General features: G+C 36.2%; 4 protein-coding genes and 3 pseudogenes across 4 annotated transcripts; 1 reads left to right on the top strand and 6 right to left on the bottom strand.

Moving 5' to 3' along the window:
• Positions 1 to 2,854: 2,854 nt before the first annotated feature.
• On the bottom strand, positions 2,855 to 3,794 carry LOC100152938 (annotated as a pseudogene).
• A 6,919-nt stretch (positions 3,795 to 10,713) lies between these two features.
• LOC100152197 (olfactory receptor 8K3-like) lies at positions 10,714 to 11,655 on the bottom strand. The gene has a single exon (XM_001927689.1). The coding sequence runs from the start codon at positions 11,653 to 11,655 to the stop codon at positions 10,714 to 10,716; it is 942 nt and encodes a 313-aa protein (XP_001927724.1).
• Positions 11,656 to 26,636: 14,981 nt separating this feature from the next.
• LOC100739370 lies at positions 26,637 to 27,574 on the bottom strand (annotated as a pseudogene).
• Positions 27,575 to 34,856: 7,282 nt separating this feature from the next.
• LOC100520881 lies at positions 34,857 to 35,824 on the bottom strand (annotated as a pseudogene).
• A 4,025-nt stretch (positions 35,825 to 39,849) lies between these two features.
• LOC100155372 (olfactory receptor 8K3-like) lies at positions 39,850 to 40,821 on the bottom strand. Its single transcript, XM_001926130.1, has one exon. It carries the CDS (start codon positions 40,819 to 40,821, stop codon positions 39,850 to 39,852), a length of 972 nt encoding a protein of 323 aa, XP_001926165.1.
• Positions 40,822 to 51,400: 10,579 nt separating this feature from the next.
• LOC100522603 (olfactory receptor 8K3-like) lies at positions 51,401 to 52,348 on the bottom strand. The gene has a single exon (XM_013987632.2). The coding sequence runs from the start codon at positions 52,346 to 52,348 to the stop codon at positions 51,401 to 51,403; it is 948 nt and encodes a 315-aa protein (XP_013843086.2).
• A 6,557-nt stretch (positions 52,349 to 58,905) lies between these two features.
• Positions 58,906 to 70,799, top strand: LOC110258888 (olfactory receptor 1094-like). Its single transcript, XM_021082129.1, has 3 exons — positions 58,906 to 58,954; positions 67,444 to 68,173; positions 70,715 to 70,799. Exons 1-3 carry the CDS (start codon positions 58,906 to 58,908, stop codon positions 70,797 to 70,799), a joined length of 864 nt encoding a protein of 287 aa, XP_020937788.1.
• Positions 70,800 to 72,089: the final 1,290 nt, after the last annotated feature.

Genomic DNA, 72,089 nt, shown 5'->3' with positions numbered 1-72,089 from the left:
GCTTGTGCGGGTAGCAGGGCCACTGGAAACCCAAGAGGCTCCTCCCCAGGGCAGCCCGATTCAGAAAGACCGTCTGAGATCTTTTCCCGGCTTGGCCAAGCTTGTTGCAGCTTTTCTGGGCTGCAGGGGTTCATGCTTGGAGCTGGCAGTCCTATGCAGCTGCTCCACTAGGTCTCGGCACCCCCCTGGGGGCTTGGGCGGGTAGCAGGGTCGTTGCAGACCCAAGCGGCTCATCCCCAGGGCAGCCCAACTCAGAAATACTGTCTGAGATCTTTTCCTGACTCAGCCAGGCTTGTTGCAGCTTTTCTGGGCTGCAGGGGGTCCTGCCGGGAGCTGGCAGTCCTATGCAGCTGATCGAATAGGGCACCCCTGGGGGCTTGGACGGGTAGCAGGGCCACTGGAAACCCAAGAGGCTCCTCCCCAGGGCAGCCTTACTCAGAAAAACCGTCTGAGATCTTTTCCCGACTCGGCCAGGCTTGTTGCAGCTTTTCTGGGCTGCAGGGGTTCCTGCCTGGAGCTGGCAGTCCTATGCAGCTGATCCTCTAGAGCTTGGCACCCCCTGGGGGCTTGGGCTGGTAGCAGGGCTGCTGGAAATCCAAGAGGCTCCTCCCCAGGGCAGCCCAACTCAGAAAAACTGTCCGAGAATTAGTCAGATCTATTCACGGCCTGGCTAGGCTTGTTCTAGCTTTTCTGGGCTGCAAGCATTTTCTTGGGGGCTGGTGGTGTTTGGTGCTGCTCTGTGGAAGTGTAGCCCCTCCAAAGGGCAAGCAGGCCTGTGCAGGGACAGCCCCTGCGGTGGTAGGCTTCAGGCAATTGTTGAGGCCAGCCCTCCTGGATGGCAGGCAGCCCCAGGTTCGGCGAGAGCATAGGGGGTGGGGGGGTGGGGGGAGGGGATGCACTGGGAAGCACAGCTTTCAGCTAGCTAGCGGGCCTGTAAGCTTGCTGTGGCGTGGGGGGTATTCTATGGGGACCCACCCCTTCTTCTCTCCCCTCCCCAGCATGGGCGCAGACCAGGCTCTTCTCCCAGGTTCCCTCTGATGCAGCTTTCCACTTCCCCGCCCCTAGCGTATTGCTCCCTTCCTCTGCAACAGCTTTGTTTTCTAGTCTCCCAGGCAGTCTCTGCCCCATCAAATGGTTTCTAGACCTCCCAAGCAGTTTCCACTCCGCCCCGCCCCCCAGCCCATTCTCAGGGTCTAACTTCTGGAGCCAAGATCTCGGTGCCCAGCCCACATCCAGGCATCCCCAGTCCCTTTCTTGAGGACTAACCTTCGGAGGCGAGGTCTCGGTCCCAGCCCCCACCTAGGCATCCCCTGGCCCTTTCCTGGAGACTAACTTCTGGAGCCAAGGATTCGGTGCCCAGCCCCCACCCAGGCATCTCAATTTTTGGCGACTGTGACAGTAGTTCAGATGGTCAGTTCGGTTCTTGATCGGCTTTTCCGTACTCCAACTTACTGCTACACTCTTCTCTGCATCTGGGGATTCCTCCAGTTCATTTGATCTTTCCCCCATGTAGGTGACTTTCCAGGGTGTGGGATCCCTTTCTCCTCTGCAGTTCCCTTTCAGGAGCACCCGTCCCGCTCAGATTCACCTTCTCTCACTCTCCTCTTTTCTCCCGATCTGCCCAGTAATGTCACGAACTTCTTGCCATTATTGGAGTTTAGGTTCCTCTGCCAGCGATTGGTTGCTGTTCTGTGTGAGTCATTTATTCTGTAGATGTGCTTTTTTTGTTGTGTTTGTGGGAGAGGGTGAGCGTGTCCCCCTACTCCTCCACCATCTTGTCCTCTCTCCAGTTTAGTCTTTATAAGTTTCATGTTAAAAATACTCAAACAAAAAAGTGGAAATTTAGAAGGGGTAGGAGGATTTTTTTTTTCAGAAAACATAGCATACATACAGTTGCTACATATCTTATTACATTTTCACTAGAAATATAATATAGACCAAATCATGACATAATCTTCTTTGCTACCTATAGAGAGATGATAAAATATAAATCAAAAATTGGAAGCTTCCAAAAGAGACTCAAAAAATTTATCTGTTTTCCCCTCTCCAGCTTTACTGTGACATAATTGACAGATAATACAGTGTAAGTTTGAGGTCTGCATGTTGATTTGATACATTTATATAGTGCAATATGATTATAATTTAGCATTAGCTAACATCTCCATATCATATGAATACAATTTCTCTTTTTGTGGTGAGACTCTTTAAGACCTACACTCTGAGCAACTTTCAAATATGCAGTATAATATTGTTAACTACAATCAAAGACACATCTTAGTTGGTACATCCACTGGTATAGAGGAACAGATTGATTTAGATAAATAAGATATGCTGATGTTGTGAGCTACTGAATTTCTAAGTATGTTGAGTTAATATGTTTCCTAGGGTTCCTATATAAAAGTAACAGTGCTGATAAGAATAAAGCAGTATCCTAAGATCATCCATGTGGTATGGGAGCATTTGAAAAAATTCAGATGATGATGAGTTGAAATGAGACTCATTTGAACTCCCCTTTGGGATCTACTCTTATTCCCCACTCCACACAGCATACCCACTCTCCTGACGTACTCATTAATGTCCTAAGTCATTCTAAGTTATGATGACATTTACTTTATTTTTATAATTCACTTCTCCCTCTCAGAGAAGCACAGGCTTTTTCTTGTGTGTGTGTGTGTGTGTGTGTGTGTGTGTGTGTGTGTGTGGTCATGTAGGTAGTGTACACAAAAGTGTGACTAGCATATAGAAGACAATCTTGAAACATATGCAAATGCATTTTTGCATGCTATTCTTTTTAGAAACACTCAAAGTTTTAAACCCATAAGCTAATTTATAGTAGTCTTATTGTGCATAAGCTTTAAGAGAAAAAATTGCATAGTTTTTTCCACATCCTTTGTAGCTCATATTTTATATCTTTGTTTCTCAAGCTATAGATCAAGGGGTTTAACATGGGGATAATGAGGGTGTAAAATATAGAAGCCACTTTATCAGTGTCGAAGGAATGGCTGGACTCTGGTTGCACATACATAAATATCAGAGTCCCATAGAACATGGTGACCACTGTCAGGTGGGATCCACTGATTGAAAAAGCCTTGTGCCTACCTTCAGCAGAGTTCATCCTGAGAATGGCTTCAAGAATAAATAGGTAAGACACAAGCACTATCAGGAGGGATGAAATCAAATTAAAACCTGCTAAGATCAGAATAATTAGTTCAATTTCTTGTGTATTTGATCAGAGCAAAGATAACAAAGGGAGATTGTCACAGTAGAAATGCCTTATGACATTGTAGCCGCAGAAGGATAAATTAAAAATCTTGACAGTGACTAGAAGAGACACAAATGTGCTATAGAGATAGGGGATTGCCACCAGGACCCAACGTACCCTTTGTGACACGATGACAGTATAGAGCAGAGGGTGAAAAATGGCCACATAGCGGTCATAGGACATTGCTGACAGAAAAAAAGTTCACTAATAATGAACACAAGAAAGAATGCTAGTTGCAGAGCACAAAAATAATAGGAGATTGTATTTTGAGCAACAACAAAACTTTCTAACATTTTGGGTCCCACGGTGGTTGAATAACCAAGATCAGTGAGAGACAGGTGTCTGAGAAAGAAGTACATGGGTGTTTGGAGTCTGGCGTCCACCTTGGTGAGGATGACCATGCCCAAGTTGCCCCCCACTGAGATCATGTAGATGAGCAGGAACAGCCCAAATAATGGAGCCTGCGCTCAGGGTGGTCTGTGATTCCCATAAGGATGAATTCATTCAGCACTGTTCCACTGTGTTTTTCCATCCAGGTTTGCTGCAAAACCTATTCTGGATGGACACATCAGTATAGTCAATTGATTTTGTGTATTCTTTCCTCAGAGATGTCTTAGTATGCAAAGCTCACATAAAGAAGATTCATTTAAACCTTCCAATTTAGAATATTTGAAAATAAAACCATCAGCCTCATATTAAAATATACATAGAGATAGAAAGAGATATCAAAATAGATCTGTGGTTCTCTAAATTGGAATTATTTTACTCTCCAAAGAATAGTTTCCCACTGTCTAAAACCATTTTGGTTGTCACAATCAGGAATTGAGGTTCTATTGACTTCTAACAATTAAAGGTCAGCTCAGTATCTTACCATATCAAATATTCAAACCATAAAATTATTCAGCTAGTAGTCACAAGAATATCACATTGAGAAACCCTGAAGATATAGATATAGATGACTAGAAAAACAATTCATAAACATGGAAAACAAAGCAAAATCAAAATGAGTTAAAACAATATTAAAACTGCAGATATTAAGTTTATGGGTAATTATTTTACTATTGCTTAATTTTTTTTACAATTTATATGATACAATCACATAATGAGATTTATAAAATACCTCAATATTTGGGCATAAATCATATGCCAATTATATAATAAAAATTTCAAACAAAAACTCCATAAATTCATATCTGCTACTCAAATAATTATGCTATGAAATACTTTATGCCTTCAGGTGCTATTGGCTGAAAAGGTAGCACAACTGGCAGATATGAATAAATAGGAAACTATAATGGATCACTGTGGGAATTATTTTTGTTCATGTGGCAAAGTATACTAGGAGATAAATATATATACGTACAGTTTCTGTAGTACCTTCATTTATGATCTATACAAAGTGTTAATTTGGGCAAATAATGTAAGTCATCTAAAACTCTTATTCTCATATATAGTGCAAAACGTTGTGCGGATTTGGGGGAAAGATAAATGAAGATTCAATGATTCATTGAGGTTATCTTACCTGGAAATACTTCTCAAATATCAAGTACACATGCACTCTCTGAACTGTGACTTAACTTCGTTGTTAGTGCTATAGCGATGGAATGGGGAGGAATGGGTCAAGCAGAATGTAATACATGTGATTTATTTCGGTCACTGCTATACCTCCTATTCCACGATTAAACTGGAATGATAAATTTTTGTTTTGGGGATTGCTTATCTTGTAATTTTTAAATCTATTTTAATAGAACTTTAATAGAAGTTTTGTTTGTCTTTCTGCCATTTCTTGGGCTGCTCCTGTGGTATATGGAGGTTCCCAAACTAGGGGTTGACAGAGCCGTGGCCGCTGGCCTATGTCAGAGCCACAGCAATGCGGGATATGAGCCACATCTGCAACCTACACCACAGTTCATGGCAACGCTGGATCCTCAACCGACTGAGCAAGGCCAGGGATCGAACCTGCAACCCATGGTTCCTTGTCATATTTGTTAATCACTGAGCCACGACAGGAAATCCTAATATAAGTTTGTTGATGTAAATTGGCTTAAAATATTTTCCACTTACAGCATTTTCATTAAAATTGAAAGACACTAACTTGTATGTAACCAATCAGATACACTATGCTATGCAATAAACTAGTATAAAATCTGGGCCAATTGGGAGAAAAAGAGCTCACTGGCAGTTGTTTTACATACAAGATTTCATAAAAATTCCCATTGGATTAAGGGCTACAGTACTTTAAAAATATATTAAAAATCATGATGATACACAATACCTTAGAGACAAAATAAAATGCACCAAAGATGAGATATATGTGGATTCCAGAATTATATTTGAAATCCTACTGAACACTAAGCCCCGAAGAACTCCTTCAAACCATAGTAGAGCACATAATGCAGAAAATCATTTTTTAATGACATAAAATGTATCTAAAATATCCCAAAAGATCACAGATAAAAATGATAACAGACTAAGAGGTGGATCACATGTAAAGTAAGATAATTGTTTTTAGTCTAAAAATTTCAAGCATCAACACTCTGTTAAAAAAAGCCACTTTACTGTACAGCAGAAATTGACAGAACATTATGAATTGACTCTAATAAAAAATTTTGAAAACGGAATAAAATTTTACTTTTTCAATAAAATAGCAAGTCAAGAGGCTCCGAGTGGGCTCTAAGCAGATGCAATCATATAATTTCAGCACATTAAATTAAAAGGTAATCACATGCAATTTACACTTAAATGACTTAAAATTTTGCTTGTAAGTTTGTGACCTCTGGACATTCTAGACTTCATTGAACGCATATACCCCTTTTATATTAGAAATGTGGAAATGTGTACGAGGAGACAATAATATTAGAGAAATAGTCAATGCAATAAAGAGAAGTATAAATCTTGAGGTTTGCTTGTTTTCTTATCTTTTATTTTGTTTGTTTCTTTTGTTTGGTTTTCCTTCACTATCACAGATGGATAAAAAATAAATAAATAGCATGTGTTGAGTACTAACCTTCCTGTAAGGTAAGGAAAGATAAAATAATTTTCTCTTACCAGCTTTGGAGTTCTATGGGAAAAAACAAATTTATTTTTCATGGTTTACTATCTCTATTTAACACTCAATTGTTAGTTTTTCAAAGCTATACTCTTTGAGATCATCCCATGAGACAATGAAGAGGATGCTGAACATTGTAGCTTGTTATCATAGACCTGGTTACTTAACAGTCTCCTAACAGTTCTTTCCTTACCTCAATGTGAGGTGTAAATCTCTTTTTTCCTCATTAAGATGTCAGGTGAGAATCATCTTGATATATTTATTTAAATAATCATTAAATAATTAAATATTTAAAAAATCAATTAGTATTTTTGAGATGATAACAGAAATATCTCAGAGTCACCAAATGAATATTTGACTGGAAATCAAAATGAGAGTGAATACCTGTAGTTTCTTAATTTTTCCAATTAAAAAATTATATTTCTATCATCATGCTTTATTTCTCTTTGTTTTGGTCTTGAGATAACATTATTTCTCTGAAACAAATATTTTATAAACATGACAATGATATTTCAAAGAGGCATGTGAGCATTTAGCCTCTCAACCCAAGTGAAAGTATTAAAAAATGACAATGGGAGTTCCCGTCATGGCGCAGTGGTTAACGAATCCGACTAGGAACCAGGAGGTTGCAGGCTCAATCCCTGGCCTTGCTCAGTGGGGTAAGGATCCGGAATTGCTGTGAGCTGTGGTGTAGGTCAGATGCGCTCAGATCCTACATTGCTGTGGCTCTGGCGTAGGCCAGTGGTTATGGCTCCAATTCGACCCCCAGCCTGGGAACCTCCATATGCCCGGGAGTGGCCCAAGAAATGGCAAAAAGAAAAACAAACAAAAAAGGACAATAAAGAAAAAAGGAGAGAATTCCTATTATTGCTTGGGCTTTACAATTATAAGAAATAAAAGAGGATTGAATCAGAAATGGCCACATTTTGCTATGCTTCACCATGGAATTCAAGTGGAATGTTGCAAACATCACTGAAACATTGTGGATATTCATAGCTTGTGTTACAGAATGAAATATGCTATCATTTTTACCTGTATTGAAGCCTCTGTCCTGACTCCCTTATGTGTTTCTTAACATGGTATATTGGGAACAATTTATATTTTTTTTTCACATTTTGAGATGCTCCCTGAGGAGATGCCAAGCAATGTGTTTATTATTCATATGACATATGAGAGCATGTGCTTTTTTTCATAAAATAGTATACCTATTTTTCACTCTTAGTTAACTTTCCATTTGTACCACAGGAGACTGTTGATTAAAATCTTATTTGTTTAGGACAGGTTTATCAGGAGTCCCCTTTTTCCACAGTATCTCCTTAAGGGGGTGACACAGTAGAGAAATGTCGAAATTCTGTCCTATTACATTATTTGTAAAAATTTAAATGGAGTAAAAATTATGTACTAGCAAATACGACCTGTTATTCCTTTGACTTTAGCTACAGTTTTTGCTGTTTTCCTCCCCTTCAGAGGTGGACATTTGTTACTCATTTTTCCAATTGCGTAATATGTGGCCATCTTTCATTAGTTACAACTTCTATATTGAAACATTTTTTATTCCATTCTATCCAATTCCCACTCCAATTATTCTTTGCTTCCTAGCAACCTATTCTACTGATCTACGAATTCAGTATGTCTTACAATTTATTCAGATCTTCTTTGATTTCTTAATCAGTACACTTTTCAACATATATATCCTAACATTTTCTGAATTTCTTACTAAGTATTTATTTCATTATAATTTGTGATAAAAAATGTATATATATATGCATATTATATATACTTTTTTTTTGGTTTCTGCATGTTAATTCATATATACACACACACATATACACACAGACACAAATATACAGATTGATACTTGTTTGTTGTTTTTTATCCTGTGATCTTGTGGAACTCACATTTGTGGGGAGATACCTAAGGTTTTCTATTAGCAACATGCCCTTTACAGTTTAGAGACAGTCTAATTTCTTCTCCAAACTATATGCCTTGAATGCCTTTTTGTTTGTTTGTTTAAATTTCTGTGATTTTCCTGTTCAATCTCCTTTAAGATTTGAATTTTAGAAATTTTTGCATTTAATTTCATTTTATTTATTCTTTTAAGTCTGCCCTCTGTGCATATAAATTTTGAGTCATTCGTATTGTGTGTACCAATAATGTATTACTCCTTGTCTCTGGGTGGTCTTCACGTACCTGGATACCTCTTAATTTATCTATACTTTCTCAAGTGGAGGAATGTTTGAGTGTGTCTGATGTCTGGCTACTCTAAGGTTTGAGTGTTTCTAGTGTCTGGCTCCTATGGACATTTACACACATGGATAGGCAATGAAATGTGTTGTCATTTCTTTGGGGTAAGTACAGGGCAGTGTTTAATATTTAAGACAATGAATCACAAACCAAATGGTTTTAAACTCTTTATAGTATTTTATTTTTTATAAACAATGTATGAAATTTTTATTTCCTCCACATACTCACAAGCAGCTAGATATTCTAGTTAATTTACAGTGTTATCACATTGAAATTGAAATTGAAATTATTTAATGACTAATGTCTCAGAAAACTTGTCTGTTATGTTGGGGTTTCTAATAATTGCATTTGTGTATTCTATGGAAATAAAATACTTTCTGATACAAATTTTGTATTTACTTAAAAATGAAATAGGGACTAATTTTCTAAATGAATGAAAAATATTATCAAAACCCATAACTCTAATTTTTTTTTCTTTTTGCTTTATAAGCTGAGGAATAATCAAAGATACTCCAAGATTTATTTTAGAAGTGGGATATTAGATTAAGTTTATTGACAGTTTGTGTTTTCAAATCAATGTGCTATTAACATTCCACTGTTTCCATGACCATTATGCATAATCTCAGAAATATATTTCTATATTTATATATACATAGCTCATATGTAGGTATTTAATTGTTTCAATAGTTAAGAAATAAGCTATCAGAGGTTGCTGGTGGCTCAGTGGGCTAAGAATCCCATGTTGTCACTGCAGTGGCTCAGGTCGATGCTGTGGTATGGCTTCAGTCCCTGCCTCATGAACTTCTGCATGCCACAAATGTTGCCAAAATATTTTTTAATAAAAAAAATAAAAAATAAACTATAAAATACCAGTAATATTTATACCCAAATATAGTCTTATAAATTATTTTATTCAAAGTTAATGGCTTTATAGATTATTTTATTCCATGATGGTGGACTCAGAAAATATTCCAGTATCTCTATGATGTAAATAAGTCTACTGAGTGTTAAGAAGTAACAAAATTTTTTTAAAAATTAGAGAATTTGAGGAAGGTTGTATAGGAAGTATGTCCAAAAGAGATGACAAATTTATAAAATACTACACATTCCTAGGAGTATAACATCATCCGAATCATAGAATCACCTCATTTTTGCTTCCTCCAAGTAGGATCATCAAATAGATACAGTCAAACATTATCTTAACTGAAACACAGTATATACTCATTTGAACCAATTTCATGGAAAGAGAGGCAACAACCCAATTTTTCATAGAGTGGGCATCATATGCAAGGAGACAAAAACAATTAGAATATGACTTTTAAACAAAAATTTTTCTTTTCTTCTCACAGAGATAAGAAGTAGTGACAATGCATTCAATAAAAATAAGCAGGTTAGAATCAAGATCAAGGTGGAAGGGAGAAAAAAAAGTAAACCACAAGAAAATTAATTCAATTGAAATACTCATTGTTACAGACAAGTAGACCAATTTAGAAAAAAATAGATACTCTGTTTGTCTGGTCTACTCAAGTGCCAAGTTTGTTGAGTTAAAAGAATCTCTAAAGCTCATATGCAAGATTGCAAACATCCCCCCTCATGGAAAGGAAACATTTGAGCAAATTCATACAACTGATTACTTTAATTAGCATCATACGCTAAGTCTCCCAGAAACCACAATCAAGTGTGTTTTAACACACCCCATAGAAATATATGAAGCCAAAATAGAAAGAATGTGCTTACAGAAACACACACAAATACATAAACTCTAGAGACACACACACACACATACACACAAATACAGTCTCCAGAAAGTTTATTCTAGTAGATGAGAATAGCGCAAGTCATTTTAATTCCCTTTCTATACTGTTTGTCACTACCACAGCATACCCAAAATGTTTTCCTGTGTAATAGTTTGCAGACCCCTAAATCACTCTACTGCACTAGAAAATAATGAATTAGTGTATTTATAATTCATCTCTTACCCACTCCAGGAACACAAAGATACTTATTGTGCATTAACTAATGTATTTAGAGCCCTAAGAAGTGTGACAGGTGCATAGAAATCTATCTCTAAGTATATGTTGGATACATTAACCCTTCCTTCTCCCTCTGAGAGAACACATGATAATGTGATTCAAAGGAAGCACATAGTAAAAGGTACTTAAGAAAAGATATGGTGAATTTTTGTCCATATCTTATGAAGAGCATATTTTATATCTTTGTTCCTCAAGCTGTAGATCAAAGGATTTAACATGGGGGTAATGAGGGTGTAAAATATAGAAGCCACTTTATCAGTGTCAAAGGAATGATGGGACTTGGGCTGCAAATACATGAACAGTAAAGTCCCATAGAACACTGTGATTGCTGACAGGTGGGATCCACAAGTGGACAAAGCCTTGTGCCTACCCCCAGCAGAGTTCATCCTGAAAATGGTCACAAGGATGAGGAAGTAGGACACAAGGACCATCGGAAATGACAAAATCAAGTTAAAAACTGAGAAAACCAGAATAATCATTTCAATGTCATATGTATTAGAGCAGAGCAGAGACAACAAGGAAAGACAGTCACAGTAGAAATGACTGACAACATTGTAGCCACAGAATGATGAATTAAATATCTTTACAGTGATGGAAAGAGACACAACTATGCTATAGAAATAGGGGAATGCCAACAGCATGTGACAAACCCTTTGGGACATCATGATGGTGTAGAGCAGAGGGTGACAAATGGCCACATAGCGGTCATAGGACATTGCTGACAAAATATATAACTCACTAACAATAAACATAATGTAGAAAGCTCCCTGGATGGCACAAAAATAATAGGAGATTGTATTTTGAGCAACAACAAAACTTTCTAACATTTTGGGTCCCACGGTGGTTGAATAACCAAGATCAGTGAGAGACAGATGTCTGAGAAAGAAGTACATGGGTGTTTGGAGCCTGGCGTCCACCTTGGTGAGGATGACCATGCCCAAGTTGCCCCCCACTGAGATCATGTAGATGAGCAGGAACAGCCCAAATAATGGAGCCTGCAGCTCAGGGTGGTCTGTGATTCCCATAAGGATAAATTCACTCATCACTGTTTGATTGTGTTTTTCCATGCAGGTTTATCAAAAAACCTATTCTGGATAAAGACACCAGCAGCGTCAATAGCTGTCATGTAATGTCATTTGGTAGTGTCTTAGTACTCAAAACCAGAACAAATATGATACATCCAAATTTCCAATTCAGAGTATTTTAAAATAAATCCACCTGCAACATAAACATAATAACAATAATCAATAGATAGATAATAGATAGAGAATTAGTGATGCAAGAGAGAGAGAGAGAGAGAGAGAGAGAGAGAGAAAGAGGATGAAAGAGAGAAAGAATTGAACCTGGTTTCAAGGAATATACCTGTGTCAGGAATCTTTTGTTGAGTTAAGAAAGCAAATTAAAAAATACAATATTTATTGCATTAAACTGTGTGTGTGTGTGTGTGCATTTATAGGAAATACACATTTATCTCACATAAAATGTTGCTTATAAAATTATAAGCTTCTGATATTTTTCCACATGTGCTTATCTTTCTAGGTTAGAAATACTAAAAAACTCTTATGAAAAATATTTTAAATCAAAGGTATAAGAAGCAATATGTCTTGTGTACAGGCAGTGATGAAAGGCTAAAACATTTCTATTAAGTACTGATTTCATTATAAAATGAGAGACATTAGAGCTTTCTCTCCCCAACTTAAGACAACAGGGGCCAGCATAAAATTAATTTTTCACAGTTTACTATCTGTGTTGATTACCTGATTTTTATGTTTTAAGGATATACATTTCAGGAAAATTGTATGTGTTTACTTCAGATTCCACTGGAAACTGAACATGCTCTACTCTGTACCATCACATAAAACTGAGTACTTAAAAAGTATCCTGACGACCAAAAATTGTTTATCAATCAGTTAAGGTGGAAAGATTTTCCATTAATCAAAATTTCTGAGGAAAAAAGAAAGCACCTTTATAGTTTGTTTTAAATCTGCATTATTGAATATTTTTGAGATGGAACTAAGGAGGCTAGAGAGCTCTTCCTAAGAGCCAAGAGTAAATAACAGACTGAAAATTTGCAAGGATATAAGATTAGAAACCAAACACCTGCAGCTTCATAATTCTGCCATAATTGTAATTTTTTGTTCCTGACTCTTCTGCTAGCCTTTCTTGTCCCATAGCTGGAACTTTCTTATACGTAAGATTAAGTATTTTGGGAGGGCCCATCAAGGCTCAGTGGAAATGAATCTGACTAGCATACATGAGGATGCATGTTCCATCCGTGGCCTTGCTCAGTGGGTTAAGGATCCAGTGTTGCAATGAACTGTGGTATAGGCTTCAGATGCAGCTCAGATCCCGTGTTGCTGTGCCTGTGGCATAGGCCAGCAATTACACCTCTGATTTGACCTCTGGCCTGGGAACCACCCATGCTTCAGGTGCTTCCCTAGAAAAGACAAAAAAAAAAAAAAAAAAAAGGCTAAGCATTTATGCAAAATACAAATATTACATTAACAATATGGCATTGACATTTCAAAGATGCTCATTGTGTCTGTGAAAATACTTGAACAAAATTGGTCTCAACAAAAAGGGGAGAAGTTCTCTTCTGCTCATGCATTATCAAAGGCAGGATGTAGGCAGAAATGATCAGAAATCCTCATATTCTGTGGTGCTTTGTCATAGAATAAACATGCTAATTGCTAATACTAAAAAGTATCTGGGTATTGGCAAAATATAGCACCACATGGAATTGTCTGTTTACCTGTCATGAAATCTCTGTCTAGTCTCCTCATGTGCTTCATAACACATAGAGTGTGAACCATTTATGGATCTCTTCTACCCTCAGAGATGCTCCCTGAAGAGATGCCAAGCAATTTCCTAATTGTCCATGAAGAATTTGAAAGCTTCACTGAATGCAAAGGGGGGGGCTGTGTTTATTAGTAGTCCAGAACAATTTGTACAGTGTTGCCCACTGAATTGGACATATATGAGTTTTGTGTATTACATTTCTACTTTTTTTTTTTACTTTAAATCACACCAAAAATAAATGTTTTTTTTTTTTACTTTAATTTCTACTTTTTACTCGATTAACTTTCTTTTTCCCCTGACTTGATGCTTCTTTTGTGAGTTTATGTGGCTAGACTATGCTGCCAATTGTTTGCTCAAACATCAGTCAAGATGTAGCTGTGAGGATATCCTTTTTTAGATCCCATTATCCTTTACATCAGGAGAGATTTGGTAGAGCTGATTTCCCTCCAGAATGTGGGTGGGCCTCTTTCAATCAAGAGTAAAGACTAGTGAACCCCAATGCAAAAAAAAAAAAAAAATTGTGCTTCCAGATTGCCTCAAAGAAATTCTGCCTGAGTTTTCCACCACTGTAATTCAGACATCATCATCAAGTTTTGCTGTTTTCCAGCCTGCTCCACAGATTTCTGCCTTGCAGCTCCCACAATCACATTACCTAATTTCTTAATATCTCTCTCTCTATACCCCTATATATATTTTTTTCTCTGTTGTACACTAATTCAACCATTTAGATGTCTGGATTAATATAGTTTATCCACATAACAGGCCTATCAGTACTCCTCTAGCTCTGCAATGGTTCCTCATGTGTCTGACACAATGGAGATTCGTTCAATCACTGTCCTATTGGTTTGCCTAAAATACTTAAATGAACTAAAATAATATTGTGTATATGTAATATGTTGCTTCTTCCATTCATTTATTAACTCTAAGGCAAGGAATTAGTGACACCTATTTCTCATTCTTAGTTCATACTGAATAGTCGCCTTCTGTCTGTTGAGGGCTTTTCTTTCATTTTATTTGCCTTCATTGCATTTCACTTTGTCTTGTTTTCCCATCGTATCCAATACCCTTTCCAATTCCTCTCGTTGCCCTGGCAAATATTCTCAAGTACCCTGTAGAATCCATTGACTCTCCAACAATGTATTATATTGTGGGTATCAGTTTTACTAGGCATATATGTTATTGAGCTGTAAATGTGCATTGTTGAATGTTATTGAGCTGTAAATGTGCATTGTTGAGTGTCATTTAGCAGTTTTTGGTGGTATATCCATGTTGTGACATTTTACTTTTGCTTCTGTCTTCATTGTACTCAAAAATACATTAAAAACATGGATCTTTTCTTTATTTATAGATACTTTGTTTTTCTCCTACATCAGCTATCACTAACACTACCACAACATATAGTCCAATTAAAGGTTGAGCTTACAGCCTTTATATGCTGTGAACAAATTCTCCATGATACACACATCATGTATATCCCCCGTGTATGTTCCTGTGTGGATATTGATGAAAATACATCTATGCTCAGAACTATACATATTCCCTTGATTACCTGTTCACACAGCCAAGAATGGTCTTGATAAAAACACATAAAATATGTCAATTCATTTTTTAAAATATTTCAGAGGTTTCCTGGATCTTCACCTCTATGACAGGTGCCTAAACTATGTTCTTTCTTGTTAGTTATTACTATAAGACGTGTGTATCTATTATTGAATTTTCCTTTTGTTTATGGTTTGATTCTTGGCATGTTTAATAATGAAGTAAAACACTGCATTGAGGCATCACTGAAATAAATATAGTGTGTGTATGTTATGTATTAAATTTAATGACTTTTCAATATGTATACTTATGTGAAACAGTGAAAACAATATACGTAATAAACATATATTCACCTCTAAAGTTCCTGAGTGTCAATATAGTACTTCCATTCCACGTTTTCTTTTTTTTTTTTTGTTGTTGTTGTTGTTGTTGTTGTTGTTGCTATTTCTTGGGCCGCTCCCGTGGTATATGGAGGTTCCCAGGCTAGGGGTCAAATCGGAGCTGTAGCCACCGGCCTACGCCAGAGCCACAGCAATGCGGGATCCGAGCCGTGTCTGCAACCTACACCACAGCTCACGGCAACACCGGATCGCTAACCCACTGAGCAAGGGCAGGGACCGAACCCACAACCTCATGGTTCCTAGTCAGATTTGTTAACCACTGCTCCACGACGGGAACTCCCATTCCACGTTTTCTTACACTGGACTGGCTCAGGCAAACTTATACTTGAGAGTTTTTGCTTTGTTTTGTTTTGTTTCAACATTTTATGTTGAGGTAATTATAGCATTACAAGGAGTTTCAAAAAATAAGTCCAGGGAGTTCCCGTTGTGGCTCAGGGGTTATGAACTTGACTAGCATCCATGAAGATGCTGGTCTAATCCTTGGCCTCGCTTAGTCAGTTAAGGATCTGGCATTGCCATGAACTGTACTGTAGTTTGCAGATGTGACCCAAATCTGGTGTTTTTGTGGCTGTGGTGTAGGCCAGCAGCTATAGCTCCAATTTGACCCCTAACCTGGGGACTTCCATGTGCTTCAGGCGCAGCCCTAAAGAGCAAAAAAATAAATAAAAAAAGCCCAGAGAGCTCTTGTACCTTACTTCCTTTTTCTAGTGGTAACAAAGGTAGAAATTTGCATTAATGCAGCAGGATATCACAGCAGTGAAATTAACATAGATAACAATCCCCTGACTTGATTCAGATTTCACTAGGTTTGCAGGCCCTCATCTGTGCATTATTGTTTTTATATATTGCCAGATTTGATTTGTTAGAATTTTGTTTAAAATTCTGGAATATATATTGCCTGGTATTGCTGTTTTGTTTTTTTTTCTTATTATTTATTTATTGCTTTTTAGGGCCACACTCAAGGCAAACAGAATTTCCTAGGCTAGGGGTTGAATTGGAGCTGCAACTGCCAGCCTCACAGTAATGTGGGATCCAAGCCACGTCCAAGATCTATACCACAGCTCAGAGCAATGTTGGGTCATTAAAGCACTGCCCAAGTCCAGGGATTGAACACATACCCTCAGGGATACTGGTCAAGTTTGTGACCCATTGAGCTATAACAAGACTATATTTTATAATACTTTCTTCTTCATTTAATACTAGGAGAAATCTTTCCAAATAAAATTGGGAAATGCACCTTCTTTTTAGTTTTTTGAGTGAATAAGATGATAATTACTTCTTTTACCCTAAACGTTACATAGTGTTCTAGTCAAGCCACCTGGACCTGATATTGCGATGGAGATATTTTTACTAAAAATTTCTTTTGAGATCTTCATTTTTATTTTATTTTACTTTATTTTATTTTTTATTTTATTTTCCCACTGTACAGCAAGGGGGTCAGGTTATCCTTACATGCATACATTACAATTACAGTTTTTCCCCCACCATTTCTTCTGTTGCAACATGAGTATCTAGACATAGTTCTCAATGCTATTCAGCAGGATCTCCTTGTAAATCTATTCTAAGTTGTGTCTGATAAGCCCAAGCTCCCGATCCCTCCCACTCCCTTCCCCTCCCATCAGGCAACCACAAGTCTCTTCTCCAAGTCCATGATTTTCTCTTCTGAGGAGATGTTCATTTGTGCTGGATATTAGATTCCAATTATAAGTGATATCATATGGTATTTGTCTTTGTCTTTCTGGCTCATTTCACTCAGTATGAGATTCTCTAGTTCCATCCATGTTGCTGCAAATGGCATTATGTCGTTCTTTTTTATGGCTGAGTAGTATTCCATTGTGTATATATACCACCTCTTCCGAATCCAATCATCTGTCGATGGACATTTGGATTGTTTCCATGTCCTGGCTATTGTGAATGGTGCTGCAATGAACATGCGGGTGCATGTGTCTCTTTTAAGTAGAGCTTTGTCTGGATAGATGCCCAAGAGTGTGATTGTGGGGTCATATGGAAGTTCTATGTATAGATTTCTAAGGTATCTCCAAACTGTTCTCCATAGTGGCTGTACCAGTTTACATTCCCACCAGCAGTGCAGGAGGGTTCCCTTTTCTCCACAGCCCCTCCAGCACTTGTTATTTGTGGATTTATGAATGATGGCCATTCTGACTGGTGTGAGATGGTATCTCATGGTAGTTTTGATTTGCATTTCTCTTATATTCAGCGATGTTGAGCATTTTTTCATGTGTTTGCTGGCCATCTGTGTATCTTCTTTGGAGAAATGTCTATTCAGGTCTTTTGCCCATTTTTCCATTGATTGATTGGTTTTTTTGCTGTTGAGTTGTATAAGTTGCTTATATATTCTAGAGATTAAGCTCTTGTCCATTGCATCATTTGAAACTATTTTCTCCCATTCTGTAAGTTGTCTTTTTGTTTTCTTTTGGGTTTCCTTTGCTGTGCCAAAGCTTTTCAGTTTGATGAGGTCCCATGGGTTTATTTTTGCTCTAATTTCTATTGCTTTGGGAGACTGACCTGAGAAAATATTCATGATGTTGATGTCAGAGAGTGTTTTGCCTATGTTTTCTTCTAGGAGTTTGATGGTGTCCTGTCGTATATTTAAGTCTTTCTGCCATCTGGAGTTTATTTTTGTGCATGGTGTGAGGGTGTGTTCTAGTTTCATTGCTTTGAATGTTGCTGTCCAGGTTTCCCAGCAATGCTTGCTGAATAGACTTTCTTTTTCCCATTTTATGTTCTTGCCTCCCTTGTCAAAGATTAATTGACCATAGGTGTCAGGGTTAATTTCCGGATTCTCTATTCTGTCCCATTGGTCTGTCTGTCTGTTTTGATACCAGTACCACACTGTTTTGATGACTGTGGCTTTGTAGTATTTCTTGAAGTCTGGGAGAGTGATGCCTCCTGCTTGGTTTTTGTTTCTCAGGATTGCTTTGACGATTCTGGGTCTTTTGTTGTTCCATATAAATGTTTGGATTGTTTGTTCTAGTTCTGTGAAAAATGTCCTGGGTAATTTGATAGGGATTGCATTGAATCTGTAGATTGCTTTGGGTAGGATGGCCATTTTCACAATATTGATTTTCCCAATCCAGGAACATGGAATATCTTTCCATTTCTTTACATCTTCTTTGATTTCTTTGATTAAGGTTTTATAGTTCTCGGCATATAGGTCCTTTACCTTTTTGGTCAGGTGTATTCCGAGGTATTTGATATTGTGTGGTACAATTTTAAATGGTATCATATTTTTGTATTCCTTTTCTAATGTTTCATTGCTGGTATACAGAAATGCAACTGACTTCTGAATGTTAATCTTATATCCTGCCACTTTGCTGAATTTATTAATCAGTTCAAGGAGTTTTGGGGTTGAGTCCTTAGGGTTTTCTAGGTATAGAATCATGTCATCTGCATACAGTGACAGTTTGATCTCTTCTCTTCCTATATGGATGCCTTCGATTTCTTTTGTTTGTCTAATTGCTGTGGCTAGGACTTCCAAAACTATGTTGAAGAGCAGTGGTGAGAGTGGGCATCCCTGTCTTGTTCCAGATTTGAGTGAGAAGGCTTTCAGTTTTTCCCCATTGAGGATTATATTTGCTGTGGGTTTATCATAAATGGTTTTGATTATATTCAGGAATGTTCCCTCTATACCCACTTTGGCGAGGGTCTTGATCATGAATGGATGTTGGAGTTTGTCAAACGCTTTTTCTGCGTCTATTGAGATGATCATATGATTTTTGACTTTTCTTTTGTTAATGTGGTGTATGATGCTGATTGATTTGCGTATGTTGAACCATCCTTGTGAACCTGGGATGAACCCAACCTGGTCATGGTGTATAATTTTTTTGGTGTGTTGTTGGATTCGGTTGGCTAAGATTTTGTTGAGAATTTTTGCATCTATATTCATCAATGATTTTGGCCGATAGTTTTCTTTTTTGGTGGTATCTCTGCCTGGTTTTGGAATGAGGGTGATGGTGGCATCATAGAATGTCTTTGGGAGTATTCCTTCTTCTTCAACCTTTTGAAAGAGTTTCAGGAGGATGGGCACCAATTCCTCTTTATATGTTTGATAGAATTCGCCTGTGAAGCCATCTGGTCTTGGGCTTTTATTTGTAGGGAGTGATTTTATGACCTCTTCAATTTCATTTCTAGTGATCGGTCTGTTCAGTTGGTCTGTTTCTGCTTGATTCAGTTTTGACAGGCTGTAAGATTCTAGAAAATTGTCCATTTCTTCCAGATTGTCAAACTTGTTGCCATACAGTTGTTCATAGTATTCTCTTATGGTTTTTTGTATTTCTGCTGTATCCGTTGTGATTTCTCCTTTTCATTTATAATTTTGGTGATTTGGGTTCTTTCTCTCCTCTTTTTAGTGAGTCTGGCCAGGGGTTTATCAATTTTGTTCACCTTTTCAAAGAACCAGCTCTGGGTTTTATTAATTTTCTCTATTGCTTTTTGAGTCTCTATTTTATTGATTTCTTCTTTGATCTTTACAATTTCCTTCCTTCTGCTGACTTTAGGACTTTTTTGTTCTTCTTTTTCTAATTCATTTAGGTGGAGGGTTAAGTTGTCATTTGGGATCCTTCTTCTTTTTTAAGAAAGGCCTGTATTGCTATAAATTTCCCTCTGAACACTGCTTTCACAGCATCCCATAGATTCTGAGAGGTTGTGTCTTCATTATCATTTGTTTCAAGGACGTTTTTAATTTCCTTCTTGATTTCCTCATTGACCCATTGGTTTTTTAGTAGCATGTTGTTTAGTCTCCATGGAGTAGGTTTTTTTTCTTTGCTTTTCCCATGGTTGATTTCTAATTTCATGGCATTGTGGTCAGAGAAGATACTTGAGATAATTTCTATGCTCCTAAATTTATTGAGATTCGCTTTATGTCCCAATATGTGGTCGATTCTTGAGAATGTTCCATGAGCATTTGAGAAGAATGTGTATTCTGATTTTTTTGGATGTAGTGTCCTGAAGATATCAATTAAGTGTAACTTTTCTATTGTTTCCTTTAGGATCTCTGTTGCTTTATTGGTTTTCTGTCTAGAGGATCTGTCCATTGATGTGAGGGGGGTATTAAGGTCTCCTATTATGATTGTATTCTCATCAGTATCTCCCTTTATGTCTGTTAATATTTGTTGTATGTATCTGGGTGCTCCTATGTTTGCGGCATATATGTTGATGATAGTAACATCCTCTCCTTGGATGGATCCCTTAATCATTAAGTAGTGTCCTTCTTTGTCTTTCTTTATGTCTTTTGTTTTAAAGTCTATTTTGTCTGATATGAGCGTTGCGACTCCTGCTTTTCTGTCATGTCTATTGGCATGAAATACTTTCCCCCACCCTTTCACTTTCAATCTATATGTATCTTTTGTCCTAAGGTGAGTTTCTTGTAGGCAGCATATTGAAGGTTTTTGCCTTTTTATCCACTCAGCCATTCTGTGTCTTTTGATTGGGGCATTCAGTCCATTGACATTTAAGGTGATAATTGAGAGATGATTATTTATTGCTATTTGATCCTCGTGTTCCAGTTGATTCTATGGTTCTCCATTCTTCCTTTCTTTTTTTTTTTTTTTGGTTGGATGGTCTCCTGTTATTATCTGCTTGAGTGTATTTTTTTTTCATTTTTTGCAAATGCAATATTTGGTTTTGGCTTGTGGTTGCCCTGTTTTTTAAGTATGCTAACCCCTTCCCATAATTGTGTGTTTTAGCCTGATGGTTCTGTAAGTTCAAACACTTCATTATTATATTAAAATTAAGAAGAGAGACATACATACAAACAAAAAGGGTTATTTACCTCCTAACATCCCTTGCCCACGTTTTATGGTTTTGATGACTCTTTTTTATTTTTTTCTTTTTAATTTTATTTTGTTTGAAGCACGTTCATGATTAAATCTGTATGCTGGCTTGAGTGACTGCTCTCTGATTGCAGTTTCCTCAGTCCTAGTTCTTCCTCTTCTTCTTCTTTTTTTTTTCTTTTCTTTTTTCTTCCCTTTCCTTCCTTTCTTTTTGGTTTAGAGAAACCCTTTCAATATTTCCTTTAACCTGGGTTTTGTGTTGCTGTATTCTTTAAGTTTTTTTTGTTGGGAAAAATTTTTATTTCCCCTTCTCTTTTAAATGATATTCTTGCTGGATAAAGTATTCTAGGTTGCATATTTTTTCCTTTGAGCACTTTAAATATCTCTTGCCATTCCCTCCTGGCCTGTAGTGTTTCTGTACAGAAATCAGCTGATATTCTTATGGGGGTTCCCTTGTAGGTAACGTTCTGCTTTTCTCTTGCTGCCTTTAGGATCCTCTCTTTATCACTAACTTTTGCCATTTTTATCATGATGTGTCTTGGTGTGGGTCTGTTTGGGTTCAATTTGTTTGGGGCCCTCTGTGCTTCTTGTATCTTGAACCCAGTATCCTTTAGATTTGGGAAGTTTCCATCGATAATTTCTTCAAATATATTTTCCACCCCCTTATCATTTTCTACTCCTCCTGGAATTCCTATTATGGGTAGATTGGCCCGTTTTATATTATCCCATAGGTCTCTTATATTGCTTTCCAGTTTTTTGATTTGGTTTTCTGTCTGTTGACGAGATTGAGTGATTTCCATTATTCTATCTTCCATATCACTGATTCGTTCTTCTGCATTATTCATTCTGGTTTTTACTGCCCTTAGTTCAGTTTGCATCTCTGCAAATGAATGTTCTAGTTTTTCTTGGCTCCTCCTTATATTTTCTAGCTCCTTTCTGAGGGTATCTGCATTGCTGTTCATATCTTCTCTTAATTCCTTCAGTATTTTCACTATTTCTCTTTTGAACTCCAGGTCTGTCTGACTGCCGAGATCTGTTTCATTGTTGACTGTTTTAGGTGTGTTCTCCTGTTGGTTTGACTGGGGGTGGTTTCTCAGCTTCTTCATCTTGCTTGTTGTCTTCTTTCTCCTGAGGGAGTTGTACTCTCTGTTATCGGGTAGTGTTTGCCTTGTCACTGCCGTGGAATATTTCCTGAGGGCTGGCGTTGTTGGTCAATCTTTTTTGAGGCAGTGTGGCTTTTCTGGAGGTTGATGGGACTAACAGTGTTTCTTTGAAGCAAAGGAGGACTTCCTGAGGGCAGACAGGACTGGGAGGTCTACCCCACGATGGTAGCAGATTTCACTTGGTTCTCAGCACCCCCTGGGTTCTTGGGCAGGTAGCAGGGCCCTTGGAGACTCAACAGGCTCCTCCCCAGGGCAGCCCAATTCAGAAAGACCGTCTGAGATCTTTTCCCGATTCGGCCAGGCTTGTTGCAGCTTTTCTGGGCTGCAGGGGGTCCTGCCTGGAGCTGGCAGTCCTATGCAGCTGGTCCACTAGGTCTCAGGCACCCCCTGGGGGCTTGGGCGGGTAGCAGGGCCCTTGGAGACTCAAGAGGCTCCTCCCCAGGGCAGCCCGATTCAGAATGACCGTCTGAGATCTTTTCCCAATTCGGCCAGGCTTGTTGCAGCTTTTCTGGGCTGCAGGGGGTCCTGCCTGGAGCTGGCAGTCCTATGCAGCTGGTCCACTAGGTCTTAGCACCCCCTGGGGTCTTGGGCGTGTAGCAAGGCCCTTGGAGACCCAAGAGGCTCCTCCCCAGGGCAGCCCTTTTCAGAAAAACCGTCGGAGAATTAGGCCGATCTATTCACAGCCTGGCTAGGCTTGTTCTAGCTTTTCTGGGCTGCAGGCCTTTTCTAGGGGGCTGGTGGTGTTTGGTGCTGCTCTGTGGAAGTGTAGCCCCTCCAAAGGGCAAGCAGGCCTGTGCAGGGAGAGCCCCTGCGGTGGTAGGCTTCAGGCAATTGTTGAGGCCAGCCCTCCTGGATGGCAGGCAGCCCCAGGTTCAGCGAGAGGGTAGGGGGTGGTGGGGGTGGGGGGAGGGAATGCACTAGGAAGCACAGCTTTCTGCTAGCTAGCGGGCCTGTAAGCTTACTGTGGTGTGGGGGGTATTCTAAGGGGACCCACCCCTTCTTCTCTCCCCTCCCCAGCATGGGCGCAGACCAGGCTCTTCTCCCAGGTTCCCTCTGATGCAGCTTTCCACTTCCCCGCTCCTAGAGTATTGCTCCCTTCCTCTGCAACAGCTTTGTTTTCTAGTCTCCCAGGCAGTCTCTGCCCCGTCAAATGGTTTAGAGATCTCCCAAGCAGTTTCTGCTCTTCCCCGCCCCCCTAGCCCGGGGACTAATCTCTGGAGCCGAGGTCTCGGTCCCAGCCCCCCCCCCAGGCGTCCCCCGGCCCTTTCTCAGGGATTAACCTTTGGAGGCGAGGTCTCAGTGTCCAGCCCCCACCCAGGCATCCCCCGGCCCCCTCTCGGGGACCAACCTTCAGAAGCGAAGTTTCGGTGCCCAGCCCCCACCCAGGCACCCCCCGGCCCCCTCTCGGGGACTAACCTTCAGAGGCGAGGTCTCGGTGCCCAGCCCCCACCCAGGCGTCTCAATTTTTGGTGACTGTGCCCGTAGTTCAGATGGTCCGTTAGGTTCTTGATCGTTTTTCCGTACTCCGACTTACTGCTACACTCTTCTCTGCATCTGGGGATTCCTCCGGTTCATTTGATCTTTCGCCCGGTAGGTGACTTTCCAGGGTGCGGGATCCCTTTCTCCTCTGCAGTTCCCTTTCGGGAGTGCCCGTCCCGCTGGGATTCACCTTCTCTCACTCTCCTCTTTTCTCCCGTTCTGCCCAATAATGTCACGAACTTCTTGCCGTTATTGGAGTTTAGGTTCCTCTGCCAGCGATTGGTTGCTGTTCTGTGCGAGTCATTTCTTCTGTAGATGTGCTTTTTTGGTTGTGTTTGTGGGAGAGGGTGAGCATGTCCCCCTACTCCTCCGCTATCTTGTCCTCTCTCCCCATCTTCATTTTTTAATGGGATTTTTTCATTTTTCATTTTCGAGATCATCTGAATTTATTATAGTGTGTTTCTTCGTGTCCATACATATGAATATCTACCTATCTATCTATCTATCTATCTATCGATCATATATCTATCTATATTTAAATTAAACCCCCTCTTATTATTCTGATTTAAGGACAGAGTGCTATTTTAAAGACAATATTAGTGTTGGTAACATTTCTTTTATATTTTTCTTTTGCTAATTTCTATTGATTTTCAAAAATCATCATTGTATTATGCATTAAATTTCATTGACATTCAAAATGTGTTCCCTTGGTTACCTAGCATTTAAGGATCCAGTGATATCACTTCTGTGGCTAGGTTTCTATACCATGCCTGGCAACATTCAATGTTGAGAGTGTGGCAAAAAACAACAACAAATATCCTATAAAGTGATTCATTTATGTACAAATTCCTTTTTTTAAATATTTGTGTTCCATGGAAAATTAGATAATTTCCTAGATAAATTGTATGTCTACTAAAAATGTTTGAAGTAGATTATAAACAGTTGTAAAATCTCAATGAATTCTGTTTACTTTTTGTACATCATTTTAGGGACTGTCATTTTAAGGTACACTTAGATTTGTTTTAGAAATGAGATATTGGGTTATGTTTGGCCACAGATTTTTTTTTCAAATCCAGTATTAAAGATTTTTACCTTCTTTATTATAAAAGTTATAATTATTTATTGAATATATTTAGGGGATAACATATAAGCAAAAACATTAAATTAAGCACTTTTATAATTTCAGCAACCACCACTAATATTAACATTGTACTGTACCTCTGTCCATTATGATTTTTTAAAAACAAAAAAGTTTCTTATATTATATATATGCATAGTTCACACTTAGATATATTATTTTTAGTAATTAAAAATCAACTAATAATATTTATCTTTTTATGACAATATACTATACATATTTTATTCCAATAAATTTTTGTTGATTCAAATATTAGCCTGCAAAAATAATTTAGTCCTTGACTGTGAACAAATAAACAAGTCCAGTCCCTCTATGGTATAAATTAAAGTGTCATGAAGGTTAAAAATGTTAAAAATAAACCAAAATATAGAGGAATTGATGGAGGTTTGGAAGAAGTTTGTCCAAGCCATAACATGTGCATCAATTTCTACATATGATGCTACAATTTCACTAGAAATATTGCATTGTCCAAATAATGAGATTATCTCCTTTAACTTCTCCCCTTTTTTTTTTTTTTTTGGTCTTTTTAGGGCCACACCACAGCATATGGAATTTCCCAGGCTAGGGGTCAAATTGGAACTGTAGCCACTGCTGTATGCAACAGCCACAGCAACCAGCCATAGCAATGTGGGATCTGAGACATGTCTGTGACCTACATCACAGCTCACAGCAATGTCAGATCCTTAACCCACTGAATGAGGCCATGGATCAAACCTGAGTCCTCATGGATGCTAGTCAGATTAGTTTCCACTGAGCCACGATGGAAACTCCATTTTTTCCCCTTAACTTCTTAAAGGAGCAATTATCAAATCAATGCAGTGAAACAGAGGCTTCTAATCAAAATACAATACACATTCAATGACACAAGTTTGAGGAAAGTCAGCAACATGAAAGAGAAGCAACAAACCTAATTTATCTTAGAGTAGACTTTTTACACAAATAGATACAATAAGATATTTACTTTAAAACTATAATCATTTTTGTTTTTAAGGAATTTACCATAATAGATATGCTCACTAATGTAGACAAATGTAGTAATTTAGATAGAATTAGATGCTGTGCTGAACTTTTGAGTGTCTGAAATACCATGACATCGAGTTCATAGGCCCTCTAGGACTCGTATGTGAAAATAATGGCAGTGAGGAGAAAAGAGTAAGATCCTAAGATTCCCATTGGAAAGAGGGATGTTTGAGCAAATTCAGATGAATGCTGGATTTAAATCGCCCCACCCCAATGAGCCTCCTTGAAACTACAGACAAGTTTGCTCTTAACACACCACATGGAAAAATATGGAGACAAAAACAGAATGGATGAGCTAACACAAACACACATGTGTACAAACACACACTGATACTTGAGAGTTTATTCTAAAAATGGAAAATACCACAGAGTCATTGAAATTCCCATTTGTACCTACAATTCTTCACACCCACGTAGCATACCCACTCTCCATAATTGCTGCTATGGTCTACAGTGTCCTAACTCACTATAGTGTACTTGAAAACTAACTGAATTATTTTGCTTATGTTTCATATCTTTTTTTTTTCAGAGATGATAAAGAATTTTTTCTGTTTTTCTTATACTAATGGATTTATAGCACTTGGAAGTATGACCAGCATGTATAAGGTATTCCCTAAATATATGACAAACTTATTTCTATTTTTCTTCTCTGAAAACACACACAATGAGGTGGAAATTTCTTAACCTAACTTGTAGGACTCATAGTGACAGTGATCTCTAAGAAAAAACATTGCATAATTTATTCCACATCCTCCGTAGTGCATGTTTTACATTTTTGTTTCCCAAGCTATAAATCAAGGGATTCAACATGGGGATAAAAAGGGTATACAATATGGAAGCCACTTTATCAGTGTCAAAGGAATAACTGGACTCAGGCTTCACATACATAAATGTCAAAGTCCCATAGAACACTGTTACCACAGTCAGGTGGGATCCACAGGTAGAAAAAGCCTTCCATCTACCTTCAGCAGAGTTCATCCTGAGAATGGCTGCAAAGATGAGCAGGTAAGACACAAGAACTACCACAAGGGTGAAAATCAAATTAAAAGCTGAGAAAATCATTATCATAAATTCAATTTCATGTGTGTTCAAGCAAAGCAAAGATAACAACGGGAAATTGTCACAGTAGAAATGATTGATGATGTTATAGCCACAGAAGGATATATTAAAAAGCTTTTGGTGACTAGCAGAGACGCAAATGTGCTGTAGAGATAAGGGATTGCCACCAGCACCCAGACCTCCTTTCTGACATGATTACAGTATAGAGCAGAGGCTTACAGATGGCTACATAGCGGTCATAGGCTACGTTGCGGCCAGAATAAAAAGTTCACTGATAATGAACATGATGAAGAAAGACATCTGTGTGGCACAAAAACAATAGGAAATTTTATTTTGATCTGCAACAAAATTTACCAACAGTTTGGGGCCCACGGTTGTTGAATAACCAAGGTCAGTAAAAGCCAGGGTCTGAGAAAGTACATGGGTGTTTGGAGCCTGGCGTCCACCTTGGTGAGGATGACCATGCCCAAGTTGCCCACCACTGAGATCATGTAGATGAGCAGGAACAGGCCAAAAAGCAGAGCCTGCAATTCAGGGCTATCTGTGATTCCCAAGAGAATGAATTCACCCAGCACTGTCCAATTGTGTTTTTCCATCGAAACTTATCAGAAAACCTATCCTGGATAGAGACATCAGCATAGTCAATAATATGGCATAAATTCTGGTAACGTATTAGTATTCAAAATGAGCATAAACAAAATAAATCCAAAATTATCTTTTAGGTTTTATTAAAATACTCTACCAGAGTTCCCATCATAGCTCAGAGAGAATGAATCTGACTAGCATCCATGACAATGCAGGTTTGACCCCTGGTCTTGCTCAGTAGGTTAAGGATCTGGTGTTGCCGTGAACTGTGGTGTAGGTCACAGATGTGGATCAGATCTGGCATTGCTATGACTGTGGTGTAGGCCAGCAGCTACAACTCTGATTCAACCCCTAGCCTAGGAACTTCCATATGCCACAGATGCAGCCCTAAAAATACAAAAAAAAAGAAGAAAAGAGAAAAAAATCTACATTCTGGAAATAAAGCATGCATATATAGAAATAGAAATAGAAATAGAGACAAAGTTGGAGATGGGAGAAATTTACATTTTCCACTGGAAATTTAGTCTCCCAGGGAACATTAGATAATGTTTTGAAGCATTTTGGTTGTCACCGCTGGAGAAGGGGTGCTTCTGCCTTCAAATGGTTATATTCCAGTAAGGCTGCTAATTATGGTATTCTATTAGGGTAGCCCCAAACAAGAAAGAATTATACAGCCCAAAAGCCAAAGCTCTAAGGTTGGCAAACCCTGATATATCTACCCATGTATATAGACTGATATAAAGGTATGTAAAGGTAGCAGAAATAAAAAGAAATTACCTAAGCAGGTGAAGATAAATTTTAATTGTCTTTTAAGTAATAATATCTACATAATTATAATCCCATAATATGACATAATTCATGTTCTAACTGCATTGTAAAAATTTTAAAATCCAAATTCCAGTTGTGGATGGAAACATTTAGAAGCCCTTGCTTTAAAATAAAAGCCCTTTTTAAATTTTTTTTTGGAAAGATCTTATTCCTGTTGGTAGCACTGGATGAAATGATTAACACATTTGACTAATATTGGAGAGAAGTGTCAAAGCAAAGAAACTATCAGATCATATTAGATATTATTTGTCTTTATACAAGGAACATTCCAAGAATTGTACTTAGGTCTATATAACCTCCGTTATACCTACATTTTGGTATATACCAAGGAGTACTTTGGAAAAAGTAAGCTGTCTTAATCGCTTTATACACATCAGCTAAAATAGCTGTTTCTTATAAGATTGTAGGAAAGATAAGAATTAAAACTTTCAATAGATTCATGGTATCTAGAAATACCTTCAGATATCAATTACATAGGATTTTTCTGTGGTTTTTGTTTTTAATTTCTTAGTAGAGAAAACATGTTACCTAAAATGGATTATCCTCACACCTTTATAGATAAATTCTTTTTGTGTGACAATTTTTTTTTTTGGCAGGGTATCATGATGAGTAGATGGATTGCCATGTTCACCTAATAGACCTCAGTTCCTCAAACATGACTCAAATTTAGGACAATTTAGGATGGATCATCACTGTGCAATTCTTGTGGATAATTTATCTTCTGCCTTACCTCAAATATGAAATATGTATTTACCTAAAATGTAACATATTTCTTCCCTCCAAGTTTATATATATTTTAATTGGTATATTCTAAGTGTGTATAACAGGTAAAGTATATTTTGTCAAGGAGGAACCTAAGCCAGTATGGGAACATGGAGCAAATTCAGAGAAAAATGTGTCAGTGGAATTGGTTTTATATAACGAAGTCTTTTAAACATTTTTTTTTGGGGGGGATAAAGAGATTTTCTACTTTACAGGAAATAAGGTTTAAAATAATTATATGACAATAGGATACTGGCAAAATAAAATCCATAGACAATTTTATATTTATTTATTTATTTATTTAATTTTTTTTTTTTTGTCTTTTTTTGCCTTTTTCTAGGGCCGCTCCCAGGGCACATGGAGGTCCCCAGGCTAGGGGTCTAATCGGAGCTCTAGCTGCCAGCCTACACCACAGCCACAGCAACGTGGGATCTGAGCTGTGTCTGCGACCTACACCACAGCTCAAGGCAATGCTGTATACTTAATCTACTGAGCAAGGCCAGGGATCGAACCTGCAACCTCATGGTTCCCAGTCAGATCTGTTAACCACTGCGCCACGACAGGAACTCTGACAGTTTTATATTTTAATATAGAAACATATTTATTATCTATGTATGTTATATATAATATCTTTATTTTCCCTGTATAACATATAAAGGTTGTCTATCTCTATATTAAGGCCATAAAGAACTCCTCCATACTATGGTACAGCATATAAGGATGGCAAATATAATCCTGTGAAATAAAGATATATATGAATATCACTAATAAGCTATCAATTTAAACAACACCAGTTATACCAGACTAGAATGAGGATATTAGGCTAAAGTAAAGAATTGGTAGTTAAAAATTTGTGTTACTGTGTACTTAAAAAGAGAATAATAAATGAAAAAATAGAACTGGTCATAAGTATAAAAAAATAGCAATGCTGGGAGTCTCCAAGTTGTAAGAAAGTAAAAAAAAAATGCATTTATCATATTACTTTATAGATAAGTTTACAGGAAATACATGTCACATAAACCTTATTTATAAGGTTATGAGCTTCTGAGATCTTACCTTGTCCCCATGTACATAAATTTCTTGTCAGTAATACTGAACTACAATTAGGAAAAACAATTTATTTAAAATATTTTATGGCCACATCCACGGACAATGGAAGTTCCTGGATCAGGGACTGAATCTGAGCCACAGCCACGGCAACGCCAGATCCTTTAACACACTGGGCCAGGCCAGTCTGGGGATCATATCAGCACCTCCACAAGGACCTGAGCCACAGTAGTCAGATTCTCAACGCACTGCACCACAGCAGGAGCTCTAAAGAGACATTTTAAATAAATGGAAGAGTAATATACATCTTGTTTTGATGCACTGATGAAATAGCGCAACCGTGCTGCAGAAAAGAAATTACATTGGTAAGTGCTGATTTTTCCATAAGATAATGGAGGATTGAAGAACTGTTTCTTACCGGTTTCTGAGTTGTGAGGAAGGCATTAGGTTACCTTTTTCATAGCTTATTATCCACTAATATTTTTCACTGGACACAAAACATACTGTATATTGTACCAATAACACTGGGTACTCAAAATCCCTAGCCTCCAAAAATCGCTTTTCGCATCTCAGTGCAAGATAGAAACCCCCTTTTCATTCATCAAGAGATCACAAAAATTCACAAGTATACATTGATTTAATGTTCACTAAGTATACAATATTTGTGAGAAGGTAATAAGAAGATCTTAAAGTCACTAACTGGCTAAGAATTTGGAAAAACATTAAGTTAGAAATTGACCACGGGCAGCATCTTCATAATTCTGCCATAACTTTTCTTTTTTTATTCCTGACTCTTTAGTTAGCGTCTTCCCTCTCAATTTTGTCCCTTCTTATTGATGTGATTAAGTATTTGTAGAAAACACAAATATTACATAAAATTTGGCACTGCCATTTCCAAAGTCGTCATTAGCATTTGTGAAAATATTTGAATAATTAATCTCAAAGAAAAGAGGAACAGTCCTATTCTCCCTCTTTTCTTTCTTTTTTTTTTTCCACACCTGCAGCAGCAGCATCCAGGACAGGCATTCAACCCGCGCCACAGCAGAGATGCCGCCAGATCCTTAACCCAGTAAGCCACCAGGGAACTCCATACTGATACGTTGATGAATTACCAATAGCAGGATGCTCATGGAAATGAACCTGAAATTCTCATGTTTTACTATGTTTTGTCATAGAAGAAATACTACATTGAAAATCACCAAAACATCTGGATATTGGTACAGTACAACACTGCATGAAATATTCCATTTACCTGTCATAAAATGTCTGTCTCAGCTTCCCCATGTGCTTCATGACATGCACAGTGAGAACTATTTATGGGTTATTTTCCACCCTCTGAGGCCTCCTTAGGAGATACCAGACAATTTCCTTAATGTCTCCAAAGCATTGAAATCTTCACAGAAACAAGGGATGGAATGTGTTTATTAGCAGTTCAAAACAATTATATTCACCAATGAGTTAGGTTTACTTGTGTGTGTTTCATTCCAGCTTTTACTGTTGATTAGTTTCTTACAGACTGGTCTTCTGATATAGTCAAATATAACCATCTAGGTATCTGAAGTAATATATTTCATCTGTACAACAAGTGTGTCAGTGTTCCTCTAACTCCGCCATGGTCTCCTCAAGTGGGTGACACAATAGAAACGGGTTTAATCTGTCTTATTGCATTATTGAAAATATTTAAATGCACCAACAGAGTAATATGTTGCATCTAGAAAAGATCCTGATTCCTTCTCTGTTTCTTTTTTTAACTCTTGGGTGAGGAATTAGTGACTCCTATTTCTCATTCTCATTTCACACAGAACCATCATCTTTTTATTTCAGATTTCTCTTTCATTATATTTACCTTCATTAAGTTTCAATATTTTTTCCCCATCAGGTCCAGTACCTGCTCCAGTTCTTCTTGTACATTCACAGATTCTGCTCTAGTTCATATATGTCTTACATGATATATTCTGCAACAAGGCAATGTTTATATGCATATATTTTACTGTTCTTGTACACTATTGAGCTGTAAAATTGTTTCACTATTTGTGATATACCACATCGTGACTATTTTTCTCTGCTTTTTTATTCATTACTGTCAAAATACATTTAAAATTAAGGGATCTTTTCTTCCTTAGTATTTTGTTTTTCTCCATCCTCAGCTATCACTAACTCTACTACAACCTAATGAAAAGCCTTGACTTTGCCACATTAATAGGTTGTGAACAAATTCTCCATGATACACATATCACATATCCACCTCTGTGAGTGTTCCTGTATAGATAAAGAAATAGACAAATCTATACTTCCTCCTATACATATTTCCATGCTCAGCCACTCACATAGTAGAGAGATCTCCTGATAATAACATGGATAATACTCTTTTGTGAACTATTTCAGATTGGTTGTACAACTACACTTTTTCACCCATCATATATGAGGTTTCCTGGATCATCACCTCTCTGACTGGTACCTAAATCATATTCTCTCTTGGTAAGTCTTATTTTTATAAGGTGTATCTCCCCCTTGTTTATGCTTTGATTTTTGGCTTGTTTAGGAGTAAATGATCACCTTTTTGAGGTGTCATTGAATTCAATGAACCGGACATATATAAAGTGTAAGACTTTAGGTTTTTAACATACATATGCACCTGAGAAAGAATGAAAACTTTCTAGATAATGAACATTATCTATCACCCCTAAATTATCTTAATGTCCAGGTAGTACTTACTTTCTACCCTTTCCTTACCCCATGCTCTCCTGGGAAGCTCTAGACTTGATTTTTTTTTAAATTTTATGTTGAAGTAAGTATAAAGTTATAAGAAACTTCAAAAGAGAGAACAGAGAGTTCCAGTGTCCTTAGTTTTTCTAGTGGTTACAACTTACATAAATATTTTACAATATCCCAACCACATCAACACTGATATAATCCACTGACTTTGTTCAGATTTCACCAGTACTGCAGCTATGCCTTTGTGTATTTATATCATATTATGCAACTTCATCATACGTGTACATTTGTATAACTACCACAAAAGTCAACATACCAACCTATTTCACCACCACAAATATTTCTTATGACATTCCTTTATAACCTGAGCCCCTTTCCTTCTTTAATCCTTAATTTTAAACCTATTCAACCACAAATCTGTTTTTCATCCCAATAATTTTATCTCTGAAAAACATTTTATGAGGAAATACCGTTTGTAACCTTTTGCACAGTAATTTTCATGAGGTTCATCATGTTTTTTCATGTATCAGTTATTAGTGCTTTATCATTAGTTTATTACTATGTTCATTATTATTCCATGATATTGATCATACAGTTTGTTCAGTTATTCACTCTGAAATATATTTGAGTTGTTTCCAACTTTCACCTATTACAGATAGCGTTCTATCAACTTCTGTACAAAGGTGATTGTTTGAGCTCAAAACATCATCCTCAGTTCTCTAAGGTGACTTTCTAAACCTATACTTCATTGAAAGTCTAATTTATGGAGTTCCCATCATGCTCAGAGGAAGCATATCTGACTAGTATCCATGAGGATGCTGGGTTGATTCCTGGCCTTGCTCAGTGGGTTAAGGATCCAGTATTGTCTTGGGCTGTGGTATAGGTTGCAGATGTGACTCAGATCTGGTGTTACTGTGACTGTAGTGTAGGCCGGCAGATGTAGCTCTGAATTGACCCTTGGCCTGGTAAACTCCATATGCTGCTGGTGCAGCCCTAAAGACACAAAAAATAAAAATAAAAAATAAAAAAGTCCTATTTAAGAATTTTTTTATTTTTATGAATCTTTTTATGTCATATTGATGGACTTTTCACCTAGAATTAGGTCCTTTAAGTGAATATTCTCTTACGTTTTGCTCTAAAATTTTAGTTGCACATTTTATATTTGTCATGTTTCATTGTGAGTTAATTTTTGTACTAATTTTAGTTCAGCATTCTTCCTTCTTCCCTTCCTTCCTTACTCCCTCCTTCCCTCTCTCCTCTCTTTCTCTTTCTTTTTTTCTTTCCTTTATGTCTTCTTTCTTTTCCTGTGGACAATGAATTAATTGTTCTAGCACAATTTGTTAAATGGGCACTCTTTCTTTGAATTGCTTATGTACCTCATGTAAATTTAATTGGACTTTTATGTGAGTATCTATTTGATCATGCTCAATTGCATTATCATAATGTTCAATATCATACTTTAGAGCCCAATATTTATTTGCCTATTGTCTGTACTTTCTGTTAGTCTTAAAAAGAGAGGAATTTTGGTTGTTAAACTCAATAATATATGTTTATTTCCTTGAATGAATCCATTTACATAATATATATCAGGCAGTTTTTTGTGCCTTTCACTGTGCTAGAAGACATAGATGAAATTATGAATGTAATAAGCAGAGTCTCTGGCTTTATGGAAATAAATGTTTATTGCAGAAGACATAAAAACTGGGTACTTTCGACTGCATGTGGGAATGACACCTAATTTGTACCTGAAAGTAAATACGTTAACATCTGAAGTATGAGGTTGAATTAGCAATCTGTCAGTGATCAATTTTAGCTTGAAAATAATGGATATATTTCTTTGTTTCATTGTTAATGTCACATTGATTCTTGTCCATCCTATGAAGATGTACAAGGCTAAAACAATGTTAGTTATAATAACCTTGGAAAATATGGTATTGATCGTTAGTATACCCTACAGTGAATTTTAAGCAGAACATTTGCACACATATTCCAAGTTCTGCATACAGCATTTTTCACCTCTTTTTTTCTTAAACTGTAGATCATAGGATTCAGCATGGGTATTACAAGAGTATAAAATAAAGAGGCCACTTTATCAGTATCAAAGGACTCACTGGATTTGGGCTGCACATACATAAAGAAGAGAGTCCCATAGAATACAGGTATCACTGTCAGGTGAGAGCCAAAGGTGGAGAGAGCCTTGTTCCTGCTTTCTGCAGAGTTCATCCTAAGGATGATGACAAGGATCAGAGTGTAGAACACAACGACTATCAAAAGAGAGGACACCAGATTAAAAGTAGAAAACATCAGAATTATCAGTCGAATTTCCTGTGTGTCTGAGCATAGCAAAGCTATCAAGGACAGACTGCTGCAGTAGAAATGCCTAATGACATTAGAGTCACAGAACAATGAAGTTAAAATTTTTAGGATGTTCAGAGAAGACAAAATGACACTATAGTTATAAGGGATCACCACTAGTACACAACACAACCTTGGTGACATTATGACAGTGTAGAGCAGAGGGTGACCAATGGCCACGTAGCGGTCTTAGGCCATTGCCGACAGAATGAAAAGTTCACTGATAAAGAACATGATGAAAAAAGCCAGCTGTGTGGCACAAAATAATAGGGGATTTTATTTTCATCCACGACAAAACTTACTAGCATCTTGGGTCCACAACTAACAGTTGTGGAATAACCAAAATCTGTAAGAGACAGGTGTCTGAGAAAGAAGTACATGGGTGTTTGGAGGCTGGCATCCACCTTGGTGAGGATTACCATGCCCAAATTGCCCACCCCTGAGATCACATAGTTGAGCAGGAACAGCCCAAATAATGGAGTCTGCAGCTCAGGGTGGTCTGTGATTCCCATGAGGATGAATTCACTCAGCACCATTCCATTGTGTTTTCCCATCAAGATTTATAAGGAAACCTGGTCAGCATAGTCAATAGCATCATGTATAAAATCAGCGGACAAAAAATATGCAAATCTAAATATATTTTTAAGCACAATGAAAAAAATCACCATCTCCTGTAAATAAAAAATAAAAATATACAAATAAAAAAGAGAGATAAAAATATATTTGGGAAAGAGAGAGAGTTGTAGCTTTCCCCTGGGGGAGATTAATCCCCTAAAGAGTATTCAATAATGTTTGGAGGTATTTTGGTTGTCACCTCTGGAGGTGGTTAGAGTCCAGTGAGGCTGGTGATTATAATTTATTAGGGCAACTCACAACTACAAAGAATTATACAGCTCCAAAACCAAATGGCCAAGATTTGCAAACTCTGATTGAAATGTATTCAGATATAGATATGGATTAATAAAAATGTCAATGAAGGAAGCATGTCTAAAAATAGTGTCAGAGTTCCCATCATGGTGCAGTGATTAACGAATCCAACTAGGAACCAGGAGTTTGCGGGTTTGATCCCTGCCCTTGCTCAGTGGGTTGGGGATCTGGCATTGCCGTGAGCTGTGGTGTAGGTTGCAGACACGGCTCGGATCCCACGTTGCTGTGGCTCTGGTGTAGGCCAGTGGCTACAGCTCTGATTGGACCCCTAGGCTGGGAACCTCCATATGCCATGGGAGCAGCCCAAGAAATAGCAAAAAGACCAAAAAAAAATAAAATAAATAAATAAATAAAAATAGTGTCATAAATTGTAAATGTTGTTTTATAGGTGAAGGTACACTATTGTATCCTCTTTTATAAAATGAGAATCACATAATAAAATTTAGAAAATTAAAAATCTCATAATGCACATTCTAATCACATCATAAAAATTAAAATCCAAATTCCAATTATGTGTGGGAACATTTAGAAGCCCCTGATTTAAAACACACTCATCTGAAAGCCCTTGTGTCTGTAGGCAGTACCGCACAAAAGGCTTAATGCACTTAAACCATATTAGATAGAGGTGTAAAAAAATGAAATTTTGGACTTCCTGTCCTGGCGCAGCAGAAACAAATCCTACTAGTAACCATGAGTTTGTGGGTTCGATCCCTGGCCTCGCTCTGTGGGTTAAGGTTCCAGTGTTGCCGTGAACTGTGGTGTAGGTCACAGACATGGCTTGGATCTGGCATTTCTGTGTCTGTGGCGTAGGCTGGCAGCAACAGCTCGCATTTGACCCATAACCTGAGAACCTCCATATGCCACAGGTGCGGCCCTAAAGAGAGACAAGAAGACCAAAAAAAAAAAAGAAATTTTAGCAGATCATAGTACACTTAATTTGTCTATACAGGGAAATATCCTATGAAAAGTACATAGGTTGATATAATCGCTCCTATAATTATACTTTTTGTATATACAAAGGAGCACGTAGGACAAATACAAGTTATCATGTCTTTACACATATCGGCAAAATCAACTGTTTTTTTGTAGGAGTGTTGGTAAGATAAATGTGAATTAAGCATATATATGTATTTATGGTACCTGAAAATGTCTCTCAAATATCAAATACATAGAAAATTTTGTATATGTTTATTTTTAATTTCTTCATGAAGACAATATGTTACTTGAAATGAGTCATCTTTTCATGTATACATATGCATTTTTTTATGTAACTTAACTTCTGAATAGATTGATTACTGTGTTATCCAGGTAACAGACCCCCTGGGCTCCCACCATGACTCATTACTACAACCGGGACCATCAATGTGCCCTAGCTTTAAGTTAGAGCTTAAAAATATGTGATATTTAATTACCTCAGACTTAAAGTATTTTCTCCTCTCCAAGTGTATTTTCATTAAAACAGACATTACTAGGTACTTTGTAACATGTAAGGTACATCTTGTCATGGAAGGACCTCAGATAGTATAAGGAAATTGAGCAAAATGAGAGCAAGTGATGTAACTGGAACTGGCTTTATGAAATGAAGTCTAATAAACATTTTCTTAGTTTAAAGAGATGCTCTACAGAAAAAGAAAACTTTAAAATCATTATATTACACAATATCATTCTGGGAAAATAAAATACAAATTATAAACAGAAATATATATGATTCTGGGATGTTAAGTCTGCACATTAAGCCACAATGAACCCTTATGATGTAATGACTTACATGTAATTTCTCTTTTCTATATATATAAAAGACAAAGAGAGACAGAGAGAGAGAGACAGAGAGACAGATGGAGATTTAGGAATTGGCTCTTGGGGTGGTTTGGATGGATAAGGCAGACATCTGTGGGGATACTGGCACTGTGGAGTTGATACTGCAGTCTTGAGGACAAAAATAAGAAACAGGTAAAGTTTTTATATTTCAGTCTGGAGGCAAACTTTTGTCTACGAGGACTTCAGTATTTACCTCATTTTTTCCTCATCTGCTAGGAAAACTATCCTTGGTTTCCTGAAGTCAAGATTTTGAAAACTGTTCTTTCATATATCTTGTCTTGTCTTTGCTTTTTTTTTCCCCCTCTTATTTTAATGGGAGGACAAATCCAGTTTCTATTACTCATATTAGTTGAAGGCAGAAAAGGGTATCTAACATGCTTGAGGGAGAATGCTGCCACTAGGCTTCCCATTATTTTAACATTATTCATCTTTTTAAATGCCTTTTATATCTTCACAGAAAATGAGGTATACTATCGAAATTTTATTTTAAAAAATGTCAAAAATATAATCACTTCTCTTCCTCTGACAGTTCTGATCCTGGCTTAAGCTCCTGTTTTCTCCCATAAGTATCACATTAATCCCCCTTAGGACTTTCCATTTCCAAATCTTAGCATCCTACAGTTATTTGCATAGCAGTCATAACTGTCATTTAACCAAAGATCATCCTCTCTTTTATTTCCTAAGAACATTTTATGGACCTAACATCCTGTCCTTTGAGTCTGATGTTCTTCAGCACAAGAGTCCTGTTGTCATTTAAAAACATTTGTATTGACAGTTATCTCTCCCCTGAACAGTCTCCTAGATATACACTTATTCCACTCACTCAACTTCACAAGTGTTTATTTAAACATCATTCTTAACAGAAAGCTCCCTGACAACTCCCAGAAAAATTTAAACTCCATCTTGGATACTTACTCTTTTTAATTCTCATATTGCTCAATACCATCAACCTCAATACTTTATGGCTCCCTTCTCATTCTTCTTATTTTCTGAATTTTCTCTAAGCCCCACAGAGGGAATTTTTGGTTGTTAAAATAACAATGCCTGTCTATTTTCTTGAATAAATCCATTTATGTTGTAAACATATTTTTTTCCCTGGAAGACATCATTTCCTTCCTTCTTTTTATTAAAGTATATTTGATTTACACTGTTGTGCCAATTTCTGCTGTACTGCAAAGTGACCCAGTCATACAGATATATACATTCTTTTTATGCAACATTTATCAAGCATTCTATTTTGTGCCTTTTACTGTGCTTTTACTACAGATAAAGCTGTTAATGTAATATGTATTCCCTGGCTTTATAAAAATAAATATTTGGAGTTCCCCTTGTGGCTCAGCAGAAATAAATGATTAGTATCCATGAGGATGTGGGTTCAATCCTTGGCTTTGCTCAGTGAGTTTAAGGATATGGTGTTGCTTTGAGCTGTGGCGTAGGTCACAGAAGTGGCTCAGATTCAGCGTTGCTGTGGCTGTGTGTAGGCCAGCAGCTGTAGTCCAATTCGACCCCTAGCCTGGGAACTTCCATAAGCCACATGTGAGGACCTAAAAAGACAAAAGAAAAAGAAAAAGAAGGAAAGAAAAATTTAATGTAGGAGACATGCAAATAAGCTACATCTGAAAATAGGTAGGAATGGAAGCTTATCTGGACATGAAACTAGATGTGGGTAAACATCTGAAATATGAGCAGGAATTAGCCATATCTTAGTGATAGATTTTGGTTTAAAATAGTGAGACATTTTATTTCTATATTTATCATACATTGATTCTTGTTAATCCCATAGGGCTAAAACAATCCCAGTGATAGTATACCTTGATTAATACATGCTTTATTGTTAGTGTATCCTACAGTGAGTTTTAAAAAGAATATTTGCACACATTCTCCAGGCTCTAGGTAGTGCATTTTTTACCTCTTTGTTCCTCCAACTGTAGATCATAGGATTCAGCATGGGTATCACTAAAGTATAAAATAAGGAGGCCACTTGATCAACATCAAAGGAATCACTGGAATTGGGCTTCACATACATAAAGAATAGAGTCCCATAGAATATGACTATCACTGTCAAATGAGATCCACACGTGGAGAAAGCCTTGAGCCTTCTTTCTGCAGAATTCATCCTGAGAATGGTGGCAAGGATAAAAATATAGGACCCAAGGACTATCAGAACAGATGACAGCAAATTAAAAGCTGAAAAGATCAGAATTATCAATTTAATTTCCTGTGTATCTGAGCAGAGCAAAGCTATCAAAGGCAGACTATCACAGTAGAAATGCCTAATGACATAATAGCCACAAAATGATGAACAGAAAATTTTTATGATGGTCAGCAAGGACAAAAAGAGGCTGTATAGGTAGGGGATTGTCACTAGTACCTGACATAATCTTGGTGACGTGAGGCCCATGTAGAGCAGAGGGTGACAGATGGCCATATAGCGGTCATAGGCCATTGCTGACAGAATGAAAATTTCACTAGTGATAAACATACTGAAGAACATGAGTTGAGTAGCACACCAATGATAAGATATTGTAGGTTTATCTACAGCAAAATTTGCTAGCATTTTGGGTCCCACAGCTGTTGAGTAACCAAAATCAGTGAAAGCCAGATGTCTGAGGAAAAAGTACATGAGTGTTTGTAGCCTATGGTCTATCTTGATGAGGATGCTCAAGCCCAGGTTACCCATCACTGAGATCAGGTAAACAATGAGGAAGAGTCCAAACAGTGGAGCCTTCAGCTTAGGGATGTCCATGATTCCCATTAGGATGAATTTATTCAACAGGGTCAGATTGTATTTGTCCACCCAGACCATTTGGGAAACACAAGCTGAGAATAAATACAAAAAATAATTATTAACTGTCATAAGATATTATGAGATTACCATTGTTATAAGTGATTAAAATCTTAATTTTTTTGTTTATGGCTGTTGATGGAATTGGCTACACCAGCACCTGGAAGCTCAGATCTTTCTCTCCCAGGTCAAATAAGCTCTTGACAAGGTTTCTTAGATATGACACCAAAAAGCATGAACAATAGAAGTCAAAATAGATACATTAGACTTTATCAAAATTAAAAATAAAATTTTGTTCATCAAAGGACATTCTCAAAGAATTAAAAATGTGACCCACCCAATGGAAAACGTAAAAACCATATATCTGGTAAAGATGTAATACAACAAAAAGACAACCCAAATTAAAAACAGGCAAAGAACATGAATAAAAATTTCTCACAGAAGATAATAAAAGGCCAATAAGCTCATGAAAATATGTTCTACATCATTAGTCACTAAGGAAATGCAAACCAAAACCTCAGTGAAGTATCACTTCACACCCCCTAGGGTGGCTATGAAAAAAGTAAAAGTACAAATGCTGGTAAAATTGTGGCGTGATTAGAACTTTGATCTATTTTTTAGGGAATATAAAATGGTATAGCCACTATGAAAACAATTTGATGGTTACTCTGTAAATTAATCATAGAATTACCATTATAATCCAGCATTTCCACTCTAAGATATAACCTCCAAGTATTAAAAAGCTTGAATGTCCATACACAACCTTGTACATAAGTGTTCACAGGAGCATTTTTTTTGTAATAGTCAAAAGGTAGAAACAATATAAACATCTATCCACTGATGAATGGGTAACAAGTGTGGAATATCCATAAAATACAATGTTAAAAAGCCATAAAGGGAAAGAAGTATTGATATATGCTACAACAGTGGTGAGTCTTTGAAACATTATGCCAAGTGAAAGAAGCTAGACACGAAAGGCTGCATATTGTACATATTGTACAACTCCATCCTATGAAATACCCCAAATAGAAAATCCACAGAGATAGAAAGCAAGTTATTGTGGCTTGTTCAGGAACACGAAATTAATTATCAAGAGACAATACTTTTAGGGGCAGATTTCAATATGTAGAGAAAGCATTATGGATCTCACCTAACTGAATAAATGAGGTTAAAAAGTGTGTTGTTTTCTAAATCTGTGTGAATAAATGCTAGTCTCCTTGTATGTGAGAAACATCATGAAATATTTTCTCACCATCCTTATCATTAAACATTTTTTATGTTTTAAAATTTATTTATTTATTTGTTTAACTTGTCCTTTGTCTTTTTAGGGCCACACTTGCAGCATATGGAAGTTCCCAGGCTAGGGGTCAAATCAGAGCTGTAGCTGCTGGTCTTTTCCACAGCCACAGAAATACAGGATCCATTCCATGTCTGCAACCACAGCCACAGCAATGCTGGAACCTTAACCCACCAAGCAAGGCCAGGGATCGAACCTGAGTCCTCACGGACACTAGTAGGATTTGTTTAATCTGAGCCATAATGGGAACTCCAGCATTAAACATTTTTTAAATTCTACTTATATTTACATTATTTTATATGATTATTGAAGATGACTTAGTTCTGAATTTTTTTTTTGATCAGTTTTAGGGATGCACCCATGGCATGTGGAAGTTTCCAGGACAGGGGTTGAATCAGAGCTGGAACTGCCGGCATACAACACAGCCACAGCCTCTAGGGATCCAGTCTGCTTCTGTGACTTATACCACAGCTCAAGGCAACACCAGATCCTTAACCCACTGAGTGAGGACAGCGATTGAACCCGTGTCCTTGTGGATATTTGTCGGGTTTGTTACCACTGAACCATGATGAGAATTGCAGTTCTGAACTTTTAAATCTTTTTTTTTCCTCTGAAGACTCTCAAAACATGTACAAAATACAATGGACAAGAGTTAACATTGACCTTCGCTATAAAAATATCGTAAGTCCAGAGGTTAGAGAAATGGAATCATTCCCAGCACCCCCTCCACCCCCAAGTATACCTTTCAACACTAAAATAAGTAACAATAAAGGTATTCTATAATGAGTGATCAAAAATATACATTTCGAAAAAATATATATATATACACATATACATACACGTTCCATAGTTCCCATTACGGCTCAGTCGTAATGAACCCAACTAGTATCCATGAGGATGCAAATTCGATCCCAGGCCTCATTCAGTGGATTAAGGATCCGATATTGCTGTAAGCTGTGGTGTAAGTCATAGATGCAGCTCAGTTCCAACTGTTGCTGTGGTGTAGGCTGGCAGCTATAGCTCTGATTTGACCTCTAGCCTGGGAGCTTCCATGTGCTGCATGTGAGGCCCTAAATAAATAAATAAATAAATAAGCAAAAAAAAAAATATATATATATACGCATTTCAATTCATACATTTTTTTTAACACCAAAGTCATTTTTGACAAGCATAGAGTTTTTAATAGGAGCTACTAAATCAATGAGAAATGAGAATGACACCTTAATTTGAGGCAGAATACATATTTCCGCTTTATAATTTTGCAAAGACTGACCTTTGCCTAAATTTGTATTTGTACAGATATTTGTGGTCATGCCTGCAGCATGTGGAAGTTCCCAGACCAGGGATGGAAGCCACACCACAGCAGCAACTCCAGCTGCTAGAGTGTCAACACAGTCTTAACCCACTGCAACACCAGGGAACTCCTGTACAGATTTTAATTTTGTTTCAGTCTCCATTAGATGCGCATTTTGCCATTCATGGGACAATTTGATGGCATCAAAGATGTGTAGGTAGGAGGGAGAAGCAGTCTTCTTACTAATCAGATCTTGTGGTGGGATGAAGTCACTATATAGTCAAATAGATGCCTTAATATTTAACTTAGAGGAGTTCCTGTCCTGGCCCAGTGAACCAGACTAGTATCCATGAGGATGCACTTTCCTTCCCTGGCTCTGCTCATTGGGTTAAAGATCCGGCATTGCCATGAGCTGTGGTATAGGTTGCAGATGTGGCTCAGATCCCAGGCTTCTGTGGTTGCAGTGTAGGCTGTCAGCTGAAGTTCTGATTCAACCCCTAGCCTGGGAACTTCCATATCTCACGGGTGCAGTCCTAAAAAAACAACAAAAACATTTTTTTATTTTGATATTACCTCCAACAAAAGGTGGCAACTTTCCAATGACACTGATCCTTTCAATGATATTGGTAAATCTGGAAAACACATGGCATATTTGAAGCAGGGGAATTGCAAGAACTATAAACACACTGAAATAATCCCTTTAATTTGGAGGTAGCTGGAAAACCCTCTGGAAATCTGTTACAATTTGGTGTTAAAAATTCTAAAAAAATCCAATGGCAATATCATATTTGACACCTTGATTAAGGGTCCAATTGAAAGAAGAGAATCATGAAAAGCTTAAGGTCTTAAGGGTGAGATTTCTTAATACTAACTCCCTTCCCAGAGATTGTGTGTTTATTTTTTATTATTCAAAGAGTACATCTTACTACCTCACAGTAAATGTCTAGCTTTCAGCAAGCATCATCATAAAGATGGTTAGAACACTGTACTAGCCCAGCAAATGCTGTTATCAAAGCAGATTGGTAAAGCTATGGCTGAATCACCAAGGTGGGGCATTAGAGACTAATGGTTTAAGTCGAAGGTGGGGCCGTGAAGAGTCGCTGGATTCAGTGTCACAGAAAAGGTACAGCTTACTCCCAACTCAAATGAGGAATCTCCGTGTGTTCCCAGTATGTTCCTAACAACCCAATGAGAAGAATATATGGGTTTCTTTACTCCTATGAGACTCCCCCTGTGGAGAAAGAACACAATTTGTTAATGATGCCTGAAGGCTTTTAAAGTTTCAGACAAAGCCCGTGAGATATCTGGGAATTATTTAGGAGATCTTTCTATTTGTATACAAATAAAGGTAGGTTAGATATTTTTCCAGTTTCTCTCCATTAAGTCTTTACCACAAACCAGAGATCTGGAATCAAAACACTGTATCTGTAGGACAGGCATTTTAGTTTTTCTTGCACCCCCTAATGTTCTCCTCTTAATACACTGTCTTTTAATGACTTTATAGCTAAGGACATGATGGAGAAATGTTTAAACAATGCTTATGGCATTATTTTAAAAATTCACAAGGGAAAAATTATATATATGTGTATCTGCTTTCCCCTTATTTGTAATATTTTAAATATATTAGTGGAGTATAATATACATATTCACTAACATATACATAATAAATAAATTTTTACAAACATAATAGAGCTGTGTAAGCAGAATCCAGATTAAACAGCGATAACAATTAAAAAATAAACTAAAACATTATCAAGACCCCAGAATACTTTATTCTCCTTTCTCCCATGAACTGTCCCCTTACATTTTTTTTCTTTTCTTTTTTTTTAAATACATATATTTAAACACAATTACATTCACACAGATTATTATATCATGGATCTTAGTAAACAGATTAAGTGACTCCCTCTGGAGAAATGGAGTGGGAAATATGCTGAAACAAAAAGGAAATTTATGCTATACTTTATCCCATTTTGTATGGCTTTCATTTTTAGTATTTAGTATTATCTATTACATTTCAATTTTTCTTTAAAAATTAGCATTATATTAAAATCATGTATATTATGCAACTAAATTTCACAAAGAAGAAAGCCTTATATACCATTAAATATTTTATATAGCATAATAAAATGAATAATTTAGCTGGTAAGAATAACAAAAATAAGTAAAATATAAAATGCATAAATTGGTTAAAAAACAGTGTAATTATATAAATATGTCCTCACAATTTGATACATTTTATTGATTCTTCAATATAGGCATTACACCATTCTAGGTGATGTGATAAATGAGACATTATAGACCTTACATTGTACCATGGAGAGAAATGGTTTTTAATAATACAGTTGTATAACTGTATTATTTAATCATACAGTTGCATTATTTAACTATAATTATCATAAATTGTTTGATGGAGAGGAAATCAGAATCAGATGTAAGAAGACTTCAGCATTCCAAGAATGATGTCAAATGACCCCTTTCATGGTGGATTATACACTTATTTACTATGACATATATTTCTTTTCCAGAGATTCCTAGTTTGTGTATCAATTGTAGATATTTGGTCTGCAGTTATTCTGAAGTTTTGATATAAGAGTCTATATGTATATGAGATTGTTTCAAGTTGTTCTCCTAATTGCAAGTTCATCTCCAGTATGCTGCATTGGTACCCACCTCTTCTCATGATTTCTGATTTTGGTGGTATAATTGTGCATGGACGATTTCCTATCTTTACTGTATATATACCTTTACTGGTGAACCTTGTCATTTGTGGAATTTTTGTTTCCTGCTGCTGCCTTTTCTTTTCTGCCTAGAGAAGTTCCTTTAGTATTTGTTGTAAAGACAAGATTTTCTTCGTCTTTAATTTTGGTCAGTTTGATTAATATGTGTCTCAGTGTATTCCTCCTTGGGTTTATTTTATATGGTACTAGTTGTGCTTCCTGGATTTGAGTGAGTAGTTTCTTTCCCATGTTAGGGAAGTTTTCGGCTATTATCTCTTGGAATATTTTTTCTGCCCTCTTCTCTCTCTCTTCTCCTCCTGGCACCCCTGTAATACAGATGTTGGTGCGCTTAACGTTGCCCCAGAGTTCTCTGAGACTCTCTTCATTTGTTGTCAATCTTCTTTCTCTTTTCTGTTCTCCATCCATAATTTCCACTAATCTCTCCTCCAACTCACTTATTCATTTTTCTTCCTCCTGTATTCTGCTGTTAGCTGCTTCTAGTGAATTTTTTATTTCAGTTATTGTATTTTGCATCTCTTCTTAAGTTTTATATCTTGTATCTCTTTGTTCAGTGTTTCCTGTAAGTTATCCATCTTTGCCTCCAGTTTATTTCCAATGTCTTGCATCATCTTTAGCATCAACAATCTAAAGATATTTTCCTGGATGCTGAGAATCTCCTCATCACTTAGCTGATTTTCTGGGGTTTTTCCTTTCTCCCTCATCGGAATTATAGTTCTCCGTCCTTTCATTTTTATAGGTTTTTTGTGTGGTGACCTTTTTTTACAGATAATAGAGTTGTAGCCTCTCTTACTTCGGGCATCTGCCCCCCTTGTAACTGAAGTCTGTATGGGGGCTTGCTGTAGGCTTTCTCATGGGAGGGGCTGATGCTTTCCCATGGTAGGTGGAGCAGATTCTAATCCCTCTGGTGGGTGGGGTTTTGTCTATGGATGGGATTAGAGGCAGCTGTGTGCCTGAGGGGTCTTTAGGCAGCCTGTTTACTGAGGAGTGGGGCTGTGATCCCACCTGGGTTGTTGTTTGCCCTGGGGCTTCTCAAGCTGACTGAAGGATGGGGCCAGATTATCCCAAAATGGCCACCTCCAGAGGAAGGCAGCTGTTGAATATTCCCAAGAGCTTTGCTTTCAATGTCCATCCCTCAAGACAAGCCACATTCACCCCTGTTTTCACAGGATGACTTTAAAGAACTGCAGTCAGCTTTGACCCAGATTCCTATGGAGACCTTGCTCTGCCCTGGGATCCAGTGCACTTGGAAGTCCATGTGTGCCTTTTAAGAATGGGGTCTCCATTTCCCCCAGTCCTGTGAAGCTCCTGCGCACAAGTCCCACTGGCCTTCAATGCCAGATTCTCCAGGGGCTCTTTCTCCTAGTGCCAGATCCCTGCAGGTGAGAGTTTGATGTGGGGCTCAGAACTCTCACTCCTGTAGGTGAATCTCTGTGAACCAGTTAGTTTTTAGTCTATGGAGCTTCCCACCTGGGAGGTATGGGGTTGTTTCTATCATGAAATCGCCCCTCCTACCTCTTGATGTGGCCTCCTCTTTTTCTTCTGGAGTAGGATATCTTTTTTAAGGTTTCCAGTCCATTTGGGTGGAGATTGCTCAGTCTTTAGTTGTGAATTTTGTTGTTTTTAGGAGAGAGGTTGAGCTCCAGTCCTTCTATTCCGCCATCTTAATCCTCCCTGTCCCCTTATATTTATACACACATTCATACACTCATGCAAACACACACACAAATATAATATTCTGACTTTTAACAACAAATTATTTTCACCTATTTTTATTATTTGTTATAAAGGAAATACAATATGTTATTTTTGGGTGTATCTGGGTTATTTTACTTAATATACTAAATAAGTTGTAATGTGTAGTTCTAGATTATTCATTCTCTTTTATTCTACTCTATTACTTAAAATAGTCTAACTAATCTTTAAAAAATCTCATATCGTTATTGCTTTGTGTGTTCTGGTTAAAAAAATGTGCATATTCCAATATCAGAAAGATTTCCCACCATGTTGTCCTCTCAAATGTTTGTTGTTTGCAGTTCACATTTGGGTCTTTAATCTAGGTAGATTGATTCTGTACAGGATCTTGTGTAGACGTCCAATTCTTTTACGTTTTTCTCAAAATTAACATGCAACTTTCCTAATAACATTTATTGAAAAAATATTTCCTTCTGTTTTGGAAAATGGCATAAGTCAGGTAACAGTAGATGTGTGGATGTATTTCTGGATTTACTTATTTTATTGATTGGTCTTTCCTCACAAAAATGTTTTCTTCATTACAAAACCTTTATAGTAGGCCATAATATCTGGCCATGTCACATGTAACTTTTGTAAATGTCTTCTCTTTCTTCAAGATTCTCTTTGATATTTATGGTGATTTACTTTCTGAATCAATTTTACAATAAGCCTTCACAGTTCTAAAAGGAAGACGAAGGGAAGGAAGGAAGGGAGGGAGGAGGGGAGGAAAGAAGGAGGGAAGGAAAGAAAGGAGGGAGGAAAAGGAGGGAGGATATGTGTTGGCATAATATTGAACCTATGGATCAATCTGAAGATTTTATACTTTGTTGCAGTAATGTCTTCCACTTCATGGACAACTTTGGTATCAGTTTTCATATATGTATTTATTTAATGTTTGTCAAATTGTTTTACCATTCCCCATTGGCTTAACAGTTTAAGGATTTTATGTCTCTGCTGTGGTTCAATTCCAGGATAATTCCATACGTGGGAGAATGGCCAAAAAAAAGTGTTAAATTGTGATTTCTGAGAGTTTCAATTTTGTTGCTATATTTATTCCTAAATTAGACTAAATTAGGTTTCTTTTTTACAGTTTTGTAAGTGCTAAAAACCTTCAATTTTATTTTCAAATTTTTGTGAGTAGGATGTAGAAATAAAATTGATTTTTCTAAATTTTTGTATCCAGCAACTTTGCTAAATGCATCTATTATTGTTAATACATTATGTAGAGATCATTCTGTTGTTAATTGTAACAGTCATCAATTTTTTTAAATGGCTCTTTGGGATTTCTTGATTTTGTACCTTTATTTCCTTATTATAGTGAACCAATTACTGTGTTTTATATATACTGACTATAAATAGTGAGACTGGCTCTCCTAGTCCTGAGATCAATTTCAGAGAAGCAGATTACAGTGTTTCATTATTACATTAGATATTTCATGTAGATTTTAAAAAATGTAATGATATATAACCATCATTGTAATGTCATATAGTGTATTCTCACTACCTTAAAATTTCTGTGTTCTTCCTATTCACCCTATCCCTATATGTAGAAATTTTGTAGAGTATCATTATAAACTTTTTTTTTTTGCTTTTCTGACCTGCTAGCCAGTTTACTACAAATGGGTATTGAATTTTCTCATTAACCTGCTTTATTTTTTATTGTATAATGATATTAATTGCATTACTTGAATTCTAAGTGTGAAATCAATCTGACATTCTTGCTTACATATCTCCTTTAAGTGTATCACATATTATGAAAACAAAAAAAATATTTAACATACAAAGTTGGTATCTTATGAGTAGAGTTCAGTATCCTTCATATTTGTTTATATTGGTAATCTTCAAGAGAGTCTGCTATCTTTTGCTTAATATTGTATCTATTTATTTGTCTCCCACTCTTCCTTGTCCTCAAACTGCCCCCCCCCCGGCCCCTCCCTTCCCCTTACTCCTTCTTGCATTGTTAGGTGGAAGACATTTGAACACTGAATGTGTCATTATATATTGACCCATAATATCTGGGATGTTTTTACCTAACATCTATAATGAAAATATCTGCCAAGATAAGCTAATACTTATCTTCCAGCAGACCTAACCACTTAGAAATGGAATTGCTACACCACAGAGAATACACAACTAAAATTTAGTATTTACTGTTCTTTATTTTTCTAAAGATTTTATAGCAACACTCCATCAAGCAATGAAAAATATTAGTTTCTTTATGTTCATATGCAATTTTAAATTGTTCAAAGAATTTTTGAGTTTTAGTGATCCTGATGGGTGTATAGTGATATGAGATTATAATCTTAAATTGCACTTAGCTAATAATCAATAATTTTTTGAAACATATTCATGTATTGTTTGGATGGTTTGACACACTCTTTTGTGAAGTGTTTCTTCAGATACCTTGCCCTTTTTCTCCTTAATAAGTTGACTTCCTGGATCATACTGATTTTAGAAGTTAGACATTTAATGTCTTCTGGATTCATTTTTTACAAACTACTCATAGCAGTGCTTTGTTTGTGGGGTTCATGTGTTTCAAATACATTGTCTTGGGATTTCCTTTTTCACTCTCATATGGTGTATTTTGTTTTGTTTTTTTTGTATTGTTTGTTTTTTAGGGCCACATCCATGGCATATGGAGGTTCCCAGTCTAGGGGTCTAATTGGAGCTGCCAGCCTACCCCACAGTCACAGCAATGCAAGATCCGAGCCGTATCTGCAACCTACACCACAGCTCATGGCAATACCAGACCCTTAACCCAGTGAGCAAGGCCAGGGATTGAACCTGCAACCTCATGGTTTCTAGTTGGATTCTTTTTCACTGTGCCACAATGGGAACCCCTTGAACTGCGTATTTTGATTAAAAAAATATTTAATTTTGGAAAGAGTGATATGATCTATCTTTTGGTATTATCATTTTCTATACCCTGTATTAGAAATCTTTGCTTGTCCCAAATGATAAAAATATTATTTTACTTTCTTCAAGGAACTTTGTGATTTTAGCTTGCACATTTCTGTTTATACATCTCATTTAATTTTTACATAGGAAGCAAGCAAATGACTATGGTCCATGTTTTTCATAGGAAACCTAATTGAACTAGGTCAATTTACTGAAAAAACTCTTTTTTCCTTCTTATATTTCAATGGAGCTATTGGTTTAAGTCAAGTGAATTTATATGGGTGAGTCTATTGAATTTATTTTCATTTATTTTATTGGTATCTCTGTCCACATATGCACTGGTGACACAATTGTGAACATAATTTAGTCTTATTTAAGGAACTGGTATCTGCTATTAGAAATCCTCTGGAATCTTTCTTCTACTAACATATTGCTCCTGGCTGTTCTAGATCATTTGCATTTCCACATAAATTTTAATACTAATTTGATTATTAAAAGGGATCATCACTACCTGCACATCTAAAAGACGAAAACAAAAGTCTCTATTTTTCATGTTTTGACACAAGACAGCTTTCTAATAGTTAATCACATATAACAAACCATTCTGTATAGTTGAATGTATTGTGCACACATTCAAATTTAGTTTCGTATTGGGTGTTTGTGCAGATTTTTCCATATCCTGCGCAAAGCACCTTTTACTTCTTTGTTCCTCAAGCTGTAGATCATGGGATTCAGCATGGGGATTACCAACGTGTAAAACACAGAGGCCATTTTATCAGTGTCAAAGGAGTGGCTGGACTTGGGCTGCATGTACATAAAGGATAGAGTTGCATATAATACAATGACCACTGTCAGGTGAGATCCACAGGTGGAGAAAGCCTTGTGCCTGCCCTGGGCGGTATTCATCCTGAGGATGGCCTTAAGGATCAATATGTAGGATACAAGCACGATCAGAAGAGATGAAACCAAATTAAACACTGAACAGATCTGTATGAACAGCTCGATTTCCAGTGTGCTTGAGCACAGCAAAGCTAACAAGGGGAGACTGTCACAGTAGAAATGACGGATGATGTTATAGCCACAGAAGGACGAAATGAATATCTTTATGGTGGTTATCAGAGAAGGAAAGACACTGTAAAGATAGGGGACTGCTACCAGCACCCAGCAGACTCTTTGTGACATAACTGCTGTGTAGCGCAGAGGGTGACAGATGGCCACGTAGCGGTCATAGGCCATTGCCGACAGAATGAAAAGTTCACTGATGATGAACAAGATGAAGAAAGTCAGCTGTATAGCACACCAATGATACGAGATTGTATTTCGATCAGCTACAAAGTTTACCAACATTTTGGGTCCCACCGCTGTTGAATAACCAAGATCAATGAAAGCCAGGTGTCTGAGAAAGAAGTACATGGGTGTCTGCAGACCTGAGTCCACCTTGGTGAGGATGATCATGCCCAAGTTGCTCACTACCGATATGGCATAGATGCTGAGGAACAGCCCAAAGAAGGGAGCCTGCAGCTCACGCAGGTCTGTGATTCCCATGAGGATGAATTCACTCAGCACAGTTTGATTCCACTTGTCCATCCAAGCCATTAAGGACAATAACTGTGGGAAGAACCATTGGAAGAGATGGTGGGTTTCAGGAGATCTCATCTGTTAAAAGTTTAGTATTCAAAGCCATTTTGTGTAAGATAAATCCAATAATTGTACATAGAACCATTTAAAACAAGACTCACCTCCATTGTTGAACCTGTAGTCAAATTTAGAAACCTTTGCAACCTGAGATTTATAATAGCCATTTTATTTATTTATTTTTGTGATGTCCTGGTTGTCATTACAAGGTCTATAAAGTCCTTTTATGGATTGTCAGCAAAATATCATTAAAAATATATGATCAGTGTGGGAATATTGATATCTTTCAAAATGTTTTTTATTTAAAATATATAATTGTGAGTTTCTTGGTGGCCTAGCAGATTAAGGAACTGGTGTTGTCACTGCTGTGGGGGACTAGGAAGGGTGACTGGGAGTTTGGAATAGGCATATGTACACTGTGGTATATGGGATGACTGGCCAATGGGGACCTGCTGTATAGCACAGAGAAACTCTACTCAATATTCTGTGATAATCCATATGGGAAAAGAATCTGAAAAAGAATGGATGTGTATATGTTTGATGAAATTGCTTTGTTGTACAGCAGAAATTATCACTACCTTGTAAACTGACTATGCTTCAATTAAACTTTAAAAAGTGAAAAAAAATACAATAGGAATTGACTCCTTTTTTTGCACCCTTTATTAGGTTTCTCCATTCTCAATCTCACACACCCTTTTCCCACACTTTTCTTCCTAGAATCACTTACCAAATAAGCATATATTACCAAATAAGTATCATGTACCAAAAAGCAAGTATGTACATACATATATTTGGTAGAATCATTTACCAAAAAACATTATATATGACATAAATCTTATATACTCCTTGACTAAGTCTTGTCTTGGGGAAATTTACACTCTGAAAATACAGTCTCTTTTACGAATAACAAAAAGAGGCCACGGATATCTACATCACAAATAAAACTATGAATGCATGATGTAAAGAGTTAATAGTAAGGTCATGTTCCTGAATAACTGAAAGCCCTACCAGAAACTGTTACAATCTAAGGCATAGACACAGTATCAATAACTCTTCCCTAACTATCAGCATCTTTGCTTAGCCAAGATCTTGGGTGGAGCTTTCAAGAAATACTTATTCCAACTTCAGAATGGTTATGAGCTAGAATCCCTGCATTTAATTCATAACATATAGAAACAAGGTTGTTTACTCCCTTCAAAGTATACAATACCAGTGGTAAAAATATGTGCTTTCTCCAGAATTATAGTTATGAAAAGATAAATCACATTAATGGTATAGTGTGTTCAGTTTGGCATCAGCAACTAAAACTCATAACTATAATTTTAAATTGAAGACAGAGGTTGAAAATTGTCACTGGAGCTCTCCTAGTCATTATGCTAATCAGTGCCATCTACTCACCTAAAACAAGGATGCCTTCGTGTTCCTCCATGTGATTCCTAGCCTGACTGCAGTCAGAGGAATTTATGAGTGGCTCTCCCCTTGGAGACAGTACCCTGGGAACTTGAATGTAATGTCTTGGTTATTCCCAAAGCATCTGAGCACAGGAAATGATATCTGATCTTTGCTAATTATTCAGGGTATCTTTGATTTCCCAATTGAGGAAACTTTCTTTTAAATACAATTCGCATGCTTTCTTTTGTTATTAGTTTTACTGCGCTTCCTCGAATATCTGGTTTGACTTTATTGTTTGTTGGATAGAGGCCTAAGCCACCCACAAATTATTTCAACATTCAGTGTTTTCCACAATGGCTTCTTCCCAAGTTTTATGTCCAAGATAAAGATAAACCATTTTAAACATACCCTAGAAGTGGTTCAAAGATTCAGAAGGAGTAGTTCCCTTTGTGGCTCAGCGAGTTATGAACCTGACTAGTATTTATGACATTGCAACTTCATTTCCTGGCATTAGTGTGTTAAGGATTCAGGGTTGCCATGAGCTATGGTGTAGGTCTCATCACGGTGCAGATCCCATGTTGCTGTAGCTGTGGTCAGGCTGGCAGCTGTAGCTCTGATTCAACCCCTAGCCTGGTTAAGGTGCAGTGGGTTAAGTCTCTGGCATTGTCACACAGCTACAGCTTAGGTTGCCCTTGCAGCTCAGATTTAATCCCTGGTCAGGAAACATTGATGTGCCATGAGTGTGGATGAAAAAGAGAAAGAAACTGAGGAGTCTCCTGCACCTGGACTGAAAGTCTTCATCATTGAAAAAATAATAAATATTGCACCTACCATATTTAGGAGCAAGATTTCAGCACTGTGAGCTTAATTTTCCCTATGGTATGTCAAAGACCAAAATGTATTTAAAGGAGTATAAGTAGTTTACATTCATGACATGAAACGTTATATTTTTATCAAATTTAGATTTTACATACATCAAGAAGGAATCAGAAAATCAGCTTAAAACTATTCTTAGAAGAAAAAGAAAGCAGCTACTTGTCTTTGTTTTCCCAAAAAATCTTCCCAGATCCATGTGGATGATTTTTTTTTAATACAAAGAATACATACTTTTTTAAAAGTGGGAGTATCAAATGAAAAAAAAATCATCATTTAATTCTTAGAGAATTCTAGAGTAAAAAATAATAAATTTAAATTTTGACTTCTGTATACTTAAAAACAACTCACACATTAACACACATAAACACAAATATAATTTCTAGATCTGTTTAAATACAATAATATAAAATCATCAAGTAATAATACAAATTAGTATCAAAGTATTATTTTGGTGTCCTAAAATAGTCACATCATTTATAAAAAGTTTCTCACTCTCTTTGTCCATTTCTCATTCTTGTTTTCAAGTGATGGGTTACATAACAAAAAAAAAAAAAGGGTTATTTATGAAAAGTATCAGGAACTAAGAAGAAATTAGGCAGCTAGGAATAAGCACAGGGCAAACAAGTAAAAATATACAAACGATTTTTTAAAAATATATAAATGAGTAATCTACTAAAGGTATTCATCAAAAAACATGTTTTTACAACATAGAGGCCGTATTTTTAGCCTCACTACAATTCTAACCTTTATTTAACTGATGTGTCTGAGATAGCACAATTGTAGAAGATAAAGAACGTTAATTTTGGCTCTAATACCTTATATTAAAATATCAGATTTAGCATCTAGTATTACCTTGCAAAGGTAACCTTATGCTTCAAACTAAAGAATAACCAAGATAGACCAAAATTTTGTGCATGTCTTAATCAGCTACATGAATATAGTGTGATTGCAGAGTGCTTATTTACGAATCGCATTAAATATGTTTTGTAAAATTAAATTGTTTTCATTTATGTGAAGGATGAATACATGTGAAATAAGACTTCTAAATTTTATTACCTACAAAATATTAATAAGAATTAAAAAAGTTTTTCATCAAATCATTGAACAACAAATGAGCACCAAACCGAAGTTTTTCTTGTTTTAATCATTGTTGTTACATGATATTAAATTGTATTAAAATACCTTTCTCATGAGATTAAACCCACTGAACCTTAATATTCTACGGTATCAAGAACCTTAAAAATACAGCTTTGTCCTGGCATTCTGACTTTGGGATGACAGTAAAATAATAGTGTGTTTGCCTAAATTCCTCTGGAAATTTCACCCTTGATAATTTCCTTAATTTCTCTGATTTATCTATAGTTCAAGATGGTGATTTATGAATGAAGGTATATTTTAATCCAAAGTATGTCCCATTAAACAATTACGTACTTTACTCAAGGAACCTGAAGGATAATAGCTAAAACTATGAGGTTTATTTACTCATTTGAAGACAACTCTTTAAGCAAGAATTTCTGTCAGTAATTAAGGAGCTGATTGTGTTTGTGCCTTACTTTTTCACTTTAGGAAAGAGAGGCTAGAAAGATCAAAACAGAGATCTCAGATTTTTAGCAAAACATGATCATTCTGAAAAACTACAATCAAATTAGTTCCTCAACCTCATACAGTCAGGAAACAAAGTATGATACATCCACAAGAAGAGTGCCACCAACACTAAGCCTAAGACAGAAAGCTGTGATAGCAGCAACCATTAAGTAGCCACTATGTATAAGAAATTTTGTGTACATTATCTTATGTGATATACACAGCAAACCTCAAACTAATTCTCTATCTTTTTCTAGATAAGAAATCTAAGAATCACCTGATCTATAACTTGTTCTAGGAGACATAGCTACTAGCAGAGCCTGGATTAAAGTCTAAAATATAAACTAGTTTACATTCCCACCAACAGTGCAGGAGGGTTCCCTTTTCTCCACACCCCCTCCAGCACTTGTTATTTGTAGATTTATTAATGATGGCCATTCTGACTGGTGTGAGGTGGTATCTCATGGTAGTTTTGATTTGCATTTCTCTTATAATCAGCGATGTTGAGCATTTTTTCATGTGTTTGTTGGCCATCTGTATATCTTCTTTGGAGAAATGTCTATTCAGGTCTTTTGCCCATTTTTCCATTGGTTGATTGGCTTTTTTGCTGTTGGGTTGTATAAGTTGTTTATACATTCTAGAGATTAAGCCCTTGTCGGTTGCATCATTTGAAACTATTTTCTCCCATTCTGAAAGTTGTCTTTTTGTTTTCTTTTGGGTTTCCTTTGCTGTGCAAAAGCTTATCAGTTTGATTAAGTCCCAGGGGTTTATTTTTGCTCTAATTTCTATTGCTTTGGGAGACTGACCTGAGAAAATATTCATGATGTTGATGTCAGAGAGTGTTTTGCCTATGTTTTCTTCTAGGAGTTTGATGGTGTCCTGTCGTATATTTAAGTCTTTCAGCCATTTTGAGTTTATTTTTGTACGTGGTGTGAGGGTGTGTTCTAATTTTATTGCTTTGCATGCAGCTGTCCAGGTTTCCCAGCAATGCTTGCTGAATAGACTTTCTTTTTCCCATTTTATGTTCTTGCCTCCCTTGTCAAAGATTAATTGACCATAGGTGTCAGGGTTTATTTCTGGGTTCTCTCTTCTGTTCCATTGGTCTGTCTGTCTATTTTGATACCAGTACCACACTGTTTTTGATGACTGTGGCTTTGTAGTATTTCTTGAAGTCTGGGAGAGTGATGGCTCCTGCTTGGTTTTTGTTTCTCAGGATTGCTTTGGCGATTCTGGGTCTTTTGTGTTCCATATAAATGTTTGGATTGTTTGTTCTAGCTCTGTGAAAAATGTCCTGGGTAATTTGATAGGGATTGCATTGAATCTGTAGATTGCTTTGGGTAGTATGGCCATTTTTACAATATGGATTTTCCCAATCCAGGGACATGGAATATCTTTCCTTTTCTTTACATCTTCTTTGATTTCTTTGATTAAAGTTTTATAGTTCTCGGCATATAGGTCTTTACCTCCTTGGTCAGGTGGAAGGTATTTGATTTTGTGAGGTGCAATTTTAAAAGGTATCATATTTTTGTATTCCTTTTCTAAAGTTTCATTGCTGGTATACAGAAATGCAACTGACTTCTGAATGTTAATCTTATATCCTGCTACTTTGCTGAGTTTATTAATCAGTTCAAGTAGTTTTGGGGTTGAGTCCTTAGTGTTTTCTATGTATAGTATCATGTCATATGAAACAAAACAAAAGCAAACAAAGAAATAAAACCCTGGAATATCTTCTAGATCAATTATCAAGCTAGTAAAATAAAAAAAAATTATTATTATTATTATTATCCCTAAAGGTCATATACCCAGTGGTTGGTTGATAGTTCATTTTCTCTCCATTTAATAGCTTTTCTAAATTTGAAATTCAACTGTTTATTTTCACTGCTTTTATTCTGACTTAAATTATCTTCCAACAAAGAAATTAAATAAAATGTCTAACTTACAAACCTATTGACCTAAACATGTAAAGAGTCTTTCCTATGTTCCCTGTTAGGTTCCCTGGAGTTTTCTCATTTAATTTTTATTAAATGCTGAGTAAACTAAAATTTTTGATCTTGATTTATAGACTAAAACACATAATCTAGGTTGAGATTCGTGGTTGTAACTTCTGATATATTTTGTAAGTAATGAATAACATTTTATCTTACCTGTGGAAATGAACTGCTCATTTAATTAAGCTGTGCTATGGATACTAAACCTTTGGAGTTTTATACCAGGTTCTCAAGTTCCTGAAATGTACAGGATGGCCCAAGGAGAGAACACACTAATTCCTCCTGGGACCAAAAAGAAACAGAGGATTTTTTTTTTCCATGATAAACAAGAGAATGTTTCTGAAGCAAGGAACTTCATGATAAAAATTATTACGTGAATTCACTTTGGCCTCCAGTATAAAATGATTTTCACTGGAAAAAGTATATGCATTAGACTGGAAAATAAATTTAATGATATGGGACAGGAGTTCCTGTTATGGCTCAGGGGAAACAAATCTGACTGGGAACCATGAGACTGGGGATTCGATCCCTTGCCTCGCTCAGTGGATTAAGGATCCTGCGTTGCTGTGGCTGTGGTGTAGGCCAGCAGCTATAGCTCCAATTAGACCCCTAGCTTGGGAAACTTCACATGCTGTGAGTACAGCCCTAAAAAGACAAAAAAAATATGATATGGGACACATTTCTAGCTCTGATACTAAAAAGCATGTGCCAATGTATTGATAGTTTAAATTCTCTGAAATTCAGTTTCTTTTTCCTGGGGATATTACCTGTTTACCTCCTTCAAACTTCTATAAACATATACATAAGGAAATACAAAATGATAAGCTATGAAGGATTCATAATCATTTAATAAACATATCTATACTCATTTAACTGTAAAGGTGCTACACTGCTAAATGATAGTAAAGACATTTTAAAACATTCTGTAATTAATGGAGTAAATAATATATACATAGATGAACAGAAAAGTGCTGACAATAGCAATGGGACCTTATACAGATGATTGTCATATTCTATGTAACAAGACATTAGAATATTAAATACCTAGTAGAGATAAAGGTCAGCATTTGAGCTGTGTACCATCATGTCTTAAAGACCCTTTAGACTTATCCATAGACTAGTACTAGGGTATATACTTAAAGGGAATCTTTAAAAACTTGTGAAGAATACATAGATACATCAGCTTCACACCCAGTGATTCTAAATTAGAAGACAGGGAATGTTGGCCATGGAATCTCATTTTAGAAATAAAGAAAGAAAGAAAGAAAGAGAGAAAGAAAAGAAAGAAGGAAGAAATAAAGATAATATTGATACACAGCCCATTTGTGACAAGGGATATATCCATTAAATGTAATCCCAAATGATCTATATATGCAATGCAAGCATTTCTGCAAAAATTGTCATGGTGATTTATGATTTATAAAAAAGACAAAGAATCTAAGGGGGTCTGAGCAATTTTGAAAAAGAAGAATAAAGTAATATGCACATGATCTGATTTCAAGAATTGCCACAAAATTAAAACAATCAAGCGAGTGTGGTGTTAGTGAAAAGATAAATATCCAGGTCAATGGAACAGAAAAGAGTCAGTGATAGATTCACCTAATATAGTCAATTTATCTTTGACAAAGTTGTTCAGGAAAATCCTTGCAGGAAACTTAGACCTCAATATAATAATATTTCTAGAGAAAAAAATAGGACAACAGTTTTGCAGCTGTGGGTTGGTCAGAAACTTTTGTATAAAACACGAAGTTCATGAAACCTAGGGGAAATGATAAATTATATATCATCACATTTAAAATATGCATTGTAAAAGACACTTTTGAGAAAATGAGGAAACCACAGATTTATGTAAAATGTTTGCTAAACCGCTATTTGAAAAACTGTTTGAATCCAGAGCACAGAACTTTAAAAACTCAACAATATGAAAATGAAAGATAAGCAATAAATTGAGCATAAATTTGAACAGACTCTTCCCCAGAGAAGATATACAGATAGCAAATAAGCTGATAAAAAATAACTTTCAACACCATTTGTGATCAGGGAAACAAAATTTAAAACTGCAATGTGATTCCATAGCATCTAATAGAACAGCTAGAATTTTAAAAATATAGCTTTAAATGATAATAGAAAGTACTCACAGTGATGCAGAGCAACTGAAGCTCTCATCCACTGCAGGTAGGAAAGCAAGGTTGTGCAGCCCACCCAGTAATCTCACTGTGTTATTTACCCAAGAGGAAAGAAAACATTTCTACAAAGAGATCTGTATGCCAATGCTTAGAGCAGTTCTAGTCACCACATTCTAAAACTAGAAATACTTTATTCCAAATGTCCATTAATTATTGCATGGATAAGGCAACTGTGGTACCTCTTTAGGATGGAATATAATTCAGCAACTAATAGGAACAAGGGCTCGTATTACCTGAGTACAAGGATGGATCTTTTTAAGTGAAAGAAGTCAAACTAAAAGGATGTATAAATGTGATTCTACCTTTATCACATTGTGGACAAGATGAAATTGCAGTAATGCGGAATACACCTGAAAATTCTGAGGTGAGGGGAGGGAGATAACTGACTATAAATTGGTTAAGATGGAACTTTTTTAAGGATGATAGAAATATTCTATTTCATGAATATGGTTACACAATTGTATGTGTCTGTTAAAATCCATATAACTGGTAGCAATTAATATTAATATGAAAACTCAGTAGCTTTGGCTTTAAAAAAAAGAACTGTTAAAGTTAATCTTTGCTGCAGAATAGGGTTATCTTTGCAGGGGAGATTGGAACTCAAAGACAAAAGGAGAGAATTATTATGTGTTCCAATGTTCTACTTAAACTTGGTCTCATTTGTAGAGTAATGTTCAGTTTGAAAAAATTCTTCAAACTGACACTTATTCTATGCACGGGTGGACTTTTTTCTCCATATTCTCTTTAATAAAATTAAAAAGTAATTGAAATAATTTTGTTGTTACTTTGCTAATAAACTCTATGAAAGCCTCTTATTTCAATGCTCTTTATTTAAGTCTATGATATTTATGAAAGGCCCATTAATGAGATGGCTATAAATTATTGCTATGTGTTAATATTACCCTTTATGAGCCATGTTTTAATTGTTTTGAAAATTGTAATTTAGTACATTTAGTTATGGCAGTTTATATCAATTTAATTTTTTCTTCTCTTGGAATCAGTATTTTTTGTATCTCTCTGTCTTCTCTTTCATTAAATATGCGTTCTATAGTGACTAGGCACTGTTGCATTTTAACACTTTATACTTGATTTCTAAATTTTTATCTTCTATTTTTTGAATGACTATACTGAATACTCTGAATCATCTTCTGCCATACTCCTGGTGTCTCATTATCTCATTTTGATTTCCTTGAAGCTTAGTCTTTTTTTTTTTTTTTCTCTTTTTAGGGCCATGCCTGCAGCATATGGAGGTTCCCAGGCTAGGGGTTAAATCAGAACTGTAGCTGCTGGCCTACGTCACAACTACAGCAATGTCAGATCCAAGCCACATCTGCAACCTACACCACAGCTCACGGCAACACCAGATCCTTAACCCACTGAGCAAGGCCAGGGGACAAAACTGTATCCTCATGGATACTAGTTAGATTCGTTTTTGCTGAGCCATGAAGGGAACTCTCCAGTGCTTAGTCATTTTAAAAATCACTTTATATTATTTTAAATCCACATATTGCTTCTATATTGTTTTACAGCCTTATTTTATGCTCTGATTTTAGTAACATTGGGATGTAAATTTTTCCCCACATTTTGCAAATAAAATATCCTTGTATGAAGTTCAATAGCAATCCCTTTGTTCTCTCAGTGTCTGAATAGAATGGGCATTTTGACTATCAGAGGAGGGACACAGGAAGTTGGAGATTACATCAAGGTAGCTTTTCTAGGTTCATGTTTAAGAAATTACTCTTGCATTTTTTGTTTGTGTTTTGATGGCCTTAGAATATTATTGCATAGCTACTTTAATTCTCAGAGCTAAGTTTATTTCAAAAGTACTGTCTACCTATTGTTTCTCATGGCTGAACAGATTTTGCTTTCCAAACATGGACCTTGGGTTTTAGACATTGTATGTTGCTTTTTTGTTTGTTTGTTTTTTGTTTGTTTGTTTGTTTCCAAGTCAAATGAACCAAGCAGCATGTATGTTGCTTTAACACTACTTTCTGAGTCCTGAATCTTCCAGAAGCCCCTCCCTGTTGAAACTTTCCTTCCTACTGTCCTCACCCCATTCAATTGGTACTCTTCTCAGCACTGTCTTTCTCTAGGTAAAACCCTGTCCTTTTCAGATGGAATATGTGCTGCTTATTTATGAAATCCTCAATGACCCTTAAAACTGTATTAGTCTTCCACAGTCCCTTTGTAACACTCTGAGCCTGGGTAAGAGTTGAGAGCATGTGGAATATTGAAGAAAGATATGAATTCTACTGGATCTCCATTGTCCATAAATGTTAAATTCCCCTCTCTTTCTTCTAGATGTGTGTGTGTATTTATTGTATGTGTATGTGTACTTATTGTATGTGTGTATAGTAGATCTTTTTTTATTTAATTTAAGTGAACTATAAGTGAATATTCCGGATTCACAAATTACATGGCTTATAAAGTACTGTAGGGCTTTAAACTTTTGATGTCTCCTCCACATTTCCAGGAATTTTTTTTTACTTTTCTTATTACCTTAAATAGTAATATTCTGATGAGCTCAAAATGTTTGCTTTATTCATTGAAACCACAGCACATTGTATTTTGAACAGAGCAAATGTGTAATGAATATGATTGACTGTAAACTTATCTGTTAGATTCTGCAAGAGATACACTGTATTTTTTTTTTTTTTTTTTTAGAGACACACTTGAGGCATATGGAAGTTCCAGACTAGGGATTAAATCTGAGCTGCAGCTGCTGGCTACACCACAGCCGCAGCAACGCTGTACCCTTAACCCAATGAACGAGGCCAGGGATGAAACCCACATCCTCGCTGAAATTATGCTGGGTTTTTAACCTGCTGAACCACGACAGGAACTCCTGTGGTTTTACATTGTTGTAGCTTACCATATAGACTTGTTGTGATATGAAAGAACATATATTGCCAGAGTGAGGATACTGGTTATCAAAAAAATTACTGCTTACCCAGTTACAGAGGTATGGTATAAGAATATGTCTCATAGCTTGAGATTTCTTATCTCAAACTTTATTCATTTTATACACCTCAACCTGTAGTACATTATTCCAAAATAATTTATTTATTTTTATTGTTAAATTACCATGTCACTATTTTGAGCAGGAAGATAATTGGGGAGTATTCCCTTTGGGGCATTCCCTGTGGGTTTTAACAACAGTTAAGTAAATGGATATAAGCAATCTAAATGAACCATATTCACAATGTACTTAAGCCTGCATTTGTTGTTCCACAGGTAAGAGGTCATTTTCCAAATATTTTAGGAAATATGTTCAAGTCATTTTCTGAATGTTTTAGGAGGTGGGACCTAAACTATCAGAGTCAAGTATGTTATAAAATCCCTAGTAATTAGCCCAATGGTTGTTAACTATTGCACTGATCAATTGAATGCATTCATCACCATCTGACGTGCAGTGTCTGCCTAAAAATTGAAAGCGATACATCCTGAAATAAAAACAAAATAGACAATATTGAAGTTATGTTTATAGAGATAATGATAATGCTCCCAATAGACTGTAAGTTTACATTTTCCTTCGGGAAGAAGATAGACCTGTTCAAAGCAGAATAATCAGGAAATTTATCAACATGGGCCAAGAAAACATTGGACCCATTCAACTATCTTGAGGCTTATATTTTAAGTGGAAAATAATCAATATTTATTCCATGCTTATTTTACTACCTACATAAAACGAAGCCACTTTACATTACTACTTATTTCATAATATTTCTCTGGTCTTAATGGCTTAAAAAATAGCCAGATAGATCAAAGATCATGTTTTGTTTTATTTCAGTGGGTGTGGGAGGGTGAGGGGAAAGTCCTAAATGAAGCCATGATATAATAAGAGGCAGGAAAATGGTAAAAAGCTCTGGGAATGGATTTGGCTCTGGCAATTATTAGCTGTGAGCATTGCTATAAAGGTGAAATAAACTTACACATGCAAAAGTCCACTCTTACAGCTCAATAAATGGCTGTTATTATTTCGCACCTTCTTTGTAAATTGTTTCAATGCAGAGCCCAAGATATGTGCAGTGTTTTTACTTATTAAAGTTCTATGTTTGAGAGTGACTTCACATTAATTGTAAATATTGATCATATATTATTAAATTCTTTAGGCATAATAGCCATTTTCTCTTTACAACTCTGAGCCCTTTTGACATACTCTAACATTGACTTAGGTGTACCCCAAATAGCTGTTATTTTGGTATTAACACATATTAATATTGACTTAATCATATTCATCTAACAGAAATGACCATTTTAAATTTAACTAAATTGTTTAACATTGTCAATTTTTATTATCCTATTTATCAAAAGTGAAATTAAGGCCACTGCAAATAGCAAATGGGATTGTGGTTATTTGTGTGCGTGTTTTGTTTTGTTATTGACAGATGATAGAATTCACAAAATCCTTTTATTCTCTGATTCAGAAAAATTGTATTCAAAATATAATTAATTGGAGTTAATCTGATAGATTAAGTGCACATTAACAATGACAAAAGAAATATAATACATGAAAGAATAAAATATCTAGTTTAAGGCTCTGTTCAGCTATGTCTTTTAATGATTTAGTGGTAACATTTTCATGGTCACCCAATATTTGCTATTACTAGAAAATAAATACATGTGATGACAAAAGTTCAATTGTACAGGTATCTTAGCTTTATAACAAAAGTTTACATATTTAAAGGAAATTGTTGTCAATGCTCATTCTTTTATGGATTTAATCTATCTGGCTGTGCACTATTGTATCTGTTTTGTCATTTAAATTTATTGCTATTTGAAAAAGGAGTAAGCTTGGAGGGAAAGCCTAATATCATATATGGCCTTTAATTATGGAGCAGGTGAGAAGCAAATGCTTTCAAATTCCAAATCCTATGTAATTTTCCTCATCCCAGGTATATCATTGAACTGACAGCAAGAATTGTAATCGCAGTTGAACTTTGCCTGTGGCTCCTAAATGCATCAAAACATCGATTGCTTTCATTATGTTCATCCAAGTTTGTTTTTTATTTCTTTTATTTCTGCTCTTTACCTTATCGACATGAACTCTTTTCTGAAACTTCCTTTGGATAATAGTCATGTCCTCTCTCCTCATGATGTTTTTAAAATTAAAAAAAATATATATTTAGGGATTTTCTAATCAATGTGCTAAGATCTTTCTTAAATGAACTGGTGCATTTAAAACATTGTATTGTACATGAACAGCTCAAAAATATTCAGTTAATTAGAATTAGTGGTTTGAATGCTCTAATTTGTTTTGTTGTAATTTTTATTTATAATACATAGATACATATGCTTCAAGGTAAATCTTCCTTCTTTGATGTCTCACATGAGAGTTTCTTATCTTTTTCTTTTTATTTCTTTCTCTTTTTTATTTTTGCTTTGCTTTGTTTTTTAGGGCCGCATGCATGGCATATGCACATTCCCAGGCTAGCTGTCAAATCGGAGCTTTAGCTGCAGGGCTAAGCCACAGCCACAGCTCACTGCAATGCAGGATCCTTGAGACACTGAGGGAGGCCAGGGATTGAACCTATGTCCTGATGGGTACTAGTGGGGTTAATTACTGCTGAGCCACTATGGGAACTCCCAAGTATTTATTTTTTATGCCTTTCCAATAATTCTATGAAAATGTTTTCTCCTGATATTGACAATTCTTCTATGTCATCCTGATTTTGTTTTTTCCAGGAGATTGTTGGTACAGACTTTCTTGGCCTTCCATCACTATTTCTAATCCAAATGTTTTTTTCCCTCATTGGTGGGGTTCATGTTAAAATACTGAAATTAGAGGTTAACTTTCATAATGAATTTAAATAATGTACAGAATATTATTTACAACAGATTAGGTGCCCCCAAGACTGACTCAAATTGTATATAGGTAGATATATAAAATAAGGTAAGTAACTTGAATAAAATCCATCCTCCAACTAATGTAATAATATAGATAAATAATAGAAATTTGAATTCATGTCCAGGTAACACTTTCACTCCTAGTTGATTAACCAGGGGAATATAAGAAAATTTATTTTTCTATATATTCTAAATTTCATTTCTTGTAATTTTTTCACTCTTAGCTGTTAAGTTTTATGTCTTTTTTGTTATATTTTTAATTAATTATCTTTGTGAGGTTAATTGTTACTTCTAGACAATAATTACCCAGCTGTTATTTCATTGAATAAAAAAATCAATATACAACCAAACATATTACTACTAGCACAAGAGCATATGTCTTATTTTTAAAATAATTCTCCCATTTGCAAAATAGAGTTTTGAGAGTGTAGATAAATATAGAGATTGTCAAGAATTTAGGTTTCCAAAACAATACGAAAGACCAAATATTTACTTAAAAAGGACAATATAATGCTAAGAATTTAAAAAACACATTGAATTAAACAGGCATTATCATATAATTTTATATTCAATCATGGCTTATCTAAAAAAACTTGATTAGTTTTTTACAGAATAATCTAACGGAATTGGAAAATTTTAGAGAGATTAGCTCAAAATAGCACCTTTTGGTAAATAATTGATCTATTAAATAAAACCTTATTTAGCACATTCTAGATTTAAAGTTATTTTAAGTATTCAATTTTTTAGCACATTTTAAAATTTAGTATGTATTCTATTTTTGAGATAATATGATAATTGCATGAGGAATCTTTTTAGCTCTTCACCTTGTGTTTTAATGTGATCTAATAGGAAAATAGCTAATAGAATTCAGTAGTAAATTAATCATTTGACTTGGTTTTTAGAAATGACATGAACCAGTTGAGTGAAAAGTCAAATCTTCCATTTGATTCCATAGTGAATGGCACCGACTTTTGACCCACCATCTTGTCACTGCTCTGGAACTGCTGCTGAGAAGTTATACATTTCCAACAAATACATATGAGACCATATTTCACTTTTCCTAAGTCACAATATTGCTCATTTTTGTCATAACAATATGAATTATAATTTTATGAATATCCTTCAAGCTTGTTCTATAAGATATCAACATGAAGAATGTCACTAAAGTTACCACATTTTCTGGGTGTGTTATCATGTGTGGATGCCAGTATTTCTTCAGTAATTATCCCTAACATGTTAGTAGAATTTACATCCAAAAATAAAGTCATTTCATTCCTTGGGTGTGGAACCCAGATGTTTCTCGTTGTTACTTTTGGGACCACCGAATGCTTTCTCTTGGCTGCAATGGCATATGATCGCTATGTAGCCATCTACAACCCCCTCCTGTATTCAGTGACCATGTCACCCAGAGTCTGTGTGACACTCGTCATTGCATCCTATGTTGGTGGCCTTTTGAATGCTTCTGTGCACACAGTGGCCACATTTAGCCTATCATTCTGTGTAACCAATGAAATTAGACATGTCTTTTGTGACATCCCTCCTCTCCTGGCTATTTCTTGCTCTGACACTTATACAAGCCAGCTTCTCCTTTTCTACTGCGTGGGCCCTGTTGAGCTTGTCACTATCCTGATTGTCCTGATCTCCTACGCCTTCATTCTACTGGCAATTCTGAGGATGCATTCTGCTGAGGGGAGAAGAAAAATCTTCTCTACGTGTGGTTCTCACCTAACTGGAGTGTCAGTTTACCATGGAACCATCCTCTTCACGTATGTGAGACCAAGTTCCAGCTATGCCTTGGACCATGACATGATAGTGTCAATATTTTACAGCATTGCGATTCCCATGCTGAATCCCATTATCTACAGTTTAAGGAACAAAGATGTCAAAGAGGCAATGAAGAGAGTGTTTGGGGAAAATGGGTGTGTCAATAAAGTGTATTTTCACACTAACCGTTAAATTGAAAGAAACAAAGAGTGTTGCTCATTGTTGCTATACAAGGAAGTTATGATAAAAATATTAAACTTTGGAGTTCCCATCATAGCTAGTTGGTTAACGAATCCGACTAGGAACCATGAGGTTGAGGGTTCAATCCCTGGTTTTGCTCAGTGGGTTAACGATCCGGCATTGCTATGAGCTGTGGTGTAGGTTGCAGACTCAGCTCAGATCCCGCGTTGCTGTGGCTCTGGTGTAGGCCGGTGACTACAGCTCCGATTCGACCCCTAGCCTGGGAACTTCATATGCCGCGGGCGCAGCCCAAAGAAATAGCAAAAATACAAAAAAAAATAAAATAAAAAAAAATAATAATAAAAAAATAAAATTTAAAAAAAAGGAAATGGGAAAAAAGAAAAATAAAGCAGGGAAAGGAGTTAGAGAAGGCTAGGTGTTATTTTAAATAGGTGGAAAGCCTTAAAGCAAAGACAACATGCAAGCAAAGATTTGAACGCGTTGCTGTGGCTCTGGTGTAGGCTGGCGGCTACAGTACCAATTAGACCCCTAGCCTCGGAACTTCCACATGCCGTGGGAGCGACACTAGGAAAGGCAGAAAGACCGAAAAAAAAATTAAACTTTACTATAAAACATTGTTCGTATATTTCTATTCTTTTTAGAGATTTTTAAATAAAGATCAAAATCATACCTCCACCTATGCAATTTCCACTCATGCAAAAAATACATTTCATCCATTTGCTTCTTACTAAATCCCTCTCAGATACATATGCATATATAAGCACGCATATGTACATATACATTCATATATGCTGATAGTGATTGTAATCAAGTGTCAGTGCTGCCACAACAAAGTACCGCAAACTAGTGGCTTAAACAACTGAAATTTTTTCTCACTCTACTAGCACCTAGAAGTCTGAGATCACGGTATACCCAGGGTTGATTTCTTCTCAGGAGGTTGTCCTTGGTTTGGAAATGGCAGTCTCTCCTATGTGTCTTCACTCATTCTTGTCTCTCTGTGTATCTGTGTCATAATATCATTTAGTTATAAATATACCAGTCCTATTAGATTAAGACCCACCCTGAAGCTCTCACTTTAACATCATTACTTTCACAACAATCTTATCTCTATATACAGTCACATTCTGTGGCACAGGGATTTCTGTTTTCTTTTATGTATTTCTCCTATTTTCCTTACTGTATTTTTATGGGATTTATTCACTTTAAAAAATTGTCCACATGACCTTTTTTCCCTTATCTAATGTAAATAATATTTAGAGGTATTTTTAATATAGGAACTTTCTTAAGAAATAATTTACGTACCATAAATATCACCTGTAATGTATTATATACTCAAGATATATAATTCATGATGCATAATGTATGTAAAAGATTATGTATATTCACCATTCCTAAAAGATACTTTGCAGAAGCTAGCAATAATTCCCCATTCTCTCATCCCCAAACTTAGAAACCACTATCAACTTTCTGTCTCTATAAATTTGCCTGTCCTGGGCATTTCATATGAATCATAAAATGTAGTATCATGTGTTTCATGACTAACTTATTTCCTTATAATAAAGGTTTAAAAGTTCACTCACCAAAGCATGTATAAGTACATAATTTCTTCTTTACTGCCACACTATACTCCATTGCATGGACACACAACATTTTGTTTATTAATTTGTCATCTTATGGCCACTTGTGTTATATCTACTCTTTGGCTATCATTCATCATGCTTATGAATATTTTCATGCCAGTGTTTAAGTGAACTTCTGCTTTCAATTATCTTAAGTAGACACTGAAGAGTAGACCAAGTCCCAGATGGTTTGACAGAATTCTACCAAACATTTTAAAAAAGAATCAACCTTCTCAACAATGCAGAAGAAGATGACATTTGGGAAATAACAGTCCAAAAACATAAAAGAAACAGTTTATTTTACTACTTTGTGAAGAAAGGCCATTCACACACCTTAGTCAACTGACGTCTTCCAGTTTGTAACCAAGGATACGTTTTTCTTCACTGAGTCACTCGCTTCTGAATCCCACTGTTACACCATGATTACCTGTACCTTGGCTATGACAGTTCTCTCTGAAGAACAATACTGTCATCAGATAAACTGTTATTTCTTTTGCAGAATTATTCCTTCTGTGAATAAGACTGTGCCTGTATGTTTGAGAAGATTCAGCTAATACTATCAAGATCACACTGTCTGGTATCACTATTTCTAGAGCATGTCTGTGAGCAACATACACTTTTCAAAAGCCACTGGTATTTTATATAATTCTTTATTTAATATAACGAAAAACTCTTTTTTTTCCAATTCTGATAACTGTGGTACAACCTTGTAGAAAATGTCCTATCATAAGGTAATTATGAAGAATATGAACACTAGAATTAGACTATCAAATATGTGCTGCTTTTTTTGACCAGTGGCGTGTTGGTGAACCAGTTTTTTAATCTGTCTGTGCACCAATTTCAACACCTGTAAAATTTCAGCATTCAGAAACACTTTTTGAGGCATGGATCTAGATGTTGCAGCTACAGTGTTGAACAAAGTAAGCAAAAATCCTGCACTTATTAATCTTATATGATAGTTTTGGGGGTGGCAGACAAGAAAAAAATGCATTAGAAAAATATGTCAAAAAGGCAGAGATGGAGATGACTGTTATGGGAAAAAATGAAGCATGAAAGGGGAAAGGAAAGAGGTACAATTTTAAATACATTGGTAAAGATGTCTTTACCAAGAATAGAGTAAGGGAAAAAAATTCAGTTGTCTATGAAAAGGAAGATTCAAAATGAAGAAAAGAGAGTAGCAAAATTCCAGGCAATATACAGAATAATGTGTCCAGAAGAGTAAAGATGGCATGAGCTCAAAACAAAATCAGCATGATTGAGAGAATAACGAGTGAGTTCACTGAAATAAGACATGAGGACAAGATCATTTTGGACCACTGAGTTCTTGTAAAAGTTTTCATTTTCACTCTTAGTGTGATGAGAAGTCTTGTGCTATTTGTGAAGCACATGATAATCCAAGTTACTGTGTAACACTACTGCTCTGGCTCTTCAGTTGCCATTTGGATTCTATAGGGATAAAGCCAATCAGAGACAAGCCAGGAAGCTGCAAGGATAATTCTAAGCCTGAAATAACGGTTCCTTAGGTCGAGGTGGTAGCAGGAAAAAATGTTGACAAATAGATTCCAACTTCATCCTGTGTTTTGAATCTACATATTATGCTGATAGATTGGAAGTGAGATGTTTGAGATAAAAAGAAAATTTCAGGATCATTTTTAAGTCTTTGCCTGAACAGTTAGAAAGATGCTATTCCATTACCTCAGATGAACCTGTAAATATTGCTGGTGCCTACATGCAGATTATCTTGTGAAGATAAAATTTGTTGATTAAATATCCAAAGCTTTTTGAATATTGTCTGGCATGTGGTAAGTGAGTAGCAAACTATGATACTGCCATTATATCTAAGACTTATTTGGTGGTAAGCTTAACCACTTCTGTTTTTAGCATGCTCCAGTTTTGTCTTATTTTCTATCATAGTTTTACTAAATAGCATTTTGGCATGGCACAATAAAAAGCATATTCTATTTTGAATTTATTCAGAGTACATGCTCCATAAAATAAAATAACAAGGAATGTTCATGGCAAATAGAAATATTTTAAATCTTTCATATTGCCAATTGATCATATTACACGTGTAAATGACATTATATATATGGTTTCTAAACTGTATTGTAAAGAGGGTAGGGTAATCAATTTAATTAGATTTTAGTTTAAATTAATTATAATTACAATTTTATCAACTTAAATTTTCCACAAAATCATAGAATCTGTTGACAATATTTGCCCATACAAACACACA

The sequence above is a fragment of the Sus scrofa genome, unplaced genomic scaffold, assembly GCF_000003025.6.
Source record: "Sus scrofa isolate TJ Tabasco breed Duroc unplaced genomic scaffold, Sscrofa11.1 Contig53, whole genome shotgun sequence".
Taxonomy (NCBI): Eukaryota; Metazoa; Chordata; class Mammalia; order Artiodactyla; family Suidae; genus Sus; species Sus scrofa.
Note: the sequence above shows the minus strand (reverse complement) of the source record. Positions and strands in the feature narration are given on the sequence as shown.

Coding starts and splice junctions, on each gene's coding strand:
- LOC100152197 (XM_001927689.1), bottom strand. CDS start 11,655: ATGGAAAAACACAATCAAACAGTGATGAGTGAATTTATCCTTATGGGA.
- LOC100155372 (XM_001926130.1), bottom strand. CDS start 40,821: ATGGTCTGGGTGGACAAATACAATCTGACCCTGTTGAATAAATTCATC.
- LOC100522603 (XM_013987632.2), bottom strand. CDS start 52,348: ATGGACAAGTGGAATCAAACTGTGCTGAGTGAATTCATCCTCATGGGA.
- LOC110258888 (XM_021082129.1), top strand. CDS start 58,906: ATGGGACACATTTCTAGCTCTGATACTAAAAAGCATGTGCCAATGTAT. Junction 58,955..67,443: donor AAAGCATGTGCCAATGTATT/GATAGTTTAAAT, acceptor TAAAGTTACCAC/ATTTTCTGGGTGTGTTATCA. Junction 68,174..70,714: donor AAAGAGGCAATGAAGAGAGT/GTTTGGGGAAAA, acceptor GTAAAATTTCAG/CATTCAGAAACACTTTTTGA.